Genomic DNA, 72,089 nt, shown 5'->3' on the forward strand with positions numbered 1-72,089 from the left:
AAAAAACCTTTACCTAAATTAGAAAACCAATGACCTACAGCTGAGAGACCATCAGTAAGTCTCTTCCAAGCACTATCAACCTCCAGTGGTTTGAGTTCCTTTTCCAGATTTGTAATGTTCCTCACATACCTTTTGAGTTGCACACTTTTGTCCGGTATGTAAGTGCAACAATGTTGCGCTTTCAACATTCGGCAGACTCCGCCCTCTTTTGCTAATAAGGTGTCAAGAGCAAGTCTGTTCTGCAAAACCATAGATCTGATCGCAACCATTTCAGTATTGATCATCAGAAACCCACTAGCAGTGTCAGTAGACAACCGATCCACTATAGTTGACAATTTGCATATTCTGTGTGTGTTCAGAACCACTCCCACTGCAGGTATCAATGCACTAAATATACTACCCATTATTTCACCTACACTTTCTCTTTTACTACGCACTAAACTGTTAGTGTTTTCATTGCTTCAGCAATTTCATTCACATGGTATATTTTCGGGAAGACAATTCCAAAATAGCAGCTTCCATACCAGTGATCCGGCAATTTGAAATAAGCCTTGTTTCCACATATGTAATAAATTCCGGGAAACACAGGTTCTGACCCATTTTTGAAACACCAACCTCCAATTACCTTGTAATTGTGTTCACATTGACTGGAACCAATGAAAATTTTATTATAATAACTAGTCTTTTCTCGGTGAAGACAAAGTCTCCCTTTTCTCTTGAAATCCTGCAACAAAGCAGGACCAGCCCCATCATTTGAGGTGTTTCCCATGTTTTCAGCCCACTTAGGAGTTTTCTGCTTTTTATCATTCGCTTTTCTTTGGAAACTTTCTCTTCTTTTCTCTGCCATGTTTAAGAACACTTTCTCTTGGTCATGCAATGAACAGGTCAAGTTATCTCTGTGTGCTCACCTAAATATATGGTACCTATAGTCAGAAAATATTCTCCCATATAACATGTTACATCACTTTTTGTATGTACAGGGTTCAGATTTCCACGTATAGGAAGTCCAGAAAATATCACGTCTGAGTTAGAGTAATAGTACTGTAACGGTCCTCTTTTGTAAAATAAACTAGCTAAAATACTACAGGAAATTCCATATGTTAGGGGCAAGTGATGGTATGTCACTCCCTCAGCTACAGAAGTAGGTAGCTTCATGCAAACATAACAGTCTTCTATTTCCATGGTTTCTACATAATGCACTAAACGGTTAGCGAATACGTTTAAATGAGTCTGGTTCTTGATTCCGTGATAATGTAGTCCTTCCTCATCTGGTGCTTCTGAGTCCAATTTAGTTTGTCTAATGCTAAGTGCTTTCTCATGTCCTTCTACACTTTGTGATGTCACTTCTTCTGCATTTTTCGTCACAGTCTCTGTGGTGTCACTATTAGTACTCTTGCTCATCATATAAGGAATAGTAATGGTTAGTCCTATCCATAATATTAACACTAAGGCTACACTACATATACATACTTTACAGCATGTTTTACAGCAATTACGTCTAGGTCTTCCATTCACACTTGAATCAGACATTTCTGCTCAAAAGAAGCTTTTCTCAACCCCTCTTTGTAACTTTGCACAGGTTGCTTACACTGAGCAACTTTCAGGTTGGTTCTTCTTCTTCGGCAGACTGATCAGCCGTCACTTCTTCGATACTTTCGTCAGTTATCTCAAGTTCCTCAAATTCTTCCAATACCAAGTAAGTCCATTCAGGATCCTGATATTTTTCGTTCAATCTTTTTATTCGGTCACTTCTTCGTTTGAAGTTTTCTCCAGTTTGCTCTGGTTTACTGGAATTTTGCTTTCTTTGCTCAAGTTTTTCTTCAACTGTTTTCAATCTTAGTCTCAGTTTTTTAATGTACCTTGGTTCTTTATTCTTTTTTTTTTTTAACCTTTTAGCTGGCACTGTGGTTTGGCTTTCTTCTAATGCTCTCTTATTCTCGTTTGGTGCTGACACTTCTGTTTTCTTCCTTTCTATCTGACTAGTCCCAGGTCTTATTTCATTTTCTTCTGCCTAGTTGCTAAGCTGGCCTTGTTCAGGTGTATACTGGGTTTGATTTTTTGGGCGTTTCAATTTCTGTATCCTGAACACATTTGTCTATTTCTATCTGATCCTGTTCAAGCACTTCGAACCTTTGATTTTCTTCCGCTTGAACTTTCGCCCTTGTTTCTGTCTGTCCCTTTTCGATCTCAGGAGTTCTTGGAGGTGTGTCAATCACCTGTTCTGTCCCTATCTGATCTTCTTCTTCATCAGATTTGACATGGATTTCGATAATCTGATTGTCTCCTCCTATTCCTGTCTCTTCCTCACTATTCCACTCTCTGTCTGAATAGGTTTGACTTCTTGTTCTTATGGGATCATCTGTCAGGTCGATTATAGGTATCCACTCATCTTGACTGGTGCTCGGTTGTTCGTCATCAGCTATTTCAGGACCAACGTCTGGAGACCCCTCAGCTGGACAACCTTCAGCGTCAGTTTTCTTGTCTTCGGTCAACTTCTTGGTGTGGCTAGCATGAATCCACTTCGGCACACCGGCACACTTCACCGCTGTTGTGGTCACCAGAATCACTTGTCTTGGTTTCCCCACTTCGGTGCAAGGCAACTTGAAAGAGTGTGTTTCTTGAGTACCACCCAATCACCTGGTTTCAATTTATGGACTGGAGTTGCTGGACTGGCGACGGCGTCTTCCCCAATCTGGTGAGAGATAGAATGCACTTGGCCACCCAGTTGCTTGCAGTACTCTAGTACCAAATCATCAGAAATGCTTATCAGTTTGTGTCCTGGTACCCATGCTTATCTCATCACTCTTCCCATCAGGATCTCATGGGGACTCAGGCCTGTATTTTGGTCTGGAATACTTCGGATTCCCATCAGAACAAGAGGTAAAGCCTCTATCCAATTCATGTTAGTAGACTCACACATCTTTCCTAGTCTCGACTTGATAGTGCCATTCATCTGTTCCACCACTCCAGAAGCCTCTGGACGATATGCACAGTGCAGCTTTTGTGTAATCTTGAATGCTTCACAGAGCTGACCAATTACTTCATTCTGGAAATGCCCACCTCTATCTGATTCAATTGTGACTGGGACCCCGTACCTAGGTATTAGTTCTCGCAGTAACAACTTGGCCACAGTGATGGCATCATTCTTCTTGGCCAGGTAAGCTTCTACCCACTTTGAAAATAGGCAGACAATGACAAGGACATGTCTCATTCCTTTACAAAGGGGTAACTGAATGAAGTCAATTTGTAATCTTGTAAAAGGACCTCCTGCTTTCCCAATTTTACCTATTTCAACAACTGTTTTCTTCCCAGCGTTGAATTGCTGACATGTCAAGCACCTCTGGCAGAGTGACTCTGCTACCTTCCTGAACTTCGAGCTGAACCATGTCTGTTGGAAAACACGTATCATGGCATCCCTACCAATGTGTGCATTTCCATGTATTAATCTGGCCATAGAAGCAAGCAGGCTGTCAGGCAACACAGGCATACCATCAGGGCCAACAATGACACCATCCTCGTTTCTCAGTCGACAACCAAACTTTCTCCATTTTCCCTTTTCCTTTGGTGTCGCTGCATTCTGTAAATCTCTCAATTCCTCCCATGTAGGCACATTCTCAAACACCATAAGTTGGCAGCTGTTTCCATATCCCCCCAATTTGATATTGACAGACATTCGATGTCTGGCACAATGTTGGGCTACTTGGTCAGCATTTCGATTCCCTACTGTCACATTGTCGTCACCAGATTTGTGAGCAGTACACTTGACCACTGCCAATTCTTTTGGTAACTGGATTGCTTCCAGTAATTCCTGAACCACTTTCCTATTTCTGTTAGGAGTACCTGAAGAAGTCAGAAACTCTCTTTGCAGCCACAATTGGCCAAAGTCATGCACAACTCCGTAACCATATTGACTGTCAGTATATACGGTTACTCTTTTATTTTTCCCAATTTTACAGGCTCTTGCCAATGCAACCAATTCGGCTACTTGTGCAGACTTTACTCCAAATAGATAAGATGCTTCTATTGCACGGGATACTGTGACTACAGCATAGGCAGCACTTAAGCCTCCATTTTCATGTCTCAGACATGAGCCATCTACAAACAGTTCGTAATCTTCTACAGTCAGGGGCATTTCTTTGATATCTGGGCGTGGTTTGGTAGTAAACTCAGTCAGGTCAATGCAGTCATGCTCGACCTCTCCCTTTGCTTCTGCAATCAGTGACTCAGGCAATAAGGTTGCTGGATTCAATATGTTACACCTAGTAATGACTACATTTGGAGCACCTACAAGAATCCTCTCAGACTTAGTCAGCCGACTAGGTGTGAGATACTGGGTCTTAGTTATGGTCAGTAGGATTACAACTGCACGTGGAACATACAGTTACAGGATGTCCCATGATGATGGATTCACTCTGTTCAAGACTCATGCAAGTTGCAGCTACTGCTTTCAGACATCCAGGCAATCCAGCAGCCACTGGATCCAAGGTAGCAGAGAAGTATGCTACTGGACGTCTAGTCAAACCATGCTCTTGGGTTAGGACTGACAGTGCACAATTTTCTCGTGTATCACAAAATAGTGCAAATTCTTTCGAATAATCAGGCATTCCCAAGGCAGGGGCTGTACACAGACATTCTCGTAATTTCGTAAATGCCATCAAGCTTTCCTCATTCTATTCCACTGGGTCCTTTACTCCTTTCTTTGTCATTTTTATCAAAGGTTTTGCTAGGACTGCAAATCCCACAATCCACTGTCTGCAGTAACCTACGACTCCAAGGAACATTCTGACTTCTTTCTGAGTATTGGGTAATTGCATGTTTCGAATTATTCTGATTGTTTCTGAAGTAACTTTCCTGACTCCCTTTTCTATCTGGTGCCCCAGATATTTTACTGAATTGGTACAGAACTGTAGTTTGTCAGGGGATACTTTATGTCCTCCTTCACCTAAATGGTTCAGTAAAGCAATGGTGTCAGTCACACAGTCTTTCTGACTTTCAGACGCCACCAAAAGGTCGTCTATATATTGCACCAGAACTGATTCTCTTGGTAACACCAAAGATTCAAGGCACTTTTCAGAATCTGATTAAATATTGAGGGGCTTTCTGTATACCCCTGAGGAACGCGATTCCAAACGAACACGTGACTGTCGAATTCAAATGAGAAAAGAAATTTGCTGTCTGGATGCAATGGGATCGAAAAGAATGCATGACATAAGTCAATCACGGTGAACCACTCAGCATTCCATGGGATTTGGTACAGGATCACTGCTGGGTTCGGAACAATAGGAAAGCAAGGAACAACGATTTTGTTTACCTTTCTCAGGTCCTGCACTACTCTGTATTTACCACTAGGTTTCTTGATTCCAATTATGGGTGAGTTACATGGGCTACTCAACACTTCTTGTATAATGTTTGCTTCTAGCAATCTTTTTATTTCAATGGCAACTCCTGCTTTCACTTCTGCACTCATTTTGTATTGTCTAGTATTTGGGTAAACTGCATCTTCTTTTATAGCTATTTTAATTGGGTCTACATTTGCCATTAATCCTACATCTTTTCCAGTAAATTCCCATACTTCTGGTTTCACTGTCTTTTGGAGTTCTTCAGATAAGTCTTGTATTGTCAGTCTTTTAATTTCTGAGTCAGGTCTTATTAACATTAATTTATATATTCCATTTTCATCTGGGGTTTGAATTTCGACGCCCTTTGGTGAGCAAAAGATGGAACAATTCATTTTGCACAACAAATCACGTCCTAAGAGGTTTACAGGACTGGTGTCACAGACAACAAATCTATGCATTTCTTTGAAATTCCCTATTGTAATCTCCATGGGTTCAGTAACTGGGGTACTAATTAATTGATTAGATACGCCCACTACTTGGATGGCTTCTCCCGAGAGGGGTAGGTTTGGAACGTCTGCTGTTCTTACAGTAGAACGGGTAGCCCCAGTGTCCAACAGAAAGGTGACATCATATCCCTTCAACCTTTCCTTCAATATATGGCCCTGACTGGTCTACCGGCAAGGAGGCACCAAGTACGCACTCCTCATCCTCCCCCCTCAGGCCTCGTCAGTATTGTTCGTCACAGAGGAAAGTATCATTCAACAGAAATTGTGAAGTTGCTGCATTTCTATCCTCTTTTCCTCCCCAAATTTCTATGTCTTGACCCTGTGGTGTCTTTCCTTTAAAATTCGGTCTAGGTGCACGAGGCAACTGACTAGATTTTACCTGTTGCTGGTTCTTTCTCAGTTTTTCATTCTGCGTCTGTGGATTTAAATCAGTGGTTTGGGGGTTATTATTCTGTGCGCATGGACACTCATCCCTCCAGTGCCCTATCTGTCCGCGCCCGTGACAGGGAAATTTCTTTTTGGCTTCCTCTCGGCTCATTTTCACTTTGGGCTTCCCTCCACCCCCAGAACCTTGATTTTGGGAATTATTATTCATTTTACCCAATTGCTTTTCTTGTTGTTCAGCTAGTTTGACTTGTGCCCACATAACCTTTTCCTTTAAAGCCTTTCGCTTATCAGCCGTCTCGTCTTCGCAATACTTTGCGTATCGCAAGACTTCATCTATTTTCTCAGACTGCCGACAGATTTTATTGTCTTTGATCCACTGGCAAATTTCAGGTCTTAAACCATTTACAAACCTGTAAATGAAGTGGGTCATATCCTTCATCTCGATGTTATCTATACCGCTGTATGTTTTAAACACCTGTAACAGTCTTTCATAAAAGGAATGCACAGTCTCATCTCTTTCCTGTGGAGTTCTATCTATTCTGGTCCAATCAGTTTCCTTTGCAGGCACCTTTCCCTTCAGGTGTAACATTACCTGATCGTATTTTTTCATTACCTCATCGGAAGGAGCTCCTGTAGTAGGTTTCCTCGGGTATTCCTCACTAGGCCAACCAATGGCAATTTTACATTCTGTCCACAAATCTACGGGAAGTACTATATCGAAAAACCCATCCAGATCTTTCCACAGGCATTTTTGTACTTTCACAAACCTTTCTACCTGTCTGTACCACTCCACGGGTTTTTCTCGTAATTTCGGAAAGTCATTAGTAAAGGACACAATATCCTGTCTGGACCATGGAACATGCACATACTTTCCACCTGGCACTTCTCGCATAGGATATAACTGTTCTGGCTTGTCAGCTTCCTTTAAAACAAACTCAGTAGTCATTTGTTTGGATCTACTCTCTTCCTTTTTCTTTGCCCACCTGGCTTTCCATTTCTCTAAATCTCCCCATTTTTGTAACACGTTCAACAATTCCTTGATCTGTACCTTCTTTCCTGACACATTCATATTCTCTAGATCTTTGTCTGAGAATTCTGCTCTGTAGGGTTTCTGTAATGGCTTTGATTTCCCAATATCTATTCCCATACTGGCGGCAGTGTCTGTTAATTTCTCATGGAACACTCTGGTATTACGGGTAAGACTGTTACAGATAAATAGAAGCACTTCCTCGGAATAGGTATTTAATCTGTCTAACCCCACGTTTCCGGCCATCAGTTCTTCCATTTCTATTCTCAGTTTGTAAATATCTAAGGGTTTTGACTGAGGAGTTTGTCTATCTAATTCTCGACTCCATCTCTCAATCTCTTCAGGAGTCACTACTGTGACACTTTTAGCACCTGAAGTTGATTCCATTTGAATTTCTCCTGTATTAAAAGGATTATGTCTCCTTTGCGAATTCCTTCCTGGGTCCCTTATCGGTAAATCCATCAAGGAAACCTCAGATTCACATTCACTCGTTTGATCATCTACAATTAAGGGTTCTTTTCTTGGCTGCACTACAGTTGGGGTAATGGTCGGAGTCTTTGGACTCCCCTGTCTATCCCCATACAAAGGAACAACTGGTCCAATAGTCACTGGGATTGTCAAGGCTTCAGGGCTAGTATTTAACTGGGAGATTTTCTGAATTATTTCGGTTCTTTGTTTGGCTAGAGCCTCTCGCTCCTTTTCCTGCAATATCCTTTCCAGGGAATTCTCATGCAATACCTGTGGAGTCAAAGTTGGAGCACAACTCGGGGCAGTGGGATGCGTCATACTTGGTCCTTCACCATAATTAGGTCTTGAGAACAGATTTCCTGTGCTTAAGGGTCTTGCCTCACCCTCGTAAGGAGGTCTTGGACAATAGTCTCTCTCACCTGAGTATCTTGACTCTTCACTAAACAGTGGTCTTAGACAGGTATCTCTGGTACCTATGGGTCCTAGGCCCTCGATATAGGAAGGTATTTGACAGCCGTCTCCTACATTTACAGATCTAGTCCCTTCCTGATAAGGGGGTCTTCGGGAAGCACCCCCTACACTAGAGGATCTGGGTCCTTCGTTATAAGGAGATGAATTCTTCATGAACAAGTCCTCCAAATAATCGTTATCCGATTCCCCACTAGTTACCCAGTGTTTGCTTTTTTCTGCCTTTTTCTCTCCCATTGGTTCTCCTAGTGCCATCATAGGATACAGTCCTTCTACTATCATATTCTGTCTCCATTGTTTCATCTTTTTATCTCGGGTCTCTTGCTTCAATTTTGGATACCATTTGGTTAACCCTTTGTCCATTCGGGGCTTGTCTCTTTCAAAAGCCTCTATCTCCCATTCCGCTAAAGCTTCATACTGCGTCAATCTGGGTCTGGGATGCAAATCATTCATTCGGGTTCTCAAATTAAATAAAATCCTGCCATTAAATGTACCTTCCAATGGAAAAGCCAAAATTCCATCTTCTTTCGTGTATTCCGCCCAATTTTCCAACCATACACACGAGTGGTACCCTTTATCAAACATCATGAACGATGCGGGTGTATTAGGTGGCGGAATGACAACACCTTCTCTATTTTTAATAGGTTTGTCTTTCTTGAAATAATTCTTCACTTTGTTTACAAGGGTCAATTTTCTCTTATTTCTGTACATAATGCTGGTGTTATGACCCTTCCACTGATCGTTTTCAAACCCTAAATTTCTTGGATCAGGTCTAGTCACTGGCCAATACGTATGCCACATATAACTTCCTACAAGCGACTTTGTTTATAAAATCACTCCCAATCCAAATGCGGCTTTTATTTTCGTGCAACCAATCAAATGCACGGTCTCAAATAATCTTGACCAATGGGTGCGCGGCTTTTTCGCGAGACAGGTTCTCACGCTTCGGCGCTCACCCCTCCTTTACAATTCCAGCTCCGCTACACACCCGCCGTTTCGACCAATACCAGCGCGGCACAGAGTGACGTCAGAGCAGCTCCGCAACTGACTCCCTCCTTCACAAGGTAACGGAAACTTAATTTCTCTTTTAAAGTGCAAGTGCTTTAGTAAATTAACAACGTGAACACATTTGTCACTGTACTCGAGTGTCTAGAAAGGAAAGATACGTTTTACTGCAAGTAAACTTCTTCTGTCCACTTTTCATACACTATGGATAGATCTCTTCTGCCTACCCTTCACTCAAGCATTAGAGAACCTGCTACTTCTTTTGACTCATCCACTTCTTTCCGGGATATATACTAAGTCTAAAGTTTCACTAGCGAACTCCTTTGCTATCACTCAAGCTCCGATGAACCTACTACTCCTTTCTCGTGTGACCCTTACTAGGTTATATCACAACTGAAGTTTCATTAGCGAACTCTTTGCTATCATTTATTCAACTATTCATACAGAAACCCTAATTAGCGCTCCCAGTTCTGCCTAACCATGCACTAATTTTCCTCGAGCCACTGACCTCAGAGCGAAGTGGTTTCTCCTCACCACTCACTATTCAATTCCCCGGGGATTCCAGACAAACATATAACAATCACTAACGAGTGGATTAGTACATTTATCAATATAACAGTAGAAAAACAATTTAAAACATTTCATAATTTTCAAAGCAAAAACATTTCACGTGATTTATCAATTTAGCAACAATATAATGTTCACAGTTTTAGCAGCAAAGATCTTTATAGCAGCATCCAACCTACTTACCTATCTTAACTAGTCCTACCTAACTTTAACTAGTCCCTAACATCACCTCTGCTACCAGAAAATACTGATAGAGCGCGCAGGTCACCCGACCAACAATTTTACCATACACGTATGGGGCCCATAAATTTCAATTTACCATATTTATTAATTGGGTAACCTTACACTCTACTACCAGTATCCCTTATTCCTTCCTATTTATTCCTACTGTACCCGACTTACCAATCCACCGTTATGGGTACCTGTTGTTCACAATGGATCAGGGAGCTAGCTGTAAAAGAAAGGCAGACACCAAAATACCTTCTTATATTTGTACTCTTAAAATAATCACAGACTCGGGAAGTATTAAAACCTTTATCTAGTTTTCTTCACTCTCAGAAAGCATGAGGTTTACAACAATTAAACTATCAATAACCAAAATTACAAAGAGCACATATCCATAGAGGAAATAAATCAGGCCAACCATTTATGAATCTAAAGGAAGGTAAGAACAGTAAACATACTAAAATAGGTTTCAGAGTTTAGACTCCGTATGTTGTCTAAAGGGCGGGAAAAATAAGGAACACACTAGAATTTCACAGTGAAATATTTCCCCATGAAGAGGAACCATAGGTAAAGTAAGAATAGACCATACTAATAAAACAGTGCAATTACTTGAATTTACTGAAGGATGGGTAAAGAGAAGGAACATCTATATATCATGAATTAAAAGGAATGTACTTAAAGGGATGAGTAAGACAATGGAGTGTGCTAAAATAAACAACAATAAAGTATGACCCGCTCATATAGCGATGCGAAAAGCATGGAAAATCAAATATGCAAGAGTATGACTTTATTAAAGCAAAGACAGGAAAATAGAAGGTGCAGAATAGATGTCTCAGCTCTATATTTACCTAGTATGGTGTGAAGACCAACCCTGGCCACGGGTCAGTTATGGACGGGAGGGACCCCAAGGAAGGACAGTCATCAGTAGGACAGCAGGTGCAGAATGGACACCTCAGGATAGGACAGGAAACCCAGAATAGGATCAGGACAGGACCACCAAGGTAAGACCAGCACCCGCAGTTTGGAAGAAACGCCTGCCCTCCACCCTCTCTGCAACTATCAGTCAGAACCCCGATTGGGTTAACGAACTCCCCAGCAAAGTGCTCCGCCAGCACTTAAGGTTTCCAAAACCCCGCTTGAGTCTATGGAAATTACGAACAGACTGCTCCGCAGCTCTCTGTATCAATCACCTATTGAGTGCGTTGGGTCAGTGACAGGTCAGCTATTCAGACAAGTCAGACAATTTCTATAGCTAAACCTAGGCTAGTTATACTGTTTTCGGGTCAGTGTACCACCCCCCAAATGTTGCAAGTGTCAGAATCCCCAATTTTGATTGGTCCCCATGTAGGATAGGTCAACACACCAACCACATTTCATTTCTACAAGCCTACATTTACATATTAAGGGACCGTCTATTGAATTTGGGGTTCCCATGACATACTCTCCGGAATACAATGAATAAAATACATTTGTTGCATTTGCAGGACAGTTTAGCTTCTTCTGTTAGGCGAAGGTGCATCTTCCCAGGCACATCTTGGCTGTGACCTCTGGTTGGCAGGGATTCAATGCCACCGGCCAAAGACTGTCATGCGCAGAAAGGCTGTTCAATATGGAATCACAAGTGTTTCTCAGACCCTCAAGAACGCGGTACATGAAAAGTAAGCGAAAACAAATTAAAACACAGAAATAAATGATTACACTGTATACCATGAATAGCTACTCTATACCCCTTTACTTTATATAAACTATAGCATTATGGTTAAATGCAAAACAAACAATAACACAAAAGCAGCAGCGCAAGCTTCACCATGTGAGGATAAAAAGCGGCCATCTTAATGCTAATGCGCAAGCGCAAAGATTCCCACCAGAACTGCAAGTACGTCACGTCACGTGAGTGTGACTAACGCATGCGCAGAAGAAACCCTGCCAAGCAGCGGCCATTTTTAATGACAAGCGTTATTAAGTTTTAGTAAACACATAGGCAAGCCTCGCCCCAAATGTCAAAATAAAGGGAAGTTAGTTAGACAAAACATGTTGGGTTACTCTGTTACATGTTATTCGAAGTTCATGAATTCAAGCAAGTCGCGTAATGTGCGAATCCTTGCTCCATCAGAAACACTGCTGCCGGAAGAGGCCTGAGGCCAATTCACGGGCTCTGCCTTCCCCTTCCTCTGGCGGTACCACCACCAGATCAGAGGGATCTCTGGCCTCTAACCAGGCCTCCAATGCTTTGAGAAATTCTTCCTTATATTTGAGGCCTGTGGTAGGAACTTTAAATTGCTTGAAAAATTTTTCCAGCTGTTTTTTTCTTGTAATCCTTTAGCAAATATTTATCAAATTCCTCCACAACAACAGGGGTAGTGACTCCGGCATCACTCATGGTCAAAATTGGCACTTTCAAAAATCAAGCTCCAGGAAAGCGAAGAACAAAAATAGGATATCCAACCAAAATAGATTGTGGCTGCGCTATGGTCTGCTTTAAATATGTAGCGCACACTAATCACTGCACATGGGTCATAAATGCAAAGTTCAAATCCCACCGCTGCCACCAATGTTAGAAGCGGCTGTCTCTAGTTGGCAGAGGTATACATTACTGACAAATAGGGACACACCTTTTCTAGTCAGGGCAAGGGGATCACACACTTAGATAACCCCTGCTCACCCCCTTGGTAGCTTGGCAAAGCAGACAGGCTTATCTCAGAGGCAGTGCGTTAAGCATTTATGACCACATACAGTAATAAAGTGAATACACTACAAATGGACACGACACAGTAGTATTATAAAAATAAGAATGTTTATATAAGGCTTAGCACAAGACCAAATAATGACAAAAATATACCACAATCTTAATAAAAACTCTTGGAAGGACAAATAATAGTTCAAGCGTAGTTTCTTCTTAGCACAAAGTCTTTAGTTACAAAAGCCACTCTTCTTCTTTAAATCACAGTTCTTGGCAACAATGTAACCCCCGCAGGAGTAACACGACGTCGAGGCAAAGTTAATCCAAAGGTTCGGCATCGACCGCGAGGAGCGCTACGTCGAGCCCGGAGTCGCAACAGACCCCCACAACACAGTACCTTGGAAAAGTGAAGCACACGATGATCAGTGGCTTCGAGATGTCCGGTGTCGCGTCTTCGGCGTCGATCGGGCCTCGGAGTCGGGGCGATCTGCAGCGGCATCGACAGATGTCAGGCAGCAGCAGCGCTCACGAAGCGAATCAGGATACGGCGTCGTCGATGTCGATGGTGATGTTGCAAGAGTGAGCAGCGCTCACGGCGTCGAGAGGGCTCGGTGTCGAGGCGGTCGGTAGCGGCTTCGCTACTGGCGTCGATCGGGCCCGGCGTCGAAGGTGCGGGACACAGGAGCTGCACTCACGATGTCGAGCTGGATTCGGCGGCGTCCGTCGGCGTCGTGATTGCTGGATTCTTCAGAGGTGCTGGATTTTCAGGTTCCAGCAATAGCACTTTCAGCAAATGATGAAGTCCTTTAACCCTGTGACTTCAACATGAGGCTGGCACTCTTCCAACCCTTGGAGATTTCCTTGGCAAAGCTTGAGAGTACACACTCAGTTCCTCTCTTCTGGTTCCTTGGCAAAAATAAAGAAGTAACTGCAGGATTCCCCCAACAAACAGCACACTGGCAGAAGGGGTAGGCAAGTCCTTGGATCAGCAGGCTTCTTGTCCTTGGTTCAGGTTTTCTTGTCAGAAGTGATCTAAATTCTCAGTTCAGGGGTCCTTCTCTTATACCCCTTTTTGGCTTTGATCCCTTTGTCCATGCAGGGGAATTTCCCCCCATCCTGGGTTTGCTGTGGGTGTTGCCAGGCCGAGGCACCTGGCCTATTCACTGTGCAGGGCAGAGTCTTCAGCTGCCCAGCAGGAAGTGGAGCCAGCATTTTCACTGGCAAGGGCAGGGCCATCAGTCGCCCGGTAGGAGGTGGGGCCAGGATCGTCCCTGGCAGGCACAGAGCCATCAGTCGCCTGGCAGGAGGTGGAGCCAGCATTGTGTCAGGCAGGGCAGGCTATCAGGAGCTACTCTTCCCCTACTCTCAATGCAAATGCCCCACTCACCCCACACTGACTCATTCAGACCTCTGGAGCCACCCAGCTCCTGTCACACGCACACCAAGCCAGCAGAGACCAGTAGACAGTCAGACAAGAAAATAGCCACTTTCTAAAAGTGCTATTTTCAAACACAGAGTCCAAAAACCATCCACCCAAACGGATGCGTTATTAAACCCTGAGTTCAGGGATACCAAACTCGACTTTCCACCATGCTCCCCTAGCCCCCTAGGATTATACCACTTAATAATCCGGGCAGCCCATGCTAACTTATGGAGAGCAGGTTACCTTACAATAGTGAAAAACGAATATGGCTGTAATTCACTATTAGGACATGCCAAATTCATCAGGCTTGTCCTACCTTATGCTTACAATGCACCCTGCCCTTGGGCCTACCATAGGGGTGACTAACATGAAGTTAAGGGTAGGTTTAGGGTCTGGCAAGTAGGTGTACTTGCGCAGCCCGCGTGACAGTACCAGACTGCACGTAGGTCTAGCAATGGCAGACCTTTAGACATATTTTACTAGGCTGCTTCTGTGGGTGGCACAACACGTGCTGCAAGCCCACTAGCAGCATTTGTATTTACAAGCCCTGGCACTCCTGGTGCACTCTACTAGGGAATTACAGTAAATCAAATAAGCCAAACATGGAATCCAATCAATATCAATTTCACATAGGGAGCACTTGCACTGTGGCACTGATCAGCAGTGGCACAGTGCCCAAAGCAATATACCAGCAAAAACATCGTAAACAGAGGAGGCAATCAGAAAAAATGGAGGAGAGACTCATGCCAATGATGCCAGGTCTAACAGGCTCCCTTGAGCTTTGAGCCGACGGGCTGCTGGACGACGCACCAGCGTGCCGGTTCTGGCATCGAGGCCTTTGACGGTTGTTTGGTGGCCTTCTCTTCCACCCCTAACTATTTTCTCTACTGATGAGGGAAGTTATCACGAAACCCGAGCCATGTCTCGGGCGATATCCAAAAACCCGGGACATGTATCGGGTCTAGAGACCATCAGTACAACAAGTACCTACTTGCACCCACTGGGGTGAACCACTCAAGAACTCCATGTACCAGAGTCCCTGGGGGCGATCCGGAGGAGGGGCTAGCGGTGTGCGGTCCATTGCGATTGCTTCTACAAATTGGCTCCCTTGAGCTTTGAGCCGACGGGATCCTGGACGACGCACCTGCGTGCCGGTTCTGGCATAAAGGCCTTAGACGGTTGTTTGGCGGCCTTCTCTTCCACTCCTAACTATTTTCTCTACTGATGAGGGAAGTTATCCCGAAACCCATGCCATGTCTCGGGCGATATCCAAAAACCCGGGACATGTATCGGGTCTAGAGATCATCAGTTCAACAAGTACCTACTTGCACCCACTGGGGTGAACCACTCAAGAACTCCATGTACCAGAGTCCCTGGGGAGGATCCGGAGGAGGGGCTAGCGGTGTGCGGTCCATTGTAATTGCTTCCCTGAATAAAATAGTGGTTACCCAGTCCCCTGTTGTGCCCGACCTCTCCTGACCATGATTCCTCCCTTGGCCATATACTTTTATGTCATTGATTTGAAGAATGCAATCTTTAGCATTCCCAGACATCCAGACAGTAGGTATCTGTTTGGGTTCTCCTTTGCTGGAAGAAGGTTTAGATTCTGTCGGGCTCTTCAGGGGTATAGGGAAAGTCCCAGTATCTATAGCCAAGCTTTGAAAGGTCAATTGGACTCCCTTGTCCTTCCCTCAGGTCGGTGGTTCCCAAACTTCTTTGACCCGTGGCTCCCTTGACCAAATTGGCAGTTGACCGTGGCTCCCCACCATTTTTTTACCGGTGGGTCAGGCAGCACACTATGCTAAGCACAGATTTTTAGCTGAAGTGTTTTAAGCCACGCCCTTTATTACATAGGCCACGCCCCTTTGAGATCCCTCCCCCCCCCCAGTTTTTTCCTTCGACTTAAAGCCTGCATTTACATAAATAATATAGGTGTAATGTGCATGCTCGTTTTGGAATTGGGGCGCTCTATATTTCGTTAGTGATTACAAGAGCACTGAGTTTTGAGCTGTTTTAGTTGTTCTTCTTTGTAAATTTAAAGATTTTCATCTTTTTCCTCTAAATATTGTAAGGAATCACTGTTTACAAGCTACTAACAAAATTGCTTTCGAAAACTTCACTTACTATTAAATGGAGACACACGGCAGCACTCTACATTTCCTGAAATTGTTAATTATAAATTTAACTTCCCCCCCGGCATTCTACACCTCTGTGGCAAAACATGCGTTTTTTTTACCAATCCAAATATTGGAAAGTAGTATGAACCACCCAAATCTACAAAATAATTCGTAATGCAAAATACAGACAGAGTCTAGCAGAGACAATCATTTCAGAGATGCGGCCATGGCGTTGACGTGTTTGTACACCCTTTCGAGTTGTAGCAGCAAAAAGAGATCGTAAATCTATCTGTGAAAGGTTTTAGTTTGGAAGTAGCAATCTGTGGCAAACGCTTTTCAGTACTGACTGTGGTGGAAGGTGTGTAACAGCATGTACATCGCTAATATGTGTCGATAAGCAGCAAAGGAGAGTGTTTTGCGTCCCTCTTTCGCTCATATCAGTTGCTTCCTCCCCCAGAACAACACAGTGCTGCAACTATCAGCCAGATTCATCAAAGCAAAATCGGCTTGCAAAGGGCCAGATTCTGAGAATCTGGCCCTTTGCGAGGGCTATTTTTGCATTTGGGATGCATCATCCCAAATGCAAAAATCGCAATTCTAGAAATCGCTAAATTGCGATTATTTGCATTTAAGGAATCTCAATTTGAGATTCCTTAAATGCAATTCATGAACCATTTTAAAATTGTGAATTCGCAATCTGGGCCACTATTTACCGCGAAGTCTAACTACGTGGTAAATAGCAAAAACTTAGAAAAATGCACTTTAGTGCATTTTTCTAAGTTGTATGTTACACACACATATGTCCTTGGGACATGTGTGTGCGCAACACCAGTGTACATTACCATTTCAGGGGTGAAACAGGGTGTCCTTTGGACATCCTGGCACCCTTGAAATTGCTTCCTTATTTGGTATTCGCTAATTGCTAATCGCAAATAGGGATAAATCCCCCTTCATTCCTATGGGCCTTTAGGCCCATAGGAATGAATGGGAAAGCCATTCCTTATTTGCGATTAGCAATTAGCGAATCGCAGATAAGGAAGCAGTAGAAATATTGCGATTTCTACATGCATCCCGTTTTGCGAGTCTTTAATAGCGAATACTTAAAATTCGCTATTAAGGACTCACAAAACATGACTATGATGAATCTGGGGGTATGTTTCTTGCACTGCATTGCACTATAAAAAAGCCTGCGGCGATCAATTTACAGGCACCACAGAGGGTCCGATTGTGAAGCGTGTTGAAGGTGGCATTTCTTTCAAACCCCCACATCCTGCATGGCGCCCCTGGCTTCTCATCACGGCACACCGGGGTGCTGCGGCGCACCCTTTGGGTACCACTGCCTCAGGTAATTTCCTGTTGCAGGACGTGGGCGACCTTTTGATAGCTTTGGATACTGAAAAGGGTTGCAAGGATGCAAGGGTTAAATTATTGTTACATTTGGGCCATCATGGACATAAAGTGTCCCTCTCAAAATTTCAATATTGTCGACAGGAGGTCACATACTTAGGTCACCTACTGTCGAAGGAGGAAAGGAGACTAAAACCTGAGCGCGTGGCTGCCATAACTAAGATGCCTATCCCTAAGATGCAGCAGGAGGTGTGAACATTCATAGGCATCACTTCGTACTGTCGCCACTGGATCACTAATTTTGCTTTACTAACAAAACCCTTATTGCAACTAATCACTAAAGATGTGCATGAACCCTGGCCTGGACGCACGATTGTCAGCATTATTTTGAGCAATTAAAAGTAGCGCTTTGCTCTGCACCTGAGCTTGACACCTCAGACTACCAGAAGACGGTCATGTTGTATGTACACGAAACAGCTGGCTGAGCACTCTCTGTCTTAAAACAGGCTTTTGGAGGTAAGCAAAGACTGTGTGCTTACTTCACCGCTGTGCTTGACAACGTCGCCAGAACCATCCCAAGTGGTCTGAGAGTGGTCACGGCAATGCCCATCTCCATTCGGCAATCAGCAGGTCTTGTCCTTGATACTGATCTCACAGTCATGGTTCTGCATGCTGTGGACATACTTTTGAACAGAAAGATGACACAACACCTTACTAGTGCACGTCTGACTGGCTATGAGTTGACCCTGTTTGCACCACACGTCAACATCAACCGATGCGCCACTCTGAACCCAGCCATTTTTCTACCCCTCCCTTCTGACAGTGAGGAGGTGGACGTGCATGATTGCATCTACCGCACGGAGGAAGAGACAAAGGGACTGGTAGAACTGACTGGTGTTCCCCTATCTGAACCACAATGGGAGCTATATGTTGATGTCTCTTCTTTTAAATTATCAGATTTAAACAAACAACAGTGGTCCCAAGCACAAGAAATGTAGTAGCATGCAATAAATATAGACACAATGGAACTATATTGAAAAATGACTTGTCCAGCCGGACAGAGGTCCAATTTTTACTATGAACAGTGAATATTCTGAAGGAATACCTTCAACATTTCATAGAGAGGGGCACAAGCCTGTACCCAAACATGTACAATTTGACATAACAGGAAGATAGTCAGAGAGTAGAACAGAATTCTTAGGCAAAAGCTGTTATTTTCTGTAAGTATCTCAATAACAGAAATTACATTAAACACCATTACTTGCCAGACATGGCATTCCATACATTTTTACAGTATATGGTGTTTTTGAAGTCGACGGCGTTTCGATCTTATTTACTAAATTACAGAGATCATCATCAGGACAAGATATTGCCTAATATTTACAAGCCATGATAGCCGGTGGGTGGCCACAAGGGATGTGGGCCAAGTACGTGTGAACGCCGATAAGGGTCCAAAGCTGGAACTCGCTAGGAGTAGAGTTCCGATAGTTGAATTGCGCGGGGGATTAACTCCCGCGGGGCGGCCCGGTAATGGTTTAGATAACGCGCCAGCTGGATGCTCGGTCACGTAGGGGAAGGGAGCCTTCTCAATCGACTCTAATTTCTTCCCGGGCCCTGACAACATCAGCCTATGCTATCACCACCTAACGCAATGTAGTTGAGACATCACAAGTTCCCTACCAATCAGCACAGGCTGCAGAGCTAGTGGCCCTCCTTCTTGTCTGTGAGTTGAGTGGGGGACTGGCTGTCAATATATATATATACTGACAGTTAGTACGCATTCAGAGTTGCCCATAATTTAGGGTGGCTCTGGGGGTAATGGGGGTTCTTGACTTTCCATGGCATGAGAATACAGAATGGCCCATTAATACACCGACTTTTGTCAGCCTTGACACTCCCTAAAAGACTAGCAATAGTGAAATGTGGTGCTCATAAGGCAATAACTGATGATGATGTAAGGGGGAATGCATTTGTAGACCAGACAGCTCAGGAAACAGCTCGGACTAAAATGAAGTGGATGTTTGTGGCTGGTCCAGCTAGATGGGTGCCTGAAAACGGATTGTTTGAGGATGCCTTAGAGAACGTGAAAGGACGGCTGTGGGCACCGATGCATGTGGAGCCTGTGATGCCTCTGAGTGTGTCACAACAAGGGGGGGTTGGGCCCGAAGGAACGGAACCAAGGAGGACCCGTCTAAACTTTACACCACAAAAAACCTAGGTTCCTGTATCAATTTAACCTCCATTCATTTTAAAGGAGACAAACCACGCTATTTTCTGTTGGTGGCTGGGTTATTTATTTTACCCAAAATTTAAATTCATTCATTTAACATGTAAGGGGCAACTGTTCTCCACAGATACGCACACAGAATCTATCAACAAACATTTACATATACATATACTTTTAACACTTTGATTATACAGTTAGCAAAATTCAATGCTACAAATCACAACAAGACTTTCACAATTACGAAAATACAATGTGGAATAAAGAATTATTTTCCGCAGACAAAATCAATTGAACTGCAGGTCTACACAACTTTAAACTCCGCAAACCAAAATTAATTGTACTGCTGGTGTATATGGCAGGCTAAATCAATTGGACTGCAGATCTACACAATATTGAACCAAATCTAAATGTTTCTAGTTCTAGTACAACTCAGTACACTAGTACAACTCGGTACAACTCAGCTGTATTCTCGCTGTGCCGACGCGTTTCGAGACACACTTATACTTTAGTGTGCTCTCATCAGGGCATCTTATTTATCCACATTTCGATGTATCTGCCTATGTGGTAAGGTGTTATTTAGCTAGGATTTTCTGGAACGCTGTCTCCGGGTTTTAAAAGCAATGAATCTGTGTTTTCACTATGTCGAGAATCAGGGTAGGGTTCTTTTATTCTGCATCCTCTTTGATTCCTTCAGGCGTCTGTTTACTCTCCTGCCTGTTGCGGTGAGAATCGGTTTATCTGACTGCTTTTTTTTCTTTTTTTTTGTCGATTCCGGTCGACGCGTCCAACAATCCTTCTCTCACTGTCAGCCGCGTAACGTGAAAAAGCTGATTCACGTTACGCGGCTGACAGTGAGAGACATAGTGAAAACACAGATTCATTGCTTTTAAAACCCGGAGACAGCATTCCAGAAAATCCTAGCTAAATAACGCCTTACCACATAGGCAGATACATCGAAATGTGGATAAATAAGATGCCCTGATGAGAGCACACTAAAGTATAAGTGTGTCTCAAAACGCGTCGGCACAGCGAGAATACAGCTGAGTTGTACGGATTTGTACTAGTGTACTGAGTTGTACTAGAACTAGAAACATTTAGATTTGGTTCAATATTGTGTAGATCTGCATGTGGTGGGCGAGGTCAGGGCCTCACACGCAGGATAGTACACAATAATGGGACACACACACACTGCTGCAGGGTACGCCGGAAAGAACCCCGAGCGGTCTTCCGCGCTTTTAATATATACCTCGGGGCGTGCCCGTCCCGAGGGTGTAGGCATGTGTGTGTGTGTTTCGATACATTGTAAGTGAGAGGCCGGGTGGCTCTCTACATCCCTCCTTCAATTTAGTTCACACGTAAACTGTCCAAACATGAAGGCTACGGGGAAATACACATAAAGTCTCGAAGTCTCTGGCTCGGCCCAGGATTAGGCCGCAGGTTGTATCGGTGGTTGGACCGGGCAGGAGACTCAACAGCCCCAGCCGGGGTTGTTGTTGTTGTTCCTTCTTGGGAGACAGAAGGGCGCCCAGTTGTTTCACTTTGGGGTAGGCCAAGGTGACGCCTGTCTTCTCCTGGCTGGTCATGGCTCGGGAGTGGCATAGAGCTTTGGGCTCCCGTCCTCCCGTCATCCAGACCATCTGCGCCGACATCGATGGTTTCGTCGGCCTCTTGAGGGGTGCCCTCCGGCACTCCTATCCGTTTGAAACAAGACACATTTCTTGTGACAGTTTGTTCGCCCAGGCGGGCTGTCACCATCGTTCCTTGAATTTTCTCCACGATCCATCGCTCTGGTTCGAACGGGGTTCTGAACTTCCACCCAGGGTGCCGATCTTGCACCACAACGATGTCACCTACTTGCAACCCTGGGCGTCGAGCATGTCTCTTTTCGCTTGCTTTCTGGTTCGTGATGGCTCTCCGTGTTTGGATGGCCTCACCATCCCTCTCTTCCGGGGTCCATGTGGAGGATGCCGGGATGTTGCCTCTTGGTGCCCTTTTGAACAGGACATGCGCGGGTGCGCAGTGGGTGGTGCTATGCGGGGTCTGCCGGTAGGCACTCAGGAATTGGTCCAACGCCGCTTCCGGATCTTTTCCATCGTTAACGGCGATGCGGAGTGCCCTGTTGAGAGTCCGCATGAGTCTTTCCACCTCGCCGTTTGCTTGCGGCCACAAAGGTGTGATCTTGCGGTGTTTAATCCCTAGGCTCTCCAGGTATGTGTGGAACTCACGCCCTTGGAACGGGGGTCCGTTGTCCGACTTCACTTCCTCCGGAAGTCCCATGGTGGCAAAGATATGATCCAACGCTTTTTTGACTGGTCCAAATGCTGTGGACGAGAGTAGTTCCACAACAGGGAATTTTGAGAAGGAGTCCACGACGACCAGCGTGTGGCGACCATCGGGGAAACTCCCGAAGTCTATGCTCAGCTGGGTCCAGGGGGTGGTTGCTGCTTCTTCAGTGATGACTGGGGCCGGGGCTGGATCTGACCCCGTAATGGTGCAGGCATGACACGCGCGCACCATCTCATCGACCAGACGGTCCATGGCCGGGAACCATACTTTGTTGCGCAGTCTGGCCTTCGTCTTGGCTGTTCCTTGGTGGCCCGTGTGAGCAATCGCGAGGATCTGTTGTTGGAGGCTTGCTGGTACCACGATGAGATGCCCTCTCAGGATAATGCCTTCATTGCCAACGCTCAATTCATGGCGGATCTGCCATAGCTGTTGTCGGGCATGGCTAATCTCCGGACGAAGTCCTTGAGCTCCTTCGAGAAACCTCGTCCAGCTTCCAGTGTCCAGGGCATTCTTGACTCTGGTCAGAGTCTCGTCTTCAGTGGTGGCTCTACCAATCTCCTGCAGGGTGAGGGTCTCCGGGCAGGCAGCCACTGACACCATGTGTACGAATTCCTCTACCAAGGGACTATCCGCCAGTGGGATTGCTTTTCTGGTGACGTCCGGATGCCTGGACAAGTAGTCCGCTGGATTATGGGCGCCGGGCCGGAAGATTAGGGTGAAGTTATATCCTTGGAGCTGGACAGCCCATCGCTCAATCCGCGGAGGGGCAAGCCTGGAAGATCCGGCGAACAGGGGCAGGAGCGGCTTGTGGTCAGTCACAATGGTGAAGGGTTGACCGCAGAGGTACAAGTGAAAGTGTTGGCATGCCCACTTGATGGCTAGCGCCTCTCGCTCAATTTGAGCATACCGCGTCTCAGTGTCCGTGAGAGCTTTGCTCGCATATGCGACAGGTTTCCAGTCGCCCTGGCCATATTCCTGCATCAGAACAGCGCCGAGGCCGACGGGGCTAGCGTCCACGACCAATTCGGTCTTCCTGCGTGGCTGGAAGTAGGCCATCGTGGCCTTGTCCAGGAGGCTCGCTTTGATTTCCTGGAATGCTTGGTTTGCTGCGCCAGTCCATTCCCAGTCCTGGTCCTGTCTAGTGAGTGCACGGAGAGGCTCAGCCAGGTCAGCCAGATTGGGTATGAATCGGCCACAGTACGTGGCCATCCCGAGGAAGCTTCTCACTTCGGTGGGGTTTCGGGGCGTGCTGGCAGCAGCTGACAGGTAAGGAGCGGACGGCTCCGACAGGGCGGCCAGGCACGCGCAGGGGCAGAACCGGCCTCGTCGCCAATGTGGTGGGCGAGGTCAGGGCCTCACACGCAGGATAGTACACAATAATGGGACACACACACACTGCTGCAGGGTACGCCGGAAAGAACCCCGAGCGGTCTTCCGCGCTTTTAATATATACCTCGGGGCGTGCCCGTCCCGAGGGTGTAGGCATGTGTGTGTGTGTTTCGATACATTGTAAGTGAGAGGCCGGGTGGCTCTCTACACTGCAGTCCAATTGATTTAGCCTGCCATATACACCAGCAGTACAATTAATTTTGGTTTGCGGAGTTTAAAGTTGTGTAGACCTGCAGTTCAATTGATTTTGTCTGCGGAAAATAATTCTTTATTCCACATTGTATTTTCGTAATTGTGAAAGTCTTGTTGTGATTTGTAGCATTGAATTTTGCTAACTGTATAATCAAAGTGTTAAAAGTATATGTAAATGTTTGTTGACAGATTCTGTGTGCGTATCTGTGGAGAACAGTTGCCCCTTACATGTTAAATGAATGAATATAAATTTTGGGTAAAATAAATAACACAGCCACCAACAGAAAATAGCGTGGTTTGTCTCCTTTAAAATGAATGGAGGTTAAATTGATACAGGAACCTAGGTTTTTTGTGGTGTAAAGTCTGAGTGTGTCACGGCTGTGGGCACCGATGCATGTGGAGCCTGTGATGCCTCTGAGTGTGTCACGGCTGTGGGCACCGATGCATGTGGAGCCTGTGATGCCTCTGAGTGTGTCACGGCTGTGTGCACCGATGCATGTGGAGCCTGTGATGCCTCTGAGTGTGTCACGGCTGTGTGCACTGATGCATGTGGAGCCTGTGGTACCTCTGAGTGTGTCACGACTGTGGGCACCGATGCATGTGGAGCCTGTGATGCCTCTGAGTGCTTCACGGCTGTGTGCACTGATGCATGTGGAGCCTGTGGTACCTCTGAGTGTGTCACGACTGTGGGCACCGATGCATGTGGAGCCTGTGATGCCTCTGAGTGCTTCACGGCTGTGGGCACCGATGCATGTGGAGCCTGTGATGCCTCTGAGTGCTTCACGGCTGTGGGCACCGATGCATGTGGAGCATGTGATGCCTCTGAGTGCTTCACGGCTGTGGGCACCGATGCATGTGGAGCCTGTGATGCCTCTGAGTGTGGCACGGCTGTTGGCACCGATGCATGTGGAGCCTGTGGTGCCTCTGAGTGCGTCACGGCTGTGTGCACTGATGCATATGGAGCCTGTGATGCCTCTGAGTGTGTCACGGCTGTGTGCACCGATGCATGTGGAGCCTGTGATGCCTCTGAGTGTGTCACGGCTGTGGGCACCGATGCATGTGGAGCCTGTGGTGCCTCTGAGTGTGTCACGGCTGTGTGCACTGATGCATGTGGAGCCTGTGATGCCTCTGAGTGTGTCACGGCTGTGGGCACTGATGCATGTGGAGCCTGTGGTGCCTCTGAGTGTGTCACGGCTGTGTGCACTGATGCATGTGGAGCCTGTGATGCCTCTGAGTGTGGCACGGCTGTTGGCACCGATGCATGTGGAGCCTGTGATGCCTCTGAGTGTGTCAAGGCTGTGTGCACTGATGCATGTGGAGCCTGTGATGCCTCTGAGTGTGTCACGGCTGTGGGCACCGATGTATGTGGAGCCTGTGGTGCCTCTGAGTGTTTCACGGCTGTGTGCACTGATGCATGTGGAGCCTGTGATGCCTCTGAGTGTGTCACGGCTGTGGGCACCGATGTATGTGGAGCCTGTGATGCCTCTGAGTGTGTCACGGCTGTGGGCACCGATGCATGTGGAGCCTGTGATGCCTCTGAGTGTGCGCACGGCTGTTTTCACCAGTGCCGTTAGAGCCTGTATTGACAGTCAGCGTGCGCATGTCCGTTTGCACAGGTTCCTGTAGGGCAGAGGTCTTCAATCTGTGGGGCGTGTCCCCCAGGGGAGTCGTGGAGTCCTGGGAAGGGGGTCACAGACTTTGTCAGAGCGTTTGCCTTAGTGGCATCGGGCTGATTGAGGGTGCTGGCGGGCAGAGGCCTAATTCACACAGAGGGGTGAAAAACATCAAAGCCTCTTTAACAAGTAAAAGGTCTTTTAAAGACCTGTGAAGTACCCGGGTGTGGCTCTGTGTGTGTCCCTGAAGCTGTTTCAGCCAGGCTCACATACACGAGGGGGGGTGGGCTGGGGGCAGGGGAGGGTGGCTGGGGAAGGAGGCTGTAGCCCTTTGAGTTCAATGGGCATTGCGCGCCTGGAGCTGTGGGTCCCGCAAGTAAAGCAGGTGAAAGGTCCTCTCCCCCCCCTTCCTCCCGCAATTAAGTTACCGACTGTCTGTCCCCCCCTCCGCCCCCAGCAGGGAGGCACAGAGATGCCCACCCATGAGAGAGGAAGAAGGAAGAAGACGCAGAGAGACACTGACCCCCCCCCCCCCAATGAGAGAGGCACAGAAAAGGTGGGTGGGTGGATGAATGATGGGTGGATGGATGGAAGGATGGATGGATGGATGAAAGGGCGGATGGGTGGATGAAAGGGTGGATGGATGAAGGATGGATGGATGGATGAAAGGGCGGATGGATGATGGATGTATGTATGGAAGGATGAAAGGGTGGATGGATGAAGGATGTATGGATGGATAAAAGGTTGCATGGATGAATGATGCATGGATGGATGTGTGAAAAGGTGGGGGATGAATGATGGGTGGATGGATGGATGGATGGATGAAAGGGTGGGTGGATGAAGGATGGATGAAAGGGTGGATGGATGAAGAATGGATGTGTGGATGGAAGGAAGGATGGATAAAAAGTTGCATGGATGAATAATGCAGGGATGGATGCGTGAAAAGGTGGGGGATGAATGATGGGTGGATGGATGGATGAAAGGGTGGGTGGATGAAGGATGGATAAAAGGGTGGATGGATGGATGAAGGATGGATGTATGGATGGATAAAAGGTTGCATGGATGAATGATGCATGGATGGATGTGTGAAAAGGTGGGGGGGTGAATGATGGGTGGATGGATGGATGGATGAAAGGGTGGGTGGATGAATAATGGATGGATGGATGTGTAAAAAGGTGGGGGGGTGAATGATGGGTGGATGGATGGATGGATGGATGGATGGATGGATGGATGGATGAAAGGGTGGGTGGATGAATAATGGATGGATGGATGTGATGAGGTCTAACAGGCGCATTTATGGTTGTCGATAGTTGTTGATGATGAGGAGTACCAGTTTCTATAAACCTTTGTCGGAAGGGGGTCCTTACGCCTAAAAAGTTTTTACAAGGGGGTCTCGGCATCAAAAAGTTTGAAGACCTCTGCTGTGGAGCTTCTGATGTCTGTCGGTGTTCCTAGCTGTTTGTGCCACTGCCTGTAGAGCCTGTAATGTCTGAGTGTGTTCTTAGCTGTTTGTGCCACTGCCTGTAGAGCAGGGCTCGAGTCGGGGGTCCACGCTGGTGGACGGCGTCTCCCCACTCTTTTCACAGGGGGGACGCAGTCCCCCCTGCCAAGAAGCTGGGCCCCACAGAAATATGCTGAACGTGTCCTGGTGTAAATTTCAGACACCAGGACACATTTAGCACGTGACGTCACGAGGTCATTTGCATGCTATCAGTCCCCCCACTTCTTTTTATAGGACTTGTGCCCTGCTGTGGAGCCTATAAAGCCGGAGGAGGCGGTGCTGGGCCCCTTGTCCTGTGCCAGTGTGTTGTAAACAGGTGCCCTCACAGGTGTGTTTGCCAGAGAGAGGGGTCGTGTTAGTTCTGTTAATCTGTCACGGTGCAGAAAGGTTGCACACTTGAGTCATGACACATTTTTAAAGATTGATTGTAGCCAGATGGACACATGGAAATGTTTTGAAGGGGAACAGAAGTGATGTTGTGAAAAATAATATGCAAGGAATATTTTGATGGGCTGGTTTTAATTTTTCGAATAATGGGAATGTGACAAGGATAATGGCATAAAATCGGGGAGTAGTAAGGTTGTTTGGCACTCAGGTATTCTCGTAATGCATAGATTGCAAAGCTGCTTCAAATGTTTAAATGACAGAAAAGTTTGTTGGTATCGCGTAACAAATTTATAACTGGGTTAGCATTAAGCAATGTTATACCGAAGTGGTGAACACAATTTGTGACTATGGTCATTTTATTATTCATTTACAGTGACCCCCGAAGAAGGGCGATGAGCCCGAAATGCATTGGGTATTTTTGAATAAAACGCTGCCTGATATGAATTAATGCTTCAGTCCTGTTCATTCATAAAGTCCGGATAGACATGGTTTGAACAGTAAAAAATCGGAAATGGCATGTACACTCAGCGCGTGGACTCGGATGAAAGTTTGAGAAAAAGTATGACAAGCTTGAATAATTACGGAGTAAATGGATGAACATTGAATAAATAAAGAAGTAAATCATGATGCAATTGGCACATTGAGCTGTGCGATTGTTTGGGGCGAGATAAAGCCCCACGACAGTGACATTTTTAAAGAAACCTGGGTCAGAGGTCACCTGGTCTGTGTTTTCTCTGAGCGGATTCCCAAACACTGTGCATGGATTTACTTCGATGACGTCACCATCGCGTCACATTTGTGTTTCATCTTCTAGCAGTATCCTCAATATACAATCTGTGGTTGTGAGACTTGAACCCCTCCTGCCTCTGCGGTCTCAGACTGGGGGCCGGTTTATGGAAACAGACTGGGGGCGCCTGGAACTCTGAAAGTGAGAGTCCAGGCGCTGGCTTCAGGGGGCTGGAGTGAGCAATGTTTGTTTAGAGAGGTTGAAATCCCACGTGGCCCAGGGCTAGAAAGTGCTGCTGAGATAACATGCACACTGTGCACATCATCGAGGAGACCAGTGCCCCAGGTACAGCTCTGAAGCCCGGATAGCTCAGTCGGTAGAGCATCAGACTTTTAATCTGAGGGTCTAGGGTTCAAGTCCCTATTCGGGCGGAGGAGATTTAATTTTTGTTACTCAGCAGATTTGAAATGGAGGTTTTTAACAGAAAATCATTTTGCTTTTTACTCTTTGATTTCGATCGCTCTAACTTTTCCTCTGTAGTGCATTCGGGTTTCTTAAAACAAGTAGCGAATTATTTCCCTTACGATTGTCTGCTCACTTTTCTGTGGAACACCTGATAATACTGTTTGTAACAATGTGTCAAGATGATTTCTTCACTAGGGAGGGGAGAAATGTTTTCCATCGGACCCCACTTTTTATTTCCAGAACTTTTACTTTTTTTACCACAACTTGGATTAAATTATAATAATAAAGTAGTTACCTTGTGAGTTACTTTTTCCAAAGGCAAAAAGTGATCCGCCCGGTCTCGAACCGGGGACCTTTCGCGTGTTAGGCGAACGTGATAACCACTACACTACGGAAACTCATGGGGAGCCGTGGGCACCTTTAGCTGCAATGAGAAGAGAGCCCTACAGGCAGCTGGAGAGATGCAGAGGTATGGAAGCTTTTCTAAAGTCCTCTCACTGAATGCATGAACTCAAGGGTGCACAAGCATCGCCTCTCACTGAATGCATGAACTCAAGGGTGCACAAGCATCGCCTCTCACTGAATGCATGAACTCAAGGGTGCACAAGCATCGCCTCTCACTGAATGCATGAACTCAAGGGTGCACAAGCATCGCCTCTCACTGAATGCATGAACTCAAGGGTGCACAAGCATCGCCTCTCACTGAATGCACAGTACTCAATGCTGCACAAGCATCGCCTCTCACTGAATGCACAGTACTCAATGCTGCACAAGCATCGCCTCTCACTGAATGCATAGTACTCAATGCTGCACAAGCATCACCTCACTCAATGCACAGTACTTAATGCTGCACAAGCATCACCTCTCACTGAATGCACAGTACTCAATGCTGCACAAGCATCACCTCTCACTGAATGCACAGTACTTAATGCTGCACAAGCATCACCTCTCACTGAATGCACAGTACTCAATGCTGCACAAGCATCGTGTCTCACTGAATGCACAGTACTCAATGCTGCACAAGCATCGTGTCTCACTGAATGCACAGTACTGTGGGCTGCACGAGTAAGAGATCTCTCACTCTATGCATGTGGGCTGCACGAGTAAGAGATCTCTCACTCTATGCACATTACTCTGATCCTGCACAGGTAAGCAGACTCTCAGTGACTGCATGTCACTGAAAACATCAGAGCACGTGAGCTCTCACTTGATGCTCATGTCTGAACCCTGCACAGCGAAAATACCCATCAATGAATATGTGCGAGTGAAAGCTGCAGAGCAGTGACCTCTCTCACTGAATCCAGATCACTGACCCAGCACAGCTGAGTACACTTCCCTCACATCTAAGAGGAATCTCACTGAACACCAGTGACCGATGCACAGATAAGAGCTCCCTGTGCACACGTGTAGCTCTCACTGAATGCAGATCACTGAACGCTGCGCAGCAGAGGTCTCTCACTGAAGGGAGATCCTTGGACCTTTCCTCGTCACTCAGGCCTCGGTCTCTCTTGTAGGTGCGTCTTTGTTTTGTCCGTTTCCGTAGGTTGTAGTCTGCAAAACAGTTTTTTAGCTTCTATATGATACTTTCCTGTGTTGTGGATTTTCTGTAAAAGCATCGGTAGGATGAATGTGAATATAAATAGCGCCTCAATGCAACATTCACACACTCACAGCTGCACCATTGTAGTCATGAGGGGCTGAAAAGGGAAAGCCCACGAGCGCTCCCTGGTGGTCTAGTGGTTACGATTCGGCGCTCTCACCGCCGTGGCCCGGGTTCCCGTCAGGGAAGGGTGATTTTTTTACTCTTTATTTCACAACTGTTCGATTATTTGTGCTTTTGATGGATTTTTAAAATAGAATTTCATGTTTAATGACACTGATTAATCAATGATGGGCCCAATATTCGAGGCATGATAGCACATGGTTACAATTTTAAACATCTTAGTGACATAGTTTTTTTTAAAATTAATCTTTGATTTCTGTTGACGCCCCCTCCCCCCACTGATGGGTCATTGGAAGCCCTGGACACTGACTTAAAGAGGTTCTAAGAGGTTAAACTAAAACAATACTCAAACTACAGAAATACAACAAATATGTATAGAAAATAAGAAATACTTTTGTTAAACCACAAACATAAATCGAAATTCTAATGAGATGGTTAGAGTTTTTCAACGGGTGCTTTTATTTTTCAGCGATAAACCCATAAACTGGGCTCCCCCGCTTATCTTTTTAGGTCTCGCCTGTCGATGCGCATGCGCATCGAGCAAGCGAGACTATAGGGGCTCATCCAGACTTTATCTAACTTGCAAGGAATCGTGGCGATTCCTTGCAGTGCCCGTGACTTTTAAGCTCAATGCGCATGTGCATTGAGCTTAAAAGCGCGTGCACATGCCCCCAGCCGCCTGCCTTGCCTACTCTCTCTCACAGCCTCCCCCAGCTCCGCCCCCTCACTACTTGATTGCACGGCCGCTAGGCCGTGCCTCCCCTACTCTCCTCCCCCCTCCTCCTCTCCTCCCCTGCCTGCCTGCCGCTAGGCCGTGCCTCCCCTACTCTCCTCCCCCCTCCTCCTCCTACTGCCGTGTCGCACCTCTCCCCTCTCCGCCCCCTCCCCTGCCAGCCGTGTTACGGTGAAAGGCTTGTATTCTCTCCCTGCTCGTCATTTCTAGCATGTTTCCGTCCCCACCGCCATATGTTCACCTCCTCTCCCCCCTCTCCATCCGCCCTTCTCATCTCTTTCTGGCCTCACCTCGCACCTTATTTTCTTCAGGACAGTCTGGATGCTTCACAGCTCCTCTGGCCTCCCTGCCCCCTCCCCCCATTTGCTCCCGAGCCGCATTTCTCCGCCCCCCCCTAATCACAGCAATGCCAAGAGCTTGTTGTTTACAGGAATCCTCTCTACAAACCAGCACATTTATTGCAGCCAAAGCAAGTATCTTTACTTTCCAGGAGGTTCGTAATGTTCATGTTTGTAATCGTACTCCTTGCTCTACTGAAAATACTTGACGGCAGAGAGCAAAACAAACTGGACTCCAGGAATTTTACAATTCCTAAAGCGGACTTCATTTACTTATTTATTTAATGCGCTTTTATATAGCGCAAACATTACCCGAAGGTGTCCTTCCCCTCCCTTGTTCCTCCCCTCCTTCCCGCGTGCACCATGCAGTCCTTCCGCGGCTCACTTCTTTCCCCACATTTCTACCTGGGCTGCTTCTAATCCTGTGACCACCCTCTCCACTTTGCTGTCTCTTACTCCACGTGGCCTGTCTCTTTTCACTTGTTCTCTGACTGCCTTTGTCCCAGTGCCTCCTGATGCACACCACCACACACGTCACTCTCTTGACCTCTCTGCGCAGTCTCTCGTGCTCCTTCACTCCTTCCGCTATGCCACTTCCCCTCACCATTCCATTGCACCTACTCCTCTACCCCCCCCCCCCGCCCCCAATCTCTGGCTACGCCTCACTTCTTCCACATCATTATTTCCCCAGCCCTCCCTTTGCTCCCTCTCACCATCTGTAAGCATCTTCAGGTGCATTCTTTGCATGCCCTGTCCTCACTCTCCTCGTGTACCCTCTAGAGCAGCACTCTCTTTTATAATGTTCTCTCATCCATTTTCTTCACATCACTTCTCTTTGCCTCCCATTTCTTACAATATTCCACCCTAGAGTCCTCACCCGTCACTCTTTCTTTCCTACCCTTCTTACGCATCCACATTTCATTCTTGTCTCTCTTCCCTCTGCTTCTCCTTTCTCTTCTCCCCTCCACTATTCCCTCAGAATCTTTTTCCCTCCTCCTTCCTATGCTCGCTCCCTCACCCTTCTCCCGCCCTCCATGCCCTTCACTTCTCCAGCCTCCTTCCCATCCTCTCATCCTTATCTCATTGTTTTCGTCCCCTCCGCCATCGTCTCTTCTGTATCTCGTTATCTTCTCCACTCTTGCCTCATTTTCTTTATTTTCTCTCCCTATGCTTATCCGTCCTCATCTCCTTCTGTTCTCCCCACCCCTCTTTCTCATCTTACGATGTTCTTTCCTCGCCTTGCAGCGTCCTACTTCCCCTCTTCCTGCGTAAACCCCTTCTCTTCCCCACATCTGTTTTATTCTCTCCCTGCTCGTCATTTCTAGCATGTTTCCGTTCCCACCGCCATATGTTCACCTCCTCTCTCCCCTCTCCATCCGCCCTTCTCATCTCTTTCTGGCCTCACCTCGCACCTTATTTTCTTCAGGACAGTCTGGATGCTTCACAGCTCCTCTGGCCTCCCTGCCCCCTCCCCCCTGATCTCTTTCTTGCTCCTCTCCTCTCCAGCCTCCTTTTCCTCTATAGTCTCTTTCCACTCCCATCTCTTTTGAGTCTGTCTCTTCCACCTACATCCTCGCCCTTATCTCATCCACCCTCCTTTCACCACCTTCCATCCTTTTCTCCTGGTCCTTCTATCCAACTCTTTATCCTCTCACCCCCATCTCTTTCCTGCCCACTCCCCATGCTTCTCCATTTCTTCTATTTTTTGTGCCTTCTTCTCCTCTGATTGTACTCGTTTTTCGTGCCTTCTGCTCCTCTGAAGGCACTCATTTTCTTGCCTTCTGCTCCCCTGATTGCACTCGTTTTTTTCTTGCCTTCAGCTCCCCCACTCCATCCATCCATCCATCCATCCCCCCCACTCCATCCATCCATCCCCCCCATTTCATCCACCCCCCCACTCCATCCATCCCACTCCACCCATCCATCCCACTCCATCCATCCACCCCCCACTCCATCCATCATCCATCCATCCCCCCACTCCATCCATCCATCCCCCCACTCTATCCATCCATCCCCCCACTCTATCCATCCATCCATCCATCCATCCCCCCACTCCATCCATCCATCCCCCCACTCCATCTATCCATCCCACTCCATCCATCCATCCCCCACTCCATCCATCCATCCACCCCCCCCACTCCATCCATCCATCCACCCCCCCACTCCATCCATCCATCCATCCCCCCACTCCAACCATCCATCATCCATCCCACTCCATCCATCCATCCATCCATCCATCCCACTCCATCCATCCATCCCACTCCACCCATCCATCCATCCCACTCTATCCATCCATCTATCCACCCCACTCCATCCATCCATCCATCCCCCCAATCCATCCATCCATCCATCCCCCCACTCCATCCATCCATCCCCCCACTCCATCCATCCATCTCACTCCATCCATCCATCCCCCCACTCCATCCATCCATCCATCCATCCCACCCCATCCATCCATCCACCCCACTCCATCCATCCATCCATCCCACTCCATCCATCCATCCCCCCCACTCCATCCATCCATCTCACTCCATCCATCCATCCATCCCCCCACTCCATCCATCCATCCATCCATCCCCCCACTCCATCCATCCATACCCCCACTCCATCCATCCATCCCCCCACTCCATCCATCCATCCCCCGACTCCATCCATCCCTCCCCGCCCCACACTCCATCCCTCCCCCGCCCCACACTCCATCCCTCCCCCGCCCCACACCCCATCCCTCCTCCGCCCCACACTCCATCCCTCCCCCGCCCCACACTCCATCCCTCCCCCGCCCCACACTCCATCCCTCCCCTGCCCCACACTCCTTCCCTCCCCCGCCCCACACTGCATCCCTCGCCCACACTCCATCCCTCACCCACTATGCGCTACCACAGCATCACTGAACGCCACAGCATCACTCGTCGCCGCCACAACATCATTCAGAGCCACCACAGCATCAATCTGTGCAACCATTCAACAACAACTGATTCAAATATGTTCTCTCAATGTTTCAAACTTTATTACAAATGTCACAAAAAAATGTTAATATTTCACTTCTGTTCTTGTATTTTCATCACAATAAAATACACTAAACATAATCTTCCAAAAAGTTATTTGCAAAAGTTTAAGCTATTGCAATTAGAAATGACAATAACTTTTATTTAAGTATTAAATATTGGAAAAAATACAACCCATTGTTATTTTTAATATTAATACATCTAAGTCATGTAAATACAACACATATTGCATTACAAATGCTATAGGTGTCACGTTTGCAAAAGTTAACACTATTGGCATTGTAAATGACAAAGTTATTAATTTCGTTATTTTCAAAACAAAAACATAAATAAAAAATTTGTCATTTACAATACTAATACCCCTAACTTTACTAATGCGAGCCCTATTGCATTGCAAACGTATTATTTATAACATTTTTAAAAGATTGTGATTTGTCAGATCAATACATGTAAGACAGGGGAAAACTAAACATGTACCTTTACTAATGCCATAGATGTAACATTTGCTAAATGTATAGCTATTGGCATTTCAAATAACAAAATTAATACTTTTATAATTTGTAAAACATAAACAAAAATTAAAAAATATTTACATTTACCACACCAAAATCTCAAACTTTTCTATTGCGAGACCTATTGCATTTTCAATGCTTGTTCTTTGAAGCTCCTAAACCAGCCTCTGTAGTTTACTCTGCGCAGACAGCGCCTCCGTGAGGCCAACAGCCTCCACATCACTCTGGCTCCACTTGTGCTGCTACAACTTCATTTTTAGCCTCCGATTTAAAATCCCTTCACATGTACAGGGAATTTTAATTTTAATTTTAAGCTCTAAGGGGCAGATTTACAACAAAGTAACGCAGCACGGTGCAGCAAGTCATTTTGCTGCGCCGTGCTGCGTTAATTTGACAAGCACAGAGATGCGACTTATTTTCAAGAATATGTCTCATCTCTGTGCTTCCCTTGCGCTGGCGCACAAACCGCAGCCATGCGCCGGCGCAGGCACCCTTGCTTCATGGCGCAAGAGGATCCCTGCGTCGTGGGGAGATTGCTTTTGTGCAGGAAGGGGCACCATTCGGCACGAAAACAATCACAAGAGGCTTTTTCCTCTTTCAATGTGTGCTGTTGAATGCAGCACGCATTGAAAGAGGAAAAAATGAAGAGAAATTGCGCCTCGCTACGCCACCTCTAGGGTGGCGTAGCATTCAGACGCATCTCCAGATTTACGATTTCTGGTAAATCTGGAGATGTGTCTTGTTCCATGGGTGTTGTGTGGGAACACCCACAGCAACACCCATGGAACGCCCCTTCCACGCACAGCGCCGCGAGTGAAGGGGTGATATTTACAAGGAGAGGAAAAGTCACGCAGAGGGGCTTTTCCTCTCTTTGATAATAAGCCCCTCAGTGTGATGAATGCCCAACTGTTATTACATAATTGGTACACAGGGTTGATGACAGCGGAACGCTCAATGAACGCCCCTATCTACAGGAAACAGCATGCGCAGCCTTATGTGCCAGACACCTCTACAGCAGCAGGCTCAATGATTCACATGAGATTATCTCATATTTTGCCAGTTCTGACAATTTACAGAAATCTTTAATAAAACGCGACCTGCCGTATTGTGCCCAGAAAACCCTTATAAAGCAGCACCCTGCAGAGGTGAGTTTAAAGAGCACTGCGGATGAGTGAGGTGAACTGGAAGTAAATGTGAAGTGTGGCGAGAACCCCCGTTCTGCCAATCGAAGGGCACAACAGGGTAACTTTGATGAATGCCAGACTGCTATGATGTAACTGGGGCAGGGGCTGGTGTCTACATTGAAACCATGCACGAGCACACGACATGCACGAGCACACGACATGCACGAGCACACGACATGCACGAGCGCACGACATGCACGAGCGCACGACATGCACGAGCACACGACATGCACAAGCTCACGACATGCACGAGCACACGACATGCACACGAGCACACGACATGCACACGAGCACACGACATGCATGAGCACACGGCATGCACGAGCTCACGACATGCACAAGCGCACGACATGCACGAGCACACAACACACGACATGCACGAGCTCACAACATGCACGAGCGCACGACATGCACGAGCTCACGACATGCACGAGCGCACGACATGCACGAGCTCACGACATGCACGAGCTCACGACATGCACGAGCACACGACATGCAAGAGCGCAAGACATGCACGAGCACATGACATGCACGAGCGCAAGACATGCACGAGCGCAAGACATGCACGAGCGCAAGACATGCACGAGCTCACGACATGCACGAGCTCACGACATGCCCGAGCTCACGACATGCACGAGCGCACGACATGCACGAGCGCACGACATGCACGAGCGCACGACATGCACGAGCGCACGACATGCACGAGCACACGACATGCACGAGCGCAAGACATGCACGAGCACACGACATGCACGAGCGCAAGACATGCACGAGCACACGACATGCACGAGCTCACGAAATGCACGAGCTCACGACATGCACGAGCACACGACATGCAAGAGCGCACGACATGCACGAGCGCACGACATGCACGAGCACACGACATGCACGAGCACACGACATGCACGAGCGCATGACATGCACGAGCACACGATATGCACGAGCGCAAGACATGCACGAGCTGTGTCAGACGCTCCAATGGCAACAGTTTGAGCAACTGGAGATCACAGAGCAAACCTCTGACTAGAGGCTCATTCTAGGAAGGGAAATGTGATGTAAAATGAAACTGAACGAGCCTGATGCATGCGTCATCAATCCCGCCACCCCTCATTGCTGCCTGAGGGGAATTAGCTCAGATGGTAAAGCGCTCGCTTAGCATGCGGAGGTAGCGGGATCGATGCCCGCATTCTCCAACTTTTTTATGCCTTTTACTCATTTAATTGCATTAATTGGTTTTTCAGAGAGGGTTATATGATTAAGTGCTCATTTAGTTGCTGTTATTAAAATAAAAACTTCTCGTGCAATTTTATACGTTAAATTTGCCAAAACCGACCGTCGGTGTTTGGAAATGGTTCGTTTGGTTTTGTTAAACGTAGTGTGTAAAGAGGAGAAAAGTTTATGGTATGGGATTCTCATGGAGTCAAAACCGGGGGGTTGAGGGGGGGGGGGGGGCTGTGCTGTCTCCAACTGAACTATCTTCCAAATAATCAGAAGGTGCAGCAGCGAGGAAAGTTCTCAGGAAACTGTCATCTCCCTTCATATGTTGGGTAGTTACCAATAAAGTGCAGAAATAAAACAAAAAGCATTTTTAATTTGTATCCGTTAGCACTTTATTTAAGCCTTTCTTTTCCACACTGCTTTCCCGTCTGTGTGTCTCCTTGTGAGTTATCCGGTGTGAAGGGCGCTGGAGTCAGGTCCACACTGTGCGTGTTACTGTTGAGCAGTCACAGGAGAAAGGTGTCCACACAGGCACAGGAATGATAAAACACCTGTGTGCAGCGTCACGTGCCGCCCAGCACCGCCTAAAGATAATGTATGGATATCCACAGGAGAAAGGTGTCCACACAGGCACAGGAATGATAAAACACCTGTGTGCAGCGTCACGTGCCGCCAGCACCGCCTAAAGATAATGTATGGATATCCACAGGAGAAAGGTGTCCACACAGGCACAGGAATGATAAAACACCTGTGTGCAGCGTCACGTGCCGCCAGCACCGCCTAAAGATAATGTATGGATATCCACAGGAGAAAGGTGATCACACAGGCACAGGAATGATAAAACACCTGTGTGCAGCGTCACGTGCCGCCAGCACCGCCTAAAGATAATGTATGGATATCCACAGGAGAAAGGTGTCCACACAGGCACAGGAATGATAAAACACCTGTGTGCAGCGTCACGTGCCGCCAGCACCGCCTAAAGATAATGTATGGATATCCACAGGAGAAAGGTGATCACACAGGCACAGGAATGATAAAACACCTGTGTGCAGCGTCACGTGCCACCAGCACCGCCTAAAGATAATGTATGGATATCCACAGGAGAAAGGTGATCACACAGGCACAGGAATGAAAAAACACCTGTGTGCAGCGTCACGTTCCGCCCAACACCACCTAAAGATAATGTATGGATATCAGCAGAGACCAGGAAAATGAAAACAGGAAGGGGGGGGGGTATGTTAGGGATACAAATGCTCCACTGCGTAAAACCCTGAATAATTGGAATCAAATAACAAAATCCTCAGGTCCCACCGAGATTTGAACTCGGATCGCTGGATTCAGAGTCCAGAGTGCTAACCATTACACCATGGAACCCCCTGGTCTCACTCACGTCACCTCTCAATCATGGAGGGATGCAGTGTTGGTCATGTGCTGTCTTTCTATTGGTCAATAGTGTCTGCTTAAACATCCAACTAAAAAAGTCTATTTCACAATTAAATCCTTAAACAGGACACACACAACTTGTTTTTAGCCAACACATGGAAATGACTCTTTGATGCTTTAAACTGTCCTTTTGAGGCAGAGCTTTAACGTACTCTTAGAGGAGTGCAGGGCCGAGAAACGGCGGACATAGGAGCTGCCCCCACAGAGGAGAGAATAAACAAACTTCCTAGATCCTCATCTCCTATAAATCAACACAGCGCGAGATTAATGTCACAACACAGACTCTGAACCGCCTCTTCCACAGCAGGGGCGGAGCAGGAAAGAAACGAGCATTTCACACGGTGAGAGCTCAGGGCACGGGTGCCTTGTAATCCACGCGCTATTTATATAATCTGTACTCTTTGTTGTGTGATAAAAGGCAAACATCGATTAACCCTTCACAGTATTGATCTGTAGCGTTCATTAATACTACAGCAGCTGAACAGGAAGGGCTGGGGCGGGAACAGGAGCTGAGGGGTCGGTGTAAACCACAGAGGGCTTTAGACTGATAGAAAGCAAGAGAGATTATTAGGACTTTCAGAGCCATTTTGGTTTGGATGGAATAAAATACTTTTTATAATGTTGCATTAGTAAAAAGACTGTACTTAACCCGGGCCGCTTGGGTGAAAACCAGGAATCCTAACCGCTAGACCATATGGGAGGCTGTCAGTAACCCATGTGGCTCAGTCTCTGTCCCTTCACACTGGTACATTTATAGTTACACTGTCATTCCCATAGTCTGACAATCAATGGGTCACAGACCCCCCACTCCTGACAAACCCGAAGGAATGAGGGGTCAGGATTTGTGCCACAACCTGCTCATGTCTCATTATTTACAACCCTGGAACTTCCCCAGAGCCCAGGACCAGAGGACAGCAGCAGCCCCCGCACTGCCTCTTACTGCCCCCCCCTAGAGCCACACAAAGCCACGCCCCCTCCCCAGGGCCCCCCGTCACTCCTGTGTCTCCTCACCAGGCTGAGGGCCCCACAGACCCCTCTCCAGTGACCGTCCAGCTGCTTCCTTGAGACCCCTGCACCTGTCACAGGCCCCAGGCTGCGGGGGGGGGGGGGGAGGGCGGGCAGGTACACCCCCCTGCACCTGTCACAGGCCCCAGGCTCCCTCCAGGGGGTCCAGGTACACCCTCTCTCCCCCTGTCACATGTTCCATCCAGGGGGCTCCAGTTACACCCCCTCTCCCCCTCCTATCAGCCCTGACCCCAGTCCTGACACTCGATTGGTTCACACAGAGGGGGGGGGGCAGCTCAGGTCACCCTGGCTTCTTCCCAGGTATCTTCAGATGCTCAGGGTGACCACCAGGGGGCAGCACCGCCACAGCCCTCACAGCCCACAGGGCACAGGAGCAGCAATGGGGCATCAGCAGCCTTGACAGGGGCAGACCCCGAATAATCCCGCACAGCATTCTGGGAGAGCGGGGGAGGAGCCTCTGCGGTGTGTGTTTACAAAAGTAAACATCTGAGGTTAAAAGCAATAAACACCCATTTGTAGTCATTCTCTGCCGTGTTGTCTCTTTCTGACATCATTTCAATTTAAAAGAACCGAATGGAAAAACTTTTTTTTTTAATCGGGTACCATAAGATACGACTGCAGCCTGGGAGGGCAGATGAAACACTCAGAAGTACAAAGGTTTCCATATTTATTCATGTCAAATGTAAACAAGTTATACATCAAAATATGTATCTATGTTTACCCCGGATGCAAAAAGTGTGCACTAATAGGGTCAGGGTGCAGTTTATTGCCCCCATGTGTTCCTTTCATACATGTGGGTCCCCAGTCAGCTTTCAGCTGCTCTGCCTTGTTATTCTGAGTCAGGTGTTAAAAGGGGGGCCTGGTCCCTAGTTTGGGGGCCCAGAGCACCGGAAGTAAACACCCCTCCTTGATACAAATATGGCCCAGTAACCTCTGATTGCCCTCTGACCCCTCAGACTGGATTCCTGCAGGCCTTTTTCATAGAGGAGGTGGGACTGACGTTGAGTCGATGCTGCCGAGAGGCAAAGGGCTGAGAGTGGCTCCGCATTTCAACCCAGTCTCCTCCTATTATCATCTTTGTTACACCCACAGCATATAAGAGCTCTGATAGGTCAGAGGGGACATCCCTCTTGTCACCTTCTGGTGTTTAAACAGATCCTGTTACAGGGACCAGCCCCTGAACTGCAAGTAAGACCAGCACCTGGTGTCACAGACCAGAAACATAAAATGTAACACCTGATGAAGTTTAACATATATATAACTAGATAACATAACCCCATTATTAACTTTTGGATCCCGTGGTGAATACCATTTGAAAAATTAAAATGCACGAACCGCAAAAAACACATTTAAGTATTTAATGCTACAAAGAGCATTCAACCCCAAAAAATTAACTCTTAAAACACCATAACACATGTTACTGAGGATCTACAGCAATAATGTATCCAAATGTAAACAGGAAACACCCTAAATAAATTAAACAACAAATATAACTCTGATCCGACCAAGAAACCTACGGTGTTGGAGCACTACATATATATAACTAGCTAACATAACCCCATTTTTAACTTTTGAATCCCCAAAATAATAAATGCAAATATATCATTAAAATCAATCACGACTCAGCCGTTTTCCAATATCTGTCGGGTTTGCAGTTTTATCAAGTATTTAGAAACAGTAAAATGTGTAGATGTCTGGGCTCCGTGGCCGCTCATAATGCTATATAGCAGCTTGTCAGACTCCTCTGTCAGAGCCTTCGATAGCTCAGTTGGTAGAGCGGAGGACTGTAGTGGAGTGTCTGTCATCCTTAGGTCGCTGGTTCAAATCCGGCTCGAAGGACTTTTGCAAACTCTTCACTTTTTCCCCTCTGCTTCACAATAGAAAGCGCCTCTTTCTAAGACCCTCGCACGCCGGGGCTTTTCCTGCCTCCTCTCTTCACCTTTACAGCCCAGCTCTCTCCTCCGGCGGGGGGGGGGGAGGGTCTCCCGCCCCCCCCCCCCCCCCCCCCTGTGCAGCCCCCGCTGCAATGCCCCCTCATCAGACAGAGCCGGGGGCCCCTGGGCTGGAGCAGCCCTGGGAGCTGGTTGTGGTGACTCTGGCATCAGGGGATGCTGCTGAGAGCGTCTGCTGGGAGGCGAGAGGGCTGCTGTGAGGTGTGAGGGGGGAGTGTGTTTGTGTGTGTATCGTGGGAGAGAGTGTGTGTGTTTGTTGAGCCTTCGCCCCCCCCCCTGTGTTCGTGTCAAGGAGCTGGAAAAGCAGAAAAACCAGACAGAGGCAGGACAGGGCGGGTTGAAGCCTCGATGAGGAGCTTTTCAGCAGATAGTTTATCGGTTCCTCGTTAGTATAGTGGTCAGTATCCCCGCCTGTCACGCGGGAGAACGGGGTCGACAGGGAGATACATTTAAAAAAAAAAAACTAAGCAAACATGTTGACGATAGAAAACCTTTTTTAAATGCAATTTATTATGTTATACTGATATTACAATTTGCTGATTCTTTTTATTCATAGCCACACCTTTACAAGTTTAAATATTTAGAAGTCTTTTACCTTTTGGACAGCATTTGTGCCTTTTACTTTTAAGTGATTTAAAAAGTAAAAAGTAACTGAGGCTTATTATTTATATAGACATATATATTATTAAAATCAAAGAACTAAGTGGAAAATGCATTTTAATGAGTATACATGCTAAATAAATGGAATGTTGGGGCGGGCTCTGAATGGGGAATTGTTTTATACGAAGGTGTCACTTTTATCTATTTAAGCGTAACAGTTTAGAACCTACAGACACATTGTGCGATATAATTTTTTGAAAGTAAACTGGGCGGACGTGCACGCCCCACCACCCTCATCAGAGATCTTATATTCCCAGGTCCAGCATGAGTACCTAACACAGGTCGGTGTTTACCCTCTGTATTGGGACATGATAGGACTACAGGTCCTTGCCTTGAAAGTAAAACCCTGTTCAGTAGGGAGACAAACTGGCATGGGTGCCAATTCAGGGCGGTGAGTGAAAAAATTCAGGACAAAACTTTGGGAGAAAAGTAACGTTTTACAGACACATCAGAGGAGGTCGCGCAATAGTATATAAGTGAGCGCATCCAAACATATTCTTCCATTTGCTAATCTATCCATCGTGTATCCTTCTTTCCATCCATCATTTCATTAATCCATTCACACTTTCACTCATCCGTCCAACATTTCATCCTATCCATCAGTACACTCATCCATCCACTCATCCATCCAGCCATTTACCCTTTCATCCATCCAGCCATCCTTTTACTTACTCATCCATCCACCCAGTCACTCATCCTTCCACTCATTTACCTTTTCAGTCATCCATCCATCCTCCCTCTCTCTCTCCATTGACCCTTGCACTTAGCCATCCTTCCATCCACCCATCCACCCATCCATCTACTCATCCACTCATGAATCCATGCATTGACCCTATCACTCATCCATCCATCCTTTCACTCATCCATCCATCCTTTCTCTCATCCATCCACGTTTTCACACCTTCACTCATCTATCCATCCTTTTGTCCATCTACCCTCCCTTTCACTCACTCATTCATCCTTACTCACAAAAAAGGAAACATTTGAAGAAATAAAGACATTTTTCCTTGTTGTGCCTCGGTACGTTTTTGGCGCTGCCTCAGAGTTACAATTTCTTGTAAGGCTGGGGCAGTGTCAAAAAGCCATGGTTGTTGCTGGGATCGCTCCCCAGTAACACCATGCGTTAAAGGGAATGATATTTAGGAGGCAGCATTAAGCCAAAAAAGTGGCTTAGTGCTGCGTCGTAAATATGGATCAGTCTCCTGCGCCATGGAATGTCACAAAAAGAAACATTCCAGCGGTGCAGAGGGAGGTACGGTATCCAATTTCTTTGTTGAATTGCTTAGTTATGAGATGCCTGCCCTGCCGGGTCGTCACTTTTTTTGATGCTCCAATGGCTCAGGCGCCTCAATCATATCTATGAGGCAACGCAAAGTCACTTTGTGGGGCGTTGCATGGCCTCAGAGATATAGAGTAAGACAAAGCGGCACAAGTAACTGTGTTGCCGTACTCTGCGGTAGGAATCATTCCATGGGTGTTGATGGTGGGTTTTCCCGCGCAACGCCCATGGAATTTGATGCTACCCCAGATTTATTTAATCACATGAACCTGGGGCAGCGCCAAAACCGTACGCCTTCCCAAAGTCGGTATAAAGAGTTGAAATATTTGTATTTTCTATTGAATTTTTCCTCTTTCCATGTGTACTGTATTTTGCAGCCTACTGGGGAAATGCCCAGTGGAATAAAAGGTCTGTCTGGCTGTGCCAAGGACAGCGGACACTCCCTGAAGGGGAAAGGTGTCTTTCCTTTGTAGGAATGCACCAGTGATTGTGATTGGCCAATGTTCACCGACACAGCCCGTCACTCCCTCAAAGAGTGAGCATGTAACCCTTATGCCCTCTCACTCTGCTCTGGAGCAAACACCACCATCTGCGCCCTTCCTGACCAGGCATTATCTCTTATTAGACACTAAAAATAAACACCAGCAGTGTGGGCCCTAGGTGTTTTTTCACAACATTCTGCCTCAACACACGGAAGAGATGAATCAGGGGGGTGCTATACCACCCAGGGGAAGAGACTGATTCCCCAGGAAGACACTGAACCAGACGGTAAACTAAACATCATTCGAAATATATGGTGCTGGGATACAGAACCCTGGTGTAGTCCTGAGGGGCGAAACGCGTTGACTGGGCTGATTGGAAAAAAGCGTTGTTCTGAAAAATGAATAGAAGTTGGATTATGAAACGTAGTTGCAAGACTCCTGATAATTGAATATTGTGGAATTGCATCATATTGGATATGTTGCTGGATTTTTTGATGCCTTGAAGCTAGGCTGAAAATAAATTAACATAGTTTACACTCCTTTTTAATTGTTTTTTTGATTTTTTCATATTAGTGCCATGCTGTGACGTTATAACCCTTTAGTGTCTGTAGTCTTAATTGGATTTAAATAGAGTTTATGAATTAAAAAAATGTAACCCATCTGGAATGGATCTATTAATAATGTAGAATGATCCCTGTCTGAGAAATACATGTTCTTACTTTCCTAATGTAAACGCTTCAGGCCTGGGTGAAATAGGAGTTAAACTTTTATAAAGTTGACAGACTTAGGGCCTCATTTACAAGCCCATCACTTTTTTTGACGCAGCGGCGGCGCAATCAGTGCACCACACTGTGCCATATCTACAGACGTTGCGTGCAGTGTATCAGTTATACCTGTGCCAGGTATAAAGTATGCTGGGTAGGTGTTTCCATGCGAAAAAGCTGTGTAGAGCGGGCGCAGTGAAATTTACATTTCACTGCGTCACGCTATGATTTCACTGAGTTAAAATCCTTTCACCTGCTCCAACCAGGCGTGGAGTGTCTCAGGGCTTTTGCAATGGGATTTGCCTATGTGTTCTGACGCATTGCTGGAGTTGCATCAGTTTTAGGAGCAACTCCAGCAATGCATCACTTTTGCTCCAACAGATATGTCAGAATTTCTGGCGCATCTGTTAATCCTTGCGCCATGGAGCCTTGCACTGTAAATACAGCGCATCCATGGTGTCGCAAGGACATTTGGTGCGGGCGCAAGGAAACTGATGCCTCAATGCTGAAACTCGCCAGTTTCTTGTAAATTTGGCCCTCAATGTGTGATCCTCTCCTACAATATTATGCAGAGGTGTGTGGAGGACGTTTCCTTCTCTTTGTAGTTTTGAATCAAAGGAAGCCGGTATTTACTGAAAGAAGAATATCTGAGTCAGGAGCCCCCGCCATGGAGCGTCCGTCTGTCCTTTGGGAGTCCCTGCGACTAAGGAGGGGACAGACATGAATGACATAAAATACTGGTGGAATTCTAGCTGAGATGGCCACATCATATACAAAAATGTAACACTTATACTACAGCTGGCTCGTTGGTCTAGGGGTATGATTCTCGCTTAGGGTGCGAGAGGTCCCGGGTTCAAATCCCGGATGAGCCCTGTTTTCTTTTTCTAAAGTCATATTTTGAAAAGATTCGAGTCACAAAACAAGTGACCTTGAAATAACCAGGGTTGGTTTGGCATTGATACACCTGCAGCACTCAAAGCAAGAATGTGAGCCCTGCGCCACCGAGCCAGATGCAGAAACAGCTGGAGCAGGGGGCGGGGCAGCGACCCCGCCACATCAGCAGCCGGAGGGGTTTGTGTTTATGTGACTCACGTTTGAAGATGAGAACAGGGGATGAAAACTTTTATAGAATCCAACCTCGGAGCCAGAAAGGTGAGCCGCGGGGGTGCACACTGGACACAGCAGCAGGGCTGAGACCCCATCCAGACACCAGGGGCTGAGACCCATCCAGACACAAGTGGCTGAGTCCCCATCCAGACACAAGGGGCTGAGACCCCATCCAGACACAAGGGGCTGAGACCCCATCCAGACACAAGGGGCTGAGACCCCATCCAGACACCAGGGGCTGAGACCCCATCCAGACACAAGGGGCTGAGACCCCATCCAGACACCAGGGGCTGAAACCCCATCCAGACACCAGGGGCTGAGACCCCATCCAGACACCAGGGGCTGAGACCCCATCCAGACACAAGGGGCTGAGACCCCATCCAGACACAAGGGGCTGAGACCCCATCCAGACACAAGGGGCTGAGACCCCATCCAGACACAAGGGGCTGAGACCCCATCCAGACACAAGGGGCTGAGACCCCATCCAGACACCAGGGGCTGAGACCCCATCCAGACACCAGGGGCTGAGACCCCATCCAGACACAAGGGGCTGAGACCCCATCCAGACACCAGGGGCTGAGACCCCATCCAGACACAAGGGGCTGAGACCCCATCCAGACACAAGGGGCTGAGACCCCATCCAGACACAAGGGGCTGAGACCCCATCCAGACACCAGGGGCTGAGACCCCATCCAGACACAAGGGACTGAGACCCCATCCAGACACCAGGGGCTGAGACCCCATCCAGACACAAGGGGCTGAGACCCCATCCAGACACAAGGGGCTGAGACCCCATCCAGACACCAGGGGCTGAGACCCCCTCCAGACACAAGGGGCTGAGACCCCATCCAGACACAAGGGGCTGAGACCCCATCCAGACACAAGGGGCTGAGACCCCATCCAGACACAAGGAGCTGAGACCCCATCCAGACACAAGGAGCTGAGACCCCATCCAGACACAAGGGGGGCTGAGACCCCATCCAGACACCAGGGACTGAGACCCCATCCAGAGACCCCATCCAGACACAAGGGGCTGAGACCCCATCCAGACACCAGGGCCTGAGACCCCATCCAGACACAAGGGGCTGAGACCCCATCCAGACACAAGGGGCTGAGACCCCATCCAGACACAAGGGGCTGAGACCCCATCCAGACACCAGGGGCTGAGACCCCATCCAGACACAAGGGGCTGAGACCCCATCCAGACACAAGGGGCTGAGACCCATCCAGACACAAGGGGCTGAGACCCCATCCAGACACAAGGGGCTGAGACCCCATCCAGACACAAGGGGCTGAGACCCCATCCAGACACAAGGGGCTGAGACCCCATCCAGACACAAGGGGCTGAGACCCCATCCAGACACAAGGGGCTGAGACCCCATCCAGACACAAGGGGCTGAGACCCCATCCAGACACAAGGGGCTGAGACCCCATCCAGACACAAGGGGGTCTCTCTGAGAAGGGTCTTAGTTATACTTGTAATGATCGGGTGTTTCTGTACAGAGTGAAGTTAGAAGGACGGTCTCTTCCCTCCTTCACTCTGATTGGTGCATCCTGAGGTGCGGGATTTCTGGGCACTTTAAATGTTCCATGTGTTTTCTTTGGCTCAATAATTCGAATGGACTCGTTTAAAGCGCCTTGGTTCTGATTGGCGCATTCTGTGGCACAGACAACCTGGCTGAGGAGTGGGGGTGGTGGAAATCTTTGGGGCAGAGGTGTATTTCAAAGGCTTATCCTCTGGCACAGTCATTGTGATGTGTACATTTGGGCATATTCTGTGCCAGGCTCCTCCTCCGTGCACAGCGTCTCCAGGGTGGGGTCACTCGAATCACAACAGTCAAACCAGTAAGACAGACGTGGCCGAAATAGCTCAGATGGGAGAGCGTTAGATTGAAGATCTAAAGGTCCCAGGTTCGATCCCGGGTTCCGGCAGCTATAATTTGTGGACTGAAAAGTCACCCATTATAGCTTAGATGCCTTTTCTTGACTAAAACATCAACCATTAACGACGTTTAGGAACTTGAGAAAGAAAACGTTGAATTAACAACATGAACCTTTTTAGTCTTCCGCTCAATGACCTTGGACCCCACGTATTGTGACGTCCACAACGTGATTGCGTGAGAGCCTCACACCCTGGGCCCAATCACACTCAGCGACCTTGGACCCCACGTATTGTGACGTCCACAGAGTGGAACATATCCTTCAGCCGCGGCCCGTGCAGGTAAATAGCGTTGAGGCGGTGGGGCCGGGTTGTGGGGAGGTTTCAACAGACGATGAAGTGTGAGAATTAATTATTTATTTAATTTCCCCTCTGCAGCGTTTTTCGAAATCTCCCCTTACTCGGCCACACCGCTGTTACCTGCACAGACTGCGGCCGATATCCTCACTCCTAGGAATAAAGGGACATATTTACGAGCGGAGTTGCGTCATTCTTTGCACCACTCAGTGCACCAGTCCAAAATGAGTAACCTATTTACAATATTTTGGAGTAGGGCAGTGCCACAAGCCTTCTAGGTGCGTTGCCCTGCGTCAAAAGAAAATAGAAGGAAGACGCCGTTTCTACAAGCTACGGCACATTCCTGTCCTGTCTGCCGGTGTACAGGTGCACAAACTGCAGTCTAGTGCCAATGCATGCACCCTTACACCACCGTACAAGAGTGTCTGTGTCGTTGGCATGACTGTTTATGTGCAGGAAAACCGTTCTGCACAAAAACTATCAAAGGAGTCATATTCCTCCTTCTATGTGTTGCAGCACTTGTGGAAGAAGGAATAAATGAGGAGAAATGTAAAACATTTCTCCTCATTTTTTCCTTTTTAGGTCTCGGCCTGCGTAGGCTGCGCTTGCGCAGTCTCGCCGGCGAGATATTATGTTTTTCAGTGTGGGGCTTAAACCCGCCCCTCTTCTCCATTGGCTGGCTAAACGGAGGCCAGCCATTGGAGGAGAGGGGCGTCTGTCCATTTAAGCCCCGTCTTTTTGGGATTTAGGGGTGTGTTTTTTAGTTTCTTTCTCTCGTCTTCCCATTGGCTGGAATTTTACATTCCAGCCAATGGGAAGAGGAGAAAAAGCAAAGACGCCCCCAAATCCCAAAAAGATGGCGCGTTTCTCCGAGGCATTTCTGCATGACCTCGGAGAAAGATGGTGGTGATGGCGTCATCCCCATCCACCATGGTACCCCATACACGGCCCGGCTGGTGCTGCTGCTCGTCCCCTCCTCCTGCTCTCGGCTCCCTCTGTGCTCCTGTGTCCGTCTGGCACTGTTTGCTCTCCTCCCCCTGCTCGCGCGGGCTCTCCTGGTACTGCCGCTCGCTCCCTCTCCTCGGGCTGCGGATGCCTCCTCCTCCCCCTGCTTGTCGGGCTCTTTCCTCCCCTGCAGCCCGTGCTGTGCGGCTGCTTCCCCTAACCCTGCTGCAGCAGGGGCTGCCGGAGCCTCCCTGCTCCGCTGCCTGCGTGCTGCGCCTGAGCTACTGCTTTCCTTCCCAGTACTGTGCAAAATCCCCCTTCTTAATTCTGTGCTAGACACCTGTAACTTTACCCCGCTGCTTGTTCTTTTTGGGGGTTGGGATTGTTTCAAACTTGTTTCTTAAACAGTTGGGCGTGTTTTCCCCTGGATCGGCTGCCGCTGGTTGGAGTATCCAGCCCTCTCTCAGGGATCCCAATGAGCAGGAGATCAGCTGGAGTTCCCCGCGCGCTCTCCATCCCCGTAGCTGCTCAAAACGGAAAAGCTATGTAGAACCAGCTTTTGGAGACCCCTCCCCACTAGGAGAGTCAAAGCCAGCGGTGCAGGGGACACCTTAGAATCTATGGGTTCTTCTTGCATAAATACATTACCAAAGAGACCAGGACAACCAGCCGTGAACGCAAGCGAGCTATTTATTAGCTCGAGCTAAGGACAGGGTCCCAGAATGGTACAAAGACAATTCTACGGAGACTGCTGCTTTACTCTGCAGCCTACACATATTTATAGCACTAGCCACACCTATTTGCACAGTACAAGTTCCTTATTCAGATAAGTTCCTCATCCGCCAAGTTCTTCATCAGTCTTGTGGGGTGCAATCGTGGCCAGGGGACATCTGTCTCTGATTGCACAATGTACGCAGCCCCGTGCTTCCTTGCCCAACTGGTGTGGTCATGGGGCACAGCCTCGTGCTTCCTCTATCAGTTGGTGTGGTCACAGTGCACAGCCTCGTGCTTACTCTATCAGTTGGTGTGGTCACAGGGCACAGCCTCGTGCTTCCTCTATCAGTTGGTGTGGTCACAGGGAAGTTGGTCGTTACAGGCTGAGTTGCCAACAATGGACAGGATGTGGCTGAGTCTCTGGCACGACTGGGGAGGTGAGGCACACAGGCAGCTTTTTGGAATCGGGTCGACCACAAGGAGCGGGGAGGGTTGTGCAAGTTTCAACAGGGACGTAGAAAGCAATTCTTCACCAGGTTGCCGAGAGCATGGCAACACAAAATGGAGTCATGTGGGTCATTTTAAAATACAGTTCAACAGCTGGCAGAAAGGAAATAATGGATTTACTGTCAGGTAGGAAATGATGAGTTCAGACCAAGTTGAGACCTAGGTTGCCTCCTTGCTGTAAAACGGAGATTCTTTCCTGTGCTAACCCACCCCTTCTGTATATTGTGCCTACTGTGTCTCCCTTTACTATTGGGTTAAAGATATGGAGTGCTCTTTTAATTTAGTGTCAGCCTCATAACAGCTTTCTTCTTGCCCAGATGAAAAAATCCAAACTCTTAAATTGCATTCCTGGTCCTTAAATCCTTCCTGGAGAGTGTATATAAAGGATTATCCGTCAACATGATTTACAGACAGGCACATAAAAACTGCCCAAAAAACATCAGTGATACTAAATACGCAAATATTTACTACTTTTTCTAAATTGTCTCCCTATACTTACCGAAATCACTACATTGTTGGGGTTTAATTGATTTATTTACTTAATGTGATTTTATATAGCGCGAACATTACCCGAAGGTGTCAGAGCGCTTTACAAAAGAGACAGGATAGGATGTGGCATAACGACTAGAGGTGCTGACTTTGGAGCTCGTGGAACTAGGTCCAGTCTCGCGTCGGCTCAACATCCTGGGATTCTTGGCAAACCACTTATTCCCACTGTGAAAATAAAATAAATGGATGTGTCTTGGTGTAATGTAACTGGTGCTCCTGTAATGCGCTCCAGTACCTTCGGGTTGAGCTGGTCCAAAATAAAACAGCAAAAAATGTTTTAACTAAGTGGCCCTCCAACTTCCTGGCATAGATCAATATAGCACGTTACGTTATTTACGTTTGTAGTGTCTATTATTGCTATCTAGGGTATTGCATGTACCCTGGCTGTAAATGCAATGTCAAATGCATGCTTTGTAAACTTCCCTCTGCACCGTGGTTTTACGAACATAATTTTTCCAATTTTGGGACGTCTGAGAATAAATATTTTTGAAGGATATTGTTTCATTTTAGGTGGCTCTTCGCCTCTTCCAGAACATCTCTGCCTCTCTCCCCGCCACTGACTGCGCGCTCCTCCTGCTTTTAAATTCTTTTGTGGCTGGTGAACCTGTCCACCCTGGCAGCGTTGTTAAAGACCGCATCTGGGACAAATAGACTTGGCCTGAGAGTCCGCATAGCGACCAGACCCCTCCTCCCCCCTGGGGCTACCTTGCAAATAGCTGCCCGGTGCGCATGGATACAGCGCGGGTGGGGTGTGTGGCGCTAGATCCTCCATCTGAGACATTGAACCCCCACACCTCCTAGAAGCTCTTCGGCGGCAGGCGTGAGCGGCTGAATAGGTGCATTACATCTGAATACACGTATATGTAGACAAAAAACAAAAAATGTGAAAGAGGATCTAAGGGGAAAATAACTTTAAAGACCAACTTGCATCCTGTCCCCCAAACTAACTAATAACAACACACAGGGGATGCTAAGGGTCTGGAAGAGACTACAAAATACTCTACACTCAAATGTAGTGTGAAGGAGGTAGCCACTATCAGGAGTGAGAAAAGAAGTACAACAATGTAAACAAAGAAAAATGTAAAAGTGTACCCATCAGCCCACCCATTGGCGGAATCGCGTCATCTGGGTTTCAGTTGGAAACTGGTATTTACTAGGTACCTCTCTTAGGCATGTGCAGAGGAATACTAGTATAAGATCCACCAGTGTGAGAGACAGCCAGCAGGATATATTGATAGGCTGAAGGGAAAAGAGAGTTGCAGTGCTCAAGAAGTGGGTGAAAGTGTAGGCCATGGAGCGTCCGTCTGTCCTTTGGGAGTCCCTGCGACTAAGGAGGGGACAGACATGAATGACATAAAATACTGGTGGAATTCTAGCTGAGATGGCCACATCATATACAAAAATGTAACACTTATACTACAGCTGGCTCGTTGGTCTAGGGGTATGATTCTCGCTTAGGGTGCGAGAGGTCCCGGGTTCAAATCCCGGACGAGCCCTGTTTTCTTTTTCTAAAGTCATATTTTGAAAAGATTCGAGTCACAAAACAAGTGACCTTGAAATAACCAGGGTTGGTTTGGCATTGATACACCTGCAGCACTCAAAGCAAGAATGTGAGCCCTGCGCCACCGAGCCAGATGCAGAAACAGCTGGAGCAGGGGGCGGGGCAGCTACCCCGCCACATCAGCAGCCGGAGGGGTTTGTGTTTATGTGACTCACGTTTGAAGATGAGAACAGGGGATGAAAACTTTTATTGAATCCAACCTCGGAGCCAGAAAGGTGAGCCGCGGGGGTGCACACTGGACACAGCAGCAGGGCTGAGACCCCATCCAGACACCAGGGGCTGAGACCCATCCAGACACAAGTGGCTGAGACCCCATCCAGGCACAAGGGGCTGAGACCCCATCCAGACACAAGGGGCTGAGACCCCATCCAGACACAAGGGGCTGAGACCCCATCCAGACACAAGGGGCTGAGACCCCATCCAGACACCAGGGGCTGAGACCCCATCCAGACACAAGGGGCTGAGACCCCATCCAGACACAAGGGGCTGAGACCCCATCCAGACACCAGGGGCTGAGACCCCATCCAGACACAAGGGGCTGAGACCCCATCCAGACACAAGGGGCTGAGACCCCATCCAGACACAAGGGGCTGAGACCCCATCCAGACACCAGGGGCTGAGACCCCATCCAGACACCAGGGGCTGAGACCCCATCCAGACATCAGGGGCTGAGACCCCATCCAGACACAAGGGGCTGAGACCCCATCCAGACACAAGGGGCTGAGACCCCATCCAGACACAAGGGGCTGTGACCCCATCCAGACACCAGGGGCTGAGACCCCCTCCAGACACAAGGGGCTGAGACCCCATCCAGACACAAGGGGCTGAGACCCCATCCAGACACAAGGGGCTGAGACCCCATCCAGACACAAGGAGCTGAGACCCCATCCAGACACAAGGAGCTGAGACCCCATCCAGACACAAGGGGGGCTGAGACCCCATCCAGACACCAGGGACTGAGACCCCATCCAGAGACCCCATCCAGACACAAGGGGCTGAGACCCCATCCAGACACCAGGGCCTGAGACCCCATCTAGACACAAGGGGCTGAGACCCCATCCAGACACAAGGGGCTGAGACCCCATCCAGACACAAGGGGCTGAGACCCCATCCAGACACAAGGGGCTGAGACCCCATCCAGACACAAGGGGCTGAGACCCCATCCAGACACCAGGGGCTGAGACCCCATCCAGACACAAGGGGCTGAGACCCCATCCAGACACAAGGGGCTGAGACCCCATCCAGACACAAGGGGCTGAGACCCCATCCAGACACAAGGGGGGCTGAGACCCCATCCAGACACAAGGGGCTGAGACCCCATCCAGACACAAGGGGCTGAGACCCCATCCAGACACAAGGGGCTGAGACCCCATCCAGACACAAGGGGCTGAGACCCCATCCAGACACAAGGGGCTGAGACCCCATCCAGACACAAGGGGCTGAGACCCCATCCAGACACAAGGGGCTGAGACCCCATCCAGACACAAGGGGGTCTCTCTGAGAAGGGTCTTAGTTATACTTGTAATGATCGGGTGTTTCTGTACAGAGTGAAGTTAGAAGGACGGTCTCTTCCCTCCTTCACTCTGATTGGTGCATCCTGAGGTGCGGGATTTCTGGGCACTTTAAATGTTCCATGTGTTTTCTTTGGCTCAATAATTCGAATGGACTCGTTTAAAGCGCCTTGGTTCTGATTGGCGCATTCTGTGGCACAGACAACCTGGCTGAGGAGTGGGGGTGGTGGAAATCTTTGGGGCAGAGGTGTATTTCAAAGGCTTATCCTCTGGCACAGTCATTGTGATGTGTACATTTGGGCATATTCTGTGCCAGGCTCCTCCTCCGTGCACAGCGTCTCCAGGGTGGGGTCACTCGAATCACAACAGTCAAACAAGTAAGACAGACGTGGCCAAAATAGCTCAGTTGGGAGACCGTTAGATTGAAGATCTAAAGGTCCCTGGTTCGATCCCGGGTTCTGGCAGCTATAATTTGTGGACTGAAAAGTCACCCATTATAGCTTAGATGCCTTTTCTTGACTAAAACATCAACCATTAACGACGTTTAGGAACTTGAGAAAGAAAACGTTGAATTAACAACATGAACCTTTTTAGTCTTCCGCTCAATGACCTTGGACCCCACGTATTGTGACGTCCACAACGTGATTGCGTGAGAGCCTCACACCCTGGGCCCAATCACGCTCAGCGACCTTGGACCCCACGTATTGTGACATCCACAGAGTGGAACATATCCTTCAGCCGCGGCCCGTGCAGGTAAATAGCGTTGAGGCGGTGGGGCCGGGTTGTGGGGAGGTTTCAACAGACGATGAAGTGTGAGAATTAATTATTTATTTAATTTCCCCTCTGCAGCGTTTTTCGAAATCTCCCCTTACTCGGCCACACCGCTGTTACCTGCACAGACTGCGGCCGATATCCTCACTCCTAGGAATAAAGGGACATATTTACGAGCGGAGTTGCATCATTCTTTGCACCACTCAGTGCACCAGTCCAAAATGAGTAGCCTATTTACAATATTTTGGAGTAGGGCAGTGCCACAAGCCTTCTAGGTGCGTTGCCCTGCGTCAAAAGAAAATAGAAGGAAGACGCCGTTTCTACAAGCTACGGCACATTCCTGTCCTGTCTGCCGGTGTACAGGTGCACAAACTGCAGTCTAGTGCCAATGCATGCACCCTTACACCACCGTACAAGAGTGTCTGTGTCGTTGGCATGACTGTTTATGTGCAGGAAAACCGTTCTGCACAAAAACTATCAAAGGAGTCATATTCCTCCTTCTATGTGTTGCAGCACTTGTGGAAGAAGGAATAAATGAGGAGAAATGTAAAACATTTCTCCTCATTTTTTCCTTTTTAGGTCTCGGCCTGCGTAGGCTGCGCTTGCGCAGTCTCGCCGGCGAGATATTATGTTTTTCAGTGTGGGGCTTAAACCCGCCCCTCTTCTCCATTGGCTGGCTAAACGGAGGCCAGCCATTGGAGGAGAGGGGCGTCTGTCCATTTAAGCCCCGTCTTTTTGGGATTTAGGGGTGTGTTTTTTAGTTTCTTTCTCTCGTCTTCCCATTGGCTGGAATTTTACATTCCAGCCAATGGGAAGAGGAGAAAAAGAAAAAGACGCCCCCAAATCCCAAAAAGATGGCGCGTTTCTCCGAGGCATTTCTGCATGACCTCGGAGAAAGATGGTGGTGATGGCGTCATCCCCATCCACCATGGTACCCCATACACGGCCCGGCTGGTGCTGCTGCTCGTCCCCTCCTCCTGCTCTCGGCTCCCTCTGTGCTCCTGTGTCTGTCTGGCACTGTTTGCTCTCCTTCCCCTGCTCGCGCGGGCTCTCCTGGTACTGCCGCTCGCTCCCTCTCCTCGGGCTGCGGATGCCTCCTCCTCCCCCTGCTTGTCGGGCTCTTTCCTCCCCTGCAGCCCGTGCTGTGCGGCTGCTTCCTCTAACCCTGCTGCAGCAGGGGCTGCCGGAGCCTCCCTGCTCCGCTGCCTGCGTGCTGCGCCTGAGCTACTGCTTTCCTTCCCAGTACTGTGCAAAATCCCCCTTCTTAATTCTGTGCTAGACACCTGTAACTTTACCCCGCTGCTTGTTCTTTTTGGGGGTTGGGATTGTTTCAAACTTGTTTCTTAAACAGTTGGGCGTGTTTTCCCCTGGATCGGCTGCCGCTGGTTGGAGTATCCAGCCCTCTCTCAGGGATCCCAATGAGCAGGAGATCAGCTGGAGTTCCCCGCGCGCTCTCCATCCCCGTAGCTGCTCAAAACGGAAAAGCTATGTAGAACCAGCTTTTGGAGACCCCTCCCCACTAGGAGAGTCAAAGCCAGCGGTGCAGGGGACACCTTAGAATCTATGGGTTCTTCTTGCATAAATACATTACCAAAGAGACCAGGACAACCAGCCGTGAACGCAAGCGAGCTATTTATTAGCTCGAGCTAAGGACAGGGTCCCAGAATGGTACAAAGACAATTCTACGGAGACTGCTGCTTTACTCTGCAGCCTACACATATTTATAGCACTAGCCACACCTATTTGCACAGTACAAGTTCCTTATTCAGATAAGTTCCTCATCCGCCAAGTTCTTCATCAGTCTTGTGGGGTGCAATCGTGGCCAGGGGACATCTGTCTCTGATTGCACAATGTACGCAGCCCCGTGCTTCCTTGCCCAACTGGTGTGGTCATGGGGCACAGCCTCGTGCTTCCTCTATCAGTTGGTGTGGTCACAGTGCACAGCCTCGTGCTTACTCTATCAGTTGGTGTGGTCACAGGGCACAGCCTCGTGCTTCCTCTATCAGTTGGTGTGGTCACAGGGAAGTTGGTCGTTACAGGCTGAGTTGCCAACAATGGACAGGATGTGGCTGAGTCTCTGGCACGACTGGGGAGGTGAGGCACACAGGCAGCTTTTTGGAATCGGGTCGACCACAAGGAGCGGGGAGGGTTGTGCAAGTTTCAACAGGGACGTAGAAAGCAATTCTTCACCAGGTTGCCGAGAGCATGGCAACACAAAATGGAGTCATGTGGGTCATTTTAAAATACAGTTCAACAGCTGGCAGAAAGGAAATAACGGATTTACTGTCAGGTAGGAAATGATGAGTTCAGACCAAGTTGAGACCTAGGTTGCCTCCTTGCTGTAAAACAGAGATTCTTTCCTGTGCTAACCCACCCCTTCTGTATATTGTGCCTACTGTGTCTCCCTTTACTATTGGGTTAAAGATATGGAGTGCTCTTTTAATTTAGTGTCAGCCTCATAACAGCTTTCTTCTTGCCCAGATGAAAAAATCCAAACTCTTAAATTGCATTCCTGGTCCTTAAATCCTTCCTGGAGAGTGTATATAAAGGATTATCCGTCAACATGATTTACAGACAGGCACATAAAAACTGCCCAAAAAACATCAGTGATACTAAATACGCAAATATTTACTACTTTTTCTAAATTGTCTCCCTATACTTACCGAAATCACTACATTGTTGGGGTTTAATTGATTTATTTACTTAATGTGATTTTATATAGCGCGAACATTACCCGAAGGTGTCAGAGCGCTTTACAAAAGAGACAGGATAGGATGTGGCATAACGACTAGAGGTGCTGACTTTGGAGCTCGTGGAACTAGGTCCAGTCTCGCGTCGGCTCAACATCCTGGGATTCTTGGCAAACCACTTATTCCCACTGTGAAAATAAAATAAATGGATGTGTCTTGGTGTAATGTAACTGGTGCTCCTGTAATGCGCTCCAGTACCTTCGGGTTGAGCTGGTCCAAAATAAAACAGCAAAAAATGTTTTAACTAAGTGGCCCTCCAACTTCCTGGCATAGATCAATATAGCACGTTACGTTATTTACGTTTGTAGTGTCTATTATTGCTATCTAGGGTATTGCATGTACCCTGGCTGTAAATGCAATGTCAAATGCATGCTTTGTAAACTTCCCTCTGCACCGTGGTTTTACGAACATAATTTTTCCAGTTTTGGGACGTCTGAGAATAAATATTTTTGAAGGATATTGTTTCATTTTAGGTGGCTCTTCGCCTCTTCCAGAACATCTCTGCCTCTCTCCCCGCCACTGACTGCGCGCTCCTCCTGCTTTTAAATTCTTTTGTGGCTGGTGAACCTGTCCACCCTGGCAGCGTTGTTAAAGACAGCATCTGGGACAAATAGACTTGGCCTGAGAGTCCGCATAGCGACCAGACCCCTCCTCCCCCCTGGGGCTACCTTGCAAATAGCTGCCCGGTGCGCATGGATACAGCGCGGGTGGGGTGTGTGGCGCTAGATCCTCCATCTGAGACATTGAACCCCCACACCTCCTAGAAGCTCTTCGGCGGCAGGCGTGAGCGGCTGAATAGGTGCATTACATCTGAATACACGTATATGTAGACAAAAAACAAAAAATGTGAAAGAGGATCTAAGGGGAAAATAACTTTAAAGACCAACTTGCATCCTGTCCCCCAAACTAACTAATAACAACACACAGGGGATGCTAAGGGTCTGGAAGAGACTACAAAATACTCTACACTCAAATGTAGTGTGAAGGAGGTAGCCACTATCAGGAGTGAGAAAAGAAGAACAACAATGTAAACAAAGAAAAATGTAAAAGTGTACCCATCAGCCCACCCATTGGCGGAATCGCGTCATCTGGGTTTCAGTTGGAAACTGGTATTTACTAGGTACCTCTCTTAGGCATGTGCAGAGGAATACTAGTATAAGATCCACCAGTGTGAGAGACAGCCAGCAGGATATATTGATAGGCTGAAGGGAAAAGAGAGTTGCAGTGCTCAAGAAGTGGGTGAAAGTGTAGGAATGTGATATTAAAATTGCCTGTTATGATGCCAAAGTGCAACTTTATTGAGGAGGGTCAACACAACGGCAAGGTTAAAAGCAAAGTGATGATAGTATCTCAAACAAATATTACTATCAGTTGTAGAAAGGATTGGTCAACATGTTTCAGCCTCGCAAGGCTTTCTTCAGGACCTGTATATTATACACTACTGCAACGGTCAAAGAAGTAATATAGACCTACCAGTCAATGATTATTGTGTGTGGTCTCATATCATTGTGATTAAAACTCTCCTGTGAAGGAAAAACACACAGCAAAACAAATATAAACATTTGGAAACATCTGTTCGTGTGTGAATCAACATTCAACATATTAGTTAGAACAACTCACCCATCAATTGTATGGAGGTGGCCTCACCTCGCCTGGCACTCGCTCTGGTTGAAGGGGCCCCGCTCTAGAAAAAGAGAGGTGGAGGGAAATGGAATGTATAAATCCTAATCATCTGATGGGATTCCCTCACTCTTCCACTACATAGAGTGGTGCATCTCGGAACAAGAATAGACAAAGAAAAATGGAAATTCCAGCATTCCAAACTGTAGTCGTATCATGATCTATACGAGACATCTCGTAGTTGTAACAGATCGTACTCCACTGAGTGGTACTATCCCTATGTCGTGCATATCTAGACATGTCGGCATAGAACAGTACAGAGAGGTTGAAAAAAGGTTTTTCATCGCATGTTGACACAAAACAATGCAGAGAGGTTGAAAAACGGATGAAAAAACCTTTACATCACAGATTGGCACATGTTTTCTTAAAATTGTAATACTTCGTGCCTAATTAATATCGAAGCATTCCGCATGTTAAGCAGTCAGGTGTAAAGCGGAAACAGCGCAGAGCCGTCATTAAAAGCCAGCGGCGAGACGTCTTTGTATGCCAGCAGATGACAAGAAATGGGCAGGTTAGCAAGAAAAAGGTAACAGGTAATGCAAATGTCCCGGAGAAAGAGTCACCCACCTGTCCATCGTTGCCCCGGTCTGCCTTCTGAGCCGAGGGGAAGGTGATTGGTGTGGCGACTAGGTCCGGTATAAATTAAAGGAATGCGGACCAGAAAGGGAGCTCAATGACTGTGTGATGATTGGTTCGTAGCTCAAACCGGTGCCCGGAAGTGAACTTACACAACCGGAAATGTCAATAAACCAATCCCTGGGGAGGTCGAAATTTTGAAATGCGGACCAGAAAGAGAACCATCTGGGTAAATTAAGGTAGCGTTTGCTACGTGATGATAAGTTTATGAAGAGACCGGAAACCGGAAGTCAGGCCTGAAGAACAGGATTGAAAAGCAGGATTATCCGGCGGGGCCTTGAGAATGTGGTAAACATGACCTCTCTCCTGTGATTGGTCAAATTGAAAACACGTCTTAAGTCAGGACTGAGACATGCGGACCAAGGAGAGACATTAGGTCAGGCTGGGCACGGTCATTCGTATGGAAACGAATTCCTATGAAGAACATGAAAGACGGACAAAGCCTATGGCCCGAAGAACAGAGGTGTCTGACAGGGCGATCGAGATGTAGTGAACTAGAAGTCTCTATTTATGATTAATCATGAGCATTTGAGAACGCAATCCCTGATAAGGGATGGTCAAAAATATATGTATATACGGGATGATCAAAAGATGCACATTCGGGATGATCAAAGAATACTCTCGACAATGGGAGCGCTCAGAAGCTCGTGCTGGCGGCCGCGTGTGTATTGTAATGCCACAGTCAAGCGGTCCCAGCATTGGAAGCGGTCCTAATAATCGGCAACACACATCGGCCACCTAATCTGGTTCGCTATCTATCGCCTAACAATGTGTGTGTTCATAGATGGCAGACAATGTAATACACATATTATAGTGTCAAAAAAGCTGAATAATTTGTCTGTAACAAGCCGACTGTGGATGAAATGTGCAAATATGATGTATTAATGTGATGTACTGACTGAATCTCTATCAATACTTAGAGTAAGGAGGATTCGTAATGCGTGATATATACTCTGAGGGAGAGCCTCAGATAGCTGGGTCATGTCATTTGTCTATATGTCATCAGAGCCGGATCCACGGAATTTCATCATTCAACCCCACAATGTCGCTGTTCAAGGACTAACCATACCATGTCATCAGAAGAGTGTTTCATCGTCAAAAAACGGTTGGTAAGACGGGTGGCTTGTTTATTACGCCTAATGGTACTTTTATGTTCTTGGATTCTTAGTTTTACTTTCCTCATCGTCATACCTACATAGCGAAGGGAACAGGGACAGGTGATTAAGTAAATACCCCTCTCGCTATTGCAGTTGGTGTGACATTTTAACAACCATGGGCGTGGCGTGCCGATGTCAACTGTGAGTTTTTTTGGTCTGCGGGCACACTGAGCAATTGCCACATGGATGTTGGCCTTGGACGGGTGGGAGATTCCACAATGTTGGAATAGATTCCGATGGTGTGGACCGAGGTCTGGTGTGTACTAACTCATCTCTTAGATTTGAGCTTCTTTTGAACGAGAAGAGTGGAAATGGAATTTTATCTCCAACAGTGTTCAATATCCGCCAGTTCCTTCGGATGATTTTCTGTACCATGGTCGAAGCTGTGCTAAAGGTGGTGACGAAAGTCAAATTCTCCAGCGGTGGTTTAGTAACAGGTGGCGCCAGTAAAGCCTCTCGATGGTTGTTAGAAGCCCGTTGACGTGATTTCCTAACTTGGGCACCAGGGTATAATCGTTGTTTCAATTTGGAGGATAAGTCCAGAGATTGTGTCTGGAAATCAGATTTTTCAGAACAGTTTCTTCGAACCCTAAGAAATTGTCCGAAAGGCAAGTTCTCTCTAAGGGAACGAGGATAGTGGCTATCGAACCGGAGCAAAGAGTTCCTGGACATTGGCTTACGGTACAGATTGCTTGTTAAATGGCCATTCTTAGGGGAAATGAGTAGATCTAAGAAGGGGAGTTCTGTCTTACTGTACTCTACCATACATCTAAGGTATTGGTTCTGTGTGTTTAACCAATTTCGAAAAGAAAGTACAGAAGTGATGTCTCCACGCCATACCACCAGGACGTCATCAATATATCTCTTCCACAACACCGTTTGATGATAATACGGATTGTTGTGGTCGAGCACGTAATGTGTTTCAAAGAGATGGACGTACAAATTTGCTAAACTGGGGGCAAAAGTGCTCCCCATCGAGGTGCCCGATATTTGGAGATATAACGAGTCTTCAAACTGGAAGAAATTCTCAGTCATGGTAAGCCTGGCTAACTCCATAATGAAGTAGATAGGTGTTATGCTTTCGTGTGTGGATGTATCCAGCAGACCCCTCACGGCCTGCAAGGTTTTGAGGTACTGGGTTTTTAAGAACCGGCACAAAACCGGTAACCCAGCGGTGCCAGGAAATCAACACCCAGAGACCTCGGGTTCTTCTGATCCAGACCTACAGAAACTTCAGAGTCTTCTAGGTGAAGTCAAAGATTAGTTTATTGGCTGCAACCAAGGTAACAGGTGTCCTAGAAGTACAATACGGGTATGTTCTCAGGAGACTGCACACTTTCATGAAGTCAGGCTTCTCTTCTTATACACAGTTTTGGGCCTTGGGCAAAACATTCTTGGTTGTAAAGTAAATTGTTAACATGTTTCCAGTACAAAGGAAAAGCAGAGTCATGATGACATGTCCATATTTCACTTTGTGCTGCCTACAACAAATCATTTGGCAAGGCCCAACATTTCATCAGATATCACTGGACCCCTAATAAAAACGGGCACCTCCCCACCATAAAGTAAGTGAAGCAAAGGAGTGGAGAAAGATGTGAGCGAGATATGGCAGGTGTGCGCGCTGAAATGGGTTTATGGTTTGTTGAGCCTAGATGCTATCTTGCTCGGCCACTGGGAGGGAACTGACCTAACGAGTTTGGCCTGGGGCAATGGTTCCAACTTGTACTGAGGTCAGGGAAAAGTCGATTAAGGAGTATGTGTCCTTGTGGAATCAAATTCAACTGGATTAAGGCCTATGTAAAGGGCAACATATAAATGGGAGCTAAGGGTTCAGAATGTAAGTGACGATTTCGAGGTTAAATCGTCACTGCTGAAAATACATGTACATGATGTACTCGTCATTCTCGGTCTTTTGATACCAAATTCGTCATGTTTCGATGAAGTTTAAATTCTCGAGTCCAGAATAATTATATGAATCCAGATTTTCAGAACCTCAATCCCTCCTTTTGCCCTTACATAGGCAATTAATCTATTCTCATGTTAGTCTGCGTCCAGATCGATATTCGTAAAGTCATTGAGATGTTGCTGTAACATCATTCTAGTGCTTAGTTCATTTCTTGACACAGGCTTCCTTACACATGATGTAGCACAGAGGCCACATATTGCAGGAGCACACTGTATGCATAGACAGAACAGGAAAAGAATGGCTAAGACCATCCCAATGACCATCAGAATTTTCCATCCCCAAGCAGATATCAGTTCCCAGAACCATCCCATAAATGACCAATCTCCTTTATCCACATGAATGGATTCAGAAATCCTATGTAGTTTGGAGATGGCCCTGTACACGGTTGGAGCATTATCTGGGATGAAAATGCAACAACTAGACTGGATCAATTTGCATACTCCACCTCGGTCCGCAAGTATTACATCCAAAGCGACCCGGTTCTGAAGGGTCATAAGTCGATCCGACTGGAGCTCAGCAGTCAGGTTACTAAGGGCACCAGCAGTTTCAATCACGGTGGATTCAACTAACCTTGTTAATTGCCTTATGTTTCTACTGTTAGCCATGGATCCCCAGAACGGCAGAAAACCCTTTGCAAAGTCCCCAAATTCTTGACCTGCAGTGTCCTCTTTACTCAAGACACCTCTAACTACCCTTGTCCGGTGGTAATCCGCCGCTGCTGTGTAGGTGGGAGGTAACAGGAATGAAACAAAACATGAGCCCGAGAAGTCAGGGGGCAACCATGTATAGGCTCTATCATGGCAGATGAAATAAGTACCCTTAGCGGCTAGAAACGCAGGGGAAGTCTGAGATCCAAAAACATACGTTTCTGTACAGATACTCTTCCCTAGCTGAGCTCTGGGATTCTTGCCAATACCTTGCAGACACAGGTGACCTTGATGGGGTACGATCCAGATAGGGGACGATCTTTTGGCTTGCTGTTTCTTACTTAATGTAGTGCCATATCCGGTCACGTTCCAACCTACATATGCAAGTATCTCATCATCCGGAGTGTCTTCATAAGAAGTTACTTCCTTGATCATGTCAACTATACCTTTGACTAGGGTGCTAGTCTTGAGGTTGTCTTTTACAGAACGTAGGGGTTGGACTTCTCGTGCATATATGAACATTGTCCTATATGCCCATACTGAACCATTGTGACTAAATGGCAGGACCAAATAGGGGATACCTTTATCCGTTGTGTGAGGCATGAGACCACACACCCAACAGTTAGTTGTGTTCATTACAAGTTGGTGTTGGTGTAATAACTGAACGAAGGAGTTATTAATGAATTCTAACCTTCTATTGGATTCGTGGTCAGGCAGAGGGTGGAAATAATGAGAGGAAACAGTAGGAGGAGGTATGGGGGATGCAGTGGGCGCAAATGTTACATGGAAAGAGAACAAAACATAACTTATCAAAAAAATCATTACGCTGGATAGCATAAAAATACACAATATTATAAAACTTTTCTTTGTCATCGTGTTACACAGTCTCTGCTTAAAGTTCATTGGTTTGGCAGGTCTCTCCACATCAGGAAACTCCATCCTCTCTAAAGTGCTGCCCGCGACGAGGAGGTTGTTTCTGCTAAGGAGTGCTTCTGTCAGTCTAGGGCAACTCCCTTGGACCGACCAGAACCACCGACCTAACGTCGTTGGCTGCACTTCCGAAGACTTTAACCAATCGCGGCCCTAGCAGCGGAACCCGGATGGCGGTTCGGAAAACAAAAATAAGCAAGTTACCTAGATGGGAGATCTGCACTTTCAAAAATAGGATTTGGGGAAAAAGATACGTTTATTAGTCCATAGGTCTTGGTCTCAAATCATAAAAAGGAATCACTTTTGTTCGTTCGTTCTTCTAGGCCGCAAATTGTAGCGTCTTTTTCCTGGTATTGTCTGGTCCTGAAACAGCAGTTCAGGCTCCAAAGAGTTCAATTGTTCTGATGGTGGCACAGTCTCTTGAAAAATGTTCTCGCTTTCACAATCAGGGTTAGTTTCTTTTACACGGTCATCGCTGACAGGTATGACACGTGGCACAGCGGCAAGCTCTGAGTCAGTGCCACCTTTCTGCACCCACTGGTCATGTGGCGGAGGTGAAGGGATTCTCTTGCAATGGACCCCGTGGATCCAGTTGGCCTTCCCCTCCACTCGTACTGCTGACCTTGTGGAAAGAAGGACCAGGTGCGGCCCGGTCCACCTGGGCTGGTCGTTCTTTGTCCTTTGAAAGTTCTTTACGAGGATCCAGGATCCAGGGACAATGGAGTGACCTGGAGTCTCAGAGACCGGAGGCAGGGTGTTGTGGACCTGTTGATGTAAAACACGCAATTTAGCCGTCAATTCATACAAGTAATCAAGCAAAATAGGGTGTTGCAGCTCGCTGAATTTCGTGGGCCTAGGCACTCCCCATATGTTGGCTGGCCGGCCAAAGACAATCTCATAAGGGCTGAGTTTCACTCGAGAATGCACAGTCATTCTGGTGGATAGGAGTGCTAAGGGTAGAGCGTCAGGCCATTTAAGACCTGTGCTCGCTTGGATTTTGGCCAATTTAAGTTTTAGCGTGCCATTGTAACATTCTACTAATCCAGCTGATTGGGGGTGATTTGCAGCGTGGAACTTCTGCCTAATGCCTAGCCCTTCACACACTCTTTTCATCACACGACCCACAAATTCACTTCCGTTGTCAGACCAGACCATTCTAGGCATTCCAAACCTGGGGAAGTACTCTTTTACAAGGGCTTTGGCTGTGGACAAGGCAGTATTGTCTTTTAGGGGATAGGCTTCTACCCATCTTGAGAAGGCACAAACAACAACGAGCACGTATTTTAAGTTGTTGCACCTCTCCATATGTATGATATCTAGCTGCAAAACCTCGAACGGGTACGTAGGAGGTGCAAAATGACCAGCTGGAGTTGGGGTTCCCCTACCAGGATTGTGCTTCAGACATACCATGCAATTCTTGACAACATTCTCCGCACACTTGGGAATCCCTGAATTCTTCCACACTGGGGCCAACAACTCGCAAATCCCTTTCACGCTGATATGAGCCATTCCATGAGCCATTGTAACCACTGCAAGTACATATGCATCGGCTAACAACCATCTCTGAGGCTCTGTCAATTCAATCCAACAACCATTTGCATCCATTCTTCCTGTACTCTCTCTCCACGTGCTCAACTCTTTCTCTGTGGCCTCAGCTTGGATGGACTTCACGCTCTCTATCGTGTCCTCACATACTCCAACCTCACCAGTCCATCTTTCAGGGCCTGCAACATACATTCGGCTCATCACATTCTTTGCAGTTTCCTTAGCGGTCTCATCAGCAAATGCATTTCCACGACCAACATTATCAGTCACCTTCTTGTGAGTACTACATTTCACAATCGCCATTTGCAGAGGCAAGGTCAATGATTCAAGAAGCTCATTCACCAACTGACCATGCTGAATCTTAGCTCCATGCGAAGTCAGAAATCCACGTTCTCTCCACAATCGTCCAAAACTGTGAGCCACTCCAAACGCATACTGACTATCAGTGTAGACAGTCACTCTCATTCCTTTAGACAATACACATGCTCTCGTCAGTGCGACTAGTTCTGCGGCTTGAGCTGAACCATGTGGTATTCGTGCAGTTTCAACGACTGTGTGCAAAGTTGTGACAGCGTATGCTGTAGTCACGTTACCATTTGGGAGCTTAAAGCATGAACCATTCACCCATAATGTACCATCACATTCAGCAAGAGGAGTGTCAAATAAATCCACTCTCCCTTCTGTCTCTTCCTCTGTTGTGAGGAAACAATCGTGCTGTTCTAGAGCATCCGATTCCTCTGCAATTGGTAACAACGTGGCTAGATTCAAAGTACTGCACCTTTTTATATGCACATGGCTCGCTAGCAGCGTCAATTCATAACTGGACAGTCGAGCACTAGTTAAGTGCTGTGTCTTGGTCCTATTTAACAATGTGTCTACTGCATGCGGGACCATCTTAATTAGTGTATTATTCATTACTAGACCAGCAGACTGTCGAATAGAAACAGCTGCTGCTGCTGTGGCCCTTAAACAACTCGGCAATGCTCGTGCTACCGGATCCAAAGTGGATGAAAAATAGGCACATGGCCGCTGTCTATCTCCGAATAACTGAGTCAGCACAGACAATGCACAGCCCTCCTTTTCGTGGACATACAATGTGAAAGGTTTACTGTAGTTGGGGGTACCTAACACAGGGGCCGAACATAATGCTGTGCGTAATTCGAGAAAACTTTTCTGACACTCTTCAGACCAAGGAATGGGATTGGGTGTATTTTTACACGTTAATGCCACCAAGGGTTTGGCCAATAACGAAAAATTTGGAATCCACTGTCTACAGTACGATGTAATGCCCAAGAAAGCACGCACTTCTCTCTGTGTTCTTGGCACACTCAATTTCGCTATTGCCTGAATTCTTTCTGGGGTCAGTTTCCTCCCCTCCTTCGATAAGAGGTGACCTAAGTAGGTCACTTCTTGTCGGCAATATTGAAGCTTGGAAAGTGACACCTTGTGATGCAGATCACACAGATGACGCAATAATGTCAATGTGGCCTTTTTACAAATTTTCTCAGTGTCTGCAGCAATGAGCAAATCGTCCACATACTGTACAAGAGTGTCACCTTTAGGCAAAACAATCGTGTCAAGCTGAGTTTTCAGAGCCTGACTGTATATTGAGGGGCTTTCACAGTAGCCTTGAGGAGCGCGTTTAAAGCGGAAGCTTCGACTTCCTAAACTGAAGGAAAAAATGTCCCTGCTCTCCTCAGCAATTGGGATGCTGAAGAAAGCATTCTTTAGGTCAATCACTGAAAACCATGAAGCAGAAGCTGGAATCATAGTCAATAATGTGGTAATGTCGGGGACAACTGGGAATTGTGGCACAACTATCTTATTTACTTCTCGAAGATCAATCACGAATCTGTACACAGGTGGCTGAGAAGGGTCAGTTCGTTTTAAAACAGGCAGAACAGGACTATTGCAAACATTGCCTCGTGTTTCCTCAATCACATCCTTTTCAATCAATTCGTAAACAATCGCTAGCAAAGCTTTTTCACCCTCATTAGATATTCTGTATTGGGGAATTCGTGGCATTTTGACATTCGACTTCAATGTTACAACATATGGTTGAATTTCTAAAAGACCTACATCATTAGGACCAGTAGCCCAAAGAATATCTGGGAGAAGTGACAATTCCGCTGGAAGTGCATCTCTCGACAAATACATGGGAGAAACCACTTTCTTACCTAAAGTAAGTTGTACTCCTGAAGGAGAACAGTACAAAGTCGCATACAATCTTTTTAGCAAATCTAATCCTAGCAAATTTTCACCACAACCTGTTGTCAGAATAAGGGGTGCTTCGAATTCACAAGGACCAACAGAAAGAGATAAAGGGTCAGAAATCGGATTTCTAACTGGGGCGCCAGAAAAACCTACAGAAACGTTCATTTCGCCAGACAAAGGTGCGCCAGGGAGTTTGGAGTGCATAATAGAACTCTTTGTAGCACCAGTATCCAACAGAAAAGGTTCTGACACACCCGATGTAATCACCTCAACGTAAGGTCCACTCTGATCTACTGGAACTGAAACAACTCCCTCTCTTTGTCTATGGCTGTCCTAGCAATCATCATTCTCCCACTGCTCATTTTCTGTGTAATATTCATCAACATAGTATTGAACTGTCCTGTCAGATACATTATTTTGCTGATCAAACCTGTTCATAGAGTTTTGTGGTGGAAGGGGACGTGCGTCCTGTGGGGCGTTTCCACGCCCTCTACCTCTAGGTGCTTGCTGACCGCCACGACCTCTAACACCAGAAACTCCATTTGCACGTTGTGATAGGGCAGGACAATTATACTTGTAATAACCCTCTTGTTTGCAATATAAACACTGGTTGGGGCCTACACGGGGTTGAGTGTAATCGAATCTTTGCGAGTTTCTCTGATACTGTTGAGGCTGCTGAAAAGTATTCTGGTAGTGATTCTGACCATTATTATTTTGATTACCGCCACCACGTGGCGGATAGGCTTGCTGTAGCAAAACCTTCGTTTTTAGTTCTCTAGTTTTCTTTTCTACTTTATCTTTCTCATCTTTGTCTCTATTTTCGTAATATTGCGCGGTAGCCAATATCTGGGCTGAGGATGACACTGCCCACGAACTTTCTGAATCTTTTAATTTCTTACACAATTCTGGGAGCAGATTGTGCACGAATTTATCGACAAACAATCTCTGACCACCTTCTGTGGTCATATCTTGACCGCTGTGGTCAATGAATGTTTCTTCAAATCTGGTGAAGAAATCTGAAACAGTTTCTTCTTTCTTTTGTTTGCATGCAGACAACTTATCCCAATTTACGCGTATTGCAGGCATTATCGTTTTCATGTAATCTACTATTTTACCAGGGAGTTCTGCTATCAGAGGCTCAGGCTTGGCACCACCAACTTGTCGGGCATCTGCAGCAGTAATATTAGCCCATGTGTCACCCAATTCCTGGTCATGATCTACATGACGAATTTTACCCCATAAAGGCTGTGGAACAACATTCCCAAATAACATGTCGATATCGGCGAGATTCATTATACATGACCCAGCAGTTTGTGACAATTCTTTATAGTACCCTGCAGGATTTTTACGCGGATCTGGTAATGTTTGTTTGAGTGCTAAAACTTCAGCTCGCTTCCATAGGACATGTACCCATACACGCTGAAAGTGTGGCAGAATAGGTGGGACAGCTGTTGTGTCACCCTCTCTCCACTGTGGGGGAACTTCTCTCATAGGGTATTGTCGTGCCTTTTTCCTACTGGATGTATTAGATTCAGATGGTGACCCAGAACTGTTTCCCTTACTCCGATATGATAATAACATTTCATCTGCTTTTTCCACATCTGGACCTACAATCATACCCTCTCCAAACTTAAACCGTACACGACACATCTCTTGTGGGATGCAGTCTTGATCATTGTCTTCTAAATCCTCACCAAGAAAGACACACATCTGTTCGAAAACATATCTCTGTGTCGCTGCTTCCCATTGATGGAAGACTTCCATGACTGACTGTACATCATATTTTGCAGTGTCCATGACCCATTTCCGAGCTAAACTATTCAGTGAATCTCTCTCTTGATAATCAGGCAGTTGACTTCGCAACTGTCTTCTTCCTATGTTAGGGGTCGTAGCAGGCGACCCGAAAAGAGGTAAAAGAAGATTAGTAACAGTGCTGGCCATTTTCTGCCGAATGGAAGGGAAACTGAAGGACAAACAGATGGAAAAATGGGGTGAGATAAGGCAGGGGTAGAGATAGCAGAAGAGGTATCAGAGGAAATAGAGGGGGCACTAGGCAAAATCGTAGAGGGAGTATTAGGAGACGTAAAAAGTACAGTATGCAAAATCGTAGAAATCACAGGTGAAACAGAAGTGGTCGGTGGGCCTGGAGAAGGCTGCACCGAAGAAGTAGGAGCCAGCTGAAGAACAGCTGGTGGATGCTGTGGAAGAGCAGGAGGCGTAGTTTGCGCAACTAAAGGTTGCGGGGGTGCTGTGGCATTCTGCGCATAGGGGGGTGGTGAATTTAGCAGATGTGACATTAATGGGTCTTTTTCACGTTCTTTTGCTGCCTCTTGCTGAAGAGACGGCAAAACAGGGTAACATTTATCTATTGCCATTTTACGTTGCCTGTGCAACTGCTCATTCATCTGCTCTTCTTCATTATCTTTAAACTGCACAGCAGCTTGCATTACTGAAACTCCCCCTTCTCTCTTATTTTTCTTAGCTAATTTAATTTCTTTTTGTTTGGCTTCTTTGCGCCATAAGCGGAAAGAGTCAAACATCGCCGGCCGGGCTTTCTTTACTTCAAGGTTGTCTAAGATTTCGGAATCAAAGCTACCGTATTGGGGCCATTTTAAAACACCATCTTTCCTGGTGTATTTAATCCATACTTCGTTGTAGGTGATGGGGCCTACCCCATGTTTTACATATAGCTCGTAAGTCGGAGTTCCAACTGGAGGAACCGGACATGAATCCTCCAATCGGGAGTCCCTATTATTACCATTAAAACAAAACAAATTCCCAAGTCTAAGACTAGGCATCTTCGCTCTCTAGTCTAGTTCCAAACTTCAAAGGATTATCGATTACGATATTTCTCGCGAATACACGAGTCCTTCGGTTATGGTGCTTGCAAGTACCAATACAAAACCTTTTGTATCCCAAAGATACCACAAAGTAAGTCCAACTAAGGACTGGGAGACGCTCCACTTATACTTAACTGAAATATCGATGACGTCACCAGAAGACTCGTCTTAGTGTTTCGCTCTACCAAAAACTTCAAGGGTCCAAATCAGGGCGATAGCCAGGGCAGCAGTCCTTGTAGCCGTCGGAAAGCGGGGAACCTCGCAGCAAAGACCTTCGGACCACGTCGACATGCAGGGGTCGATGAGGTGGTTGGCCGTCCTCCGGAATTTCCACACGAAGCTCTTCACGATCTTCTGGCTGACTGGTACCACTGGAATCGCCCCAAAAGTTGGGCGCCAACTGAGGTACTGGGTTTTTAAGAACCGGCACAGAACCCGGTAACCCAGCGGTGCCAGGGAATCAACACCCAGAGACCTCGGGTTCTCCTGATCCAGACCTACAGAAACTTCAGAGTCTTCTAGGTGAAGTCAAAGATTAGTTTATTGGCTGCAACCAAGGTAACAGGTGTCCTAGAAGTACAATACGGGTATGTTCTCAGGAGACTGCACACTTTCATGAAGTCAGGCTTCTCTTCTTATACACAGTTTTGGGCCTTGGGCAAAACATTCTTGGTTGTAAAGTAAATTGTTAACATGTTTGCAGTACAAAGGAAAAGCAGAGTCATGATGACATGTCCATATTTCACTTTGTGCTGCCTACAACAAATCATTTGGCAAGGCCCAACATTTCATCAGATATCACTGGACCCCTAATAAAAACGGGCACCTCCCCACCATAAAGTAAGTGAAGCAAAGGAGTGGAGAAAGATGTGAGCGAGATATGGCAGGTGTGCGCGCTGAAATGGGTTTATGGTTTGTTGAGCCTAGATGCTATCTTGCTCGGCCACTGGGAGGGAACTGACCTAACGAGTTTGGCCTGGGGCAATGGTTCCAACTTGTACTGAGGTCAGGGAAAAGTCGATTAAGGAGTATGTGTCCTTGTGGAATCAAATTCAACTGGATTAAGGCCTATGTAAAGGGCAACATATAAATGGGAGCTAAGGGTTCAGAATGTAAGTGACGATTTCGAGGTTAAATCGTCACTCGTATATGCTGAAA

At 47.1% G+C, this 72,089-nt stretch overlaps 5 non-coding genes across 5 annotated transcripts; 3 read left to right on the forward strand and 2 right to left on the reverse strand.

Annotated features, from left to right (window-relative positions):
- Window positions 1–28,670: 28,670 nt before the first annotated feature.
- TRNAV-AAC (transfer RNA valine (anticodon AAC)) lies at window positions 28,671–28,744 on the reverse strand. Its single transcript has one exon. It is a non-coding gene; the product is annotated as a tRNA-Val (tRNA).
- Window positions 28,745–38,361: 9,617 nt separating this feature from the next.
- On the reverse strand, window positions 38,362–38,433 carry TRNAQ-CUG (transfer RNA glutamine (anticodon CUG)). Its single transcript has one exon. It is a non-coding gene; the product is annotated as a tRNA-Gln (tRNA).
- Window positions 38,434–41,281: 2,848 nt separating this feature from the next.
- On the forward strand, window positions 41,282–41,367 carry TRNAY-GUA (transfer RNA tyrosine (anticodon GUA)). The gene is given in 2 exon segments: window positions 41,282–41,318; window positions 41,332–41,367. It is a non-coding gene; the product is annotated as a tRNA-Tyr (tRNA).
- A 4,098-nt stretch (window positions 41,368–45,465) lies between these two features.
- On the forward strand, window positions 45,466–45,537 carry TRNAP-AGG (transfer RNA proline (anticodon AGG)). Its single transcript has one exon. It is a non-coding gene; the product is annotated as a tRNA-Pro (tRNA).
- A 6,610-nt stretch (window positions 45,538–52,147) lies between these two features.
- On the forward strand, window positions 52,148–52,219 carry TRNAP-AGG (transfer RNA proline (anticodon AGG)). The gene has a single exon. It is a non-coding gene; the product is annotated as a tRNA-Pro (tRNA).
- Window positions 52,220–72,089: the final 19,870 nt, after the last annotated feature.

The sequence above is a fragment of the Lissotriton helveticus genome, chromosome 1_2 (assembly GCF_964261635.1).
Source record: "Lissotriton helveticus chromosome 1_2, aLisHel1.1, whole genome shotgun sequence".
In the NCBI taxonomy this organism is placed as follows: domain Eukaryota; kingdom Metazoa; phylum Chordata; class Amphibia; order Caudata; family Salamandridae; genus Lissotriton; species Lissotriton helveticus.